Source organism: Nilaparvata lugens, chromosome 4, assembly GCF_014356525.2.
Source record: "Nilaparvata lugens isolate BPH chromosome 4, ASM1435652v1, whole genome shotgun sequence".
In the NCBI taxonomy this organism is placed as follows: Eukaryota; Metazoa; Arthropoda; class Insecta; order Hemiptera; family Delphacidae; genus Nilaparvata; species Nilaparvata lugens.
In genome coordinates, this window is record NC_052507.1 from 79,185,335 (window position 1) to 79,257,423 (window position 72,089).

The following is a 72,089-nucleotide window of genomic DNA, read 5'->3' on the forward strand; positions in this document are numbered from 1 at the left end:
GCTCTAATGATTTTCATGAAATTTGGAACATAGGAGGTTTATGATATAAAAATTAAATTGCACTAGGTCTCATCCCTGGGAAAACTCGCTGAAGGACATTGAAAGAATAACTCATCCTTTGAAGAACAGATGATAATTTCGTCGTCTGTCGTCTGTCGATAACAGAGGATGCGTGTGCCTGTGTGGGAGATCAGCTGTGAAATCATTCAATCAGCTTACCGTATCTCGCGAGAAATATTATCTAGAAATTTTAATAGACTCTTTATCATAATAATCTGATTTGTTGACATGACATGGTTTATCACTCTAAATTAGAGTATATCATAATATTCAAAGTTAATCATTATTACAGTTTTAAGTGATTGATTAGTGAGTGTTATTTTGTTTTTCAAATTTGGTTTTAAATAATCTGAATTAGAACTTTTCTGTTTTTAAATATTTTGACTAAAAATTGGATCTGAATTCAAGTGTATGAAACATAACCTACTTTTTAGACCATTTATAGTGTATAAATCAAAATTCGGGGAAGAAACAGTTTTGGGCTGTGCCTGTTTGTCCTCCCCCAATCATTTTGAAGAATTGTGTTCTGTTTATCAATAAATAAAATAACGAGCGAAGCTCGGTGCCCCGACATTGAAATCTAATAATTGCCTAATTTTTTTTAAGTTGAACTTTTTTGAAAATAAATAACAATAATTATAGTGAATAAAAAGATTCATAAAAAAGTTTTTTGTGTTGGTTGTGCTTAAATTCATTCTCAGTAGCAATTAACAGTTATTAATATTATTTCTTCAATTATAATGTAATTGAAGTCAAACCTCCATAATATAACGAAGTCGATTATCCCGAGAAAAAATTCGCTGCCGAGAGGTATTCGTTATTGAGAGTTTCTGTCAAGAAATCTGCCATTCTGTAGCAATATTTATCAACTTTTTACACTATTAGATGGAACGCAAAATACGGATATTTTGTCAATATCTTCACTATAATAACTCAAATTTCCTATTTTTTTGTTTTGTATTTGAAAAGTGAGTAATATCAATTGAATTTTGCATTTGAATAAAACATCATGTGTGATAAACGACTCACATTTATTCAAACAGTCGGACATGTCTGGTACACTATTTTTCAGTTTTAATCCTTGCCTGATAATTTTGAAAGCCTCTAGAATTTCTTGATCTGATGGATTCTTCTCCTCAGGTTCGCCACAGTCATCATCATCATCATCATAGTCAGTTCGAAGAATTGAAATGTGTGACAAAAGCGAGAATGGGAGAAAAGTCCAGTAGTTCACCTGCCTGGTCTACAATAATGAACCCATCGACAAAAGACAAATAAGAATGGCGCAAATTAATACTAAGAGCCCACCCTAAATGACATGGGAAAATGATGATGAAACACTTTATGAACTAATAAGAATATTAAAGGGAATTGGATAAAATATTAATTTTATATCAACTTGAAAGCTCTTGGAATTCAATTTCCAGTAGCTTGCATTCAATTTCCGATATGTGTTTCGCCCTCTATTGCTCTATTGACTGTCTACCACTCTATCTTCTTCCTACCTGAATTGCCATTATTTTTAGTCTATTGACCTTTCTGCTGAAACTGAAGAATTCCTTGAAAATGACCGTCTGCTTCCTATACACACTACACTTTGTATGTTGATGTCAAGAGAAAACTTTGTTGTTGAGAGGTCCGAAATTCGTTAAATAGAGGTAAATAAGCAGCAAAAACTCTAAAATGTCATGAGACCAGGTAAAAATTTGTTGTGTAGAGGATTTCGTTGAGTGGAGGTTCGTTATAGAGAGGTTCGACTGTATATGTATATTATTTCCGGATGAATCACATGAATGTATTGATTAGTAGTGGTCAGAATAAGTCAAATCGGATTATATTGCAGTCAATGAAGTACTTTCGATTCTGTTTTAAATGAGTAAAGATTTTGTACAACCTATTCACTTACGACTTTTGAACGACTTTCAATATTCGGTTTGGTTGAGAATAGAGACACAGTACATCCTAAAAACGTTGAACTCCTGAAGGCCTTTCAATTCAGTTGCGATAAGTATAGAGATATAGCGCAACCTATATACAATAGCTTGGAATCTGCTAGAATAGCGTTGTTTGGGCGTTGCGATGGAAGCATATTGCAAACAGATTGCAGCAAAGAGAGAGATTTAGTATTCCGTGTGCGCTGCGAAAGCTTTATTTGGCTGAAAAGTCAGTCCGAAGTCTGAACGGGTCTGAGCCTTGTAGCTCAGGGGACAGCGTAGCACAACTGGCTTTCCCCCCGGTTCCGTGCCTATTGTAATGGAAAGAATTTTCGGATAAAAAGCGCACTACAAAATACCTACACATATATATATTTATATATATATATAAGAAGCGCATTACAAAATACCTACATATATATGTATAAGAAGCGCACTAAAAATATCTATATATGTATGAAGAGCGCACTACAGAATATCTATATATATGTATAAAATGCGCACTACAGTGGCCGTTCCTGATTTTGTTCCTCAAAGGACGAAAAAATAAGTCTATCCTTCCGATTTGATTGCAGACTCACCGTCTCTTGTCCATATTTCTTCATTGTTACTTCTCTTTTTTTTGTAGACCCTCAATTTCATCAGATACTTCCTTGACCAGATTAAGTGAACATTTTGAAATAGGCTTTGTCATTTCTATAATATGTGAGGACTGAAAAGCGATCAAGTCTGTTATTCTTAGTTCAAAAAGATACTCTATTGTAATAATCAATTAAAACACTTATTGACATGGGCTGCTTTTAAATTAATAAAACAAAATAAATCTTATAGCACCCTCTATTCTTTAAAAAACTTTAAAAAAATTGAACTTTTCTTTAACTAGTTTCGGTTTACACCATCCTCAGGTTCTAAAATAAAATGAAATTCAATAACTGTTTACTAAATGATATAAACGAACATATGTTTAAATACTATGACTAATTATTTCTGGTAAAAGTTATTAAATTTATATTTAAAAATCTTTAATTTTATTTATTTACTTTTAATTTTATCAAAAATAGGATTATTTAAGTCAAATTGGATTATATTCATTAAATTATTCCTATTCAATTTTGCAGTTTTATAGATATAAAATTCTTCTTTTACATCCAATTTATTACTTTCACTACCAATGCTTAACATTTTCATATTAGAATTTATATTGATATAATAGTTCAACTATTTCAAAGTTTTTTAAAGAATAAATGGTGCTATAAGATTTATTTTGTTTTATTAATAATCATTTAAACGTTAAATCATACATGATTAGTCACCAAATAGTGGTGACTATCATGTCGATTAATATGACAATATAAAGATGATTAAGACGACAGTAGAAACCTACTATTACCTATTTGTCATCAGAATTTAGATTTTTTCTCATTTTTTTTCTATATAGAGTCCTAGAGTGATTGTTATTTAATATTTTAATCTTTCAATTCATGTTGTATATCTTTGGTTATTTTCCTTTTCTAGGCTGGCCACTAACGACAGGACAGACATGAAGAGCATGTGTGATTTACACACATGTTCATTATGCATGTAATGTCATCAGCGAGAGGCTTCGAATAAAAAACAGCTGTTTGATAGCAGCTTCTTACACAAAATAAACTCAGGAAAATAACAAATTTTCATGATGAACAATAATTTAACCACAAATAGAGTAGCGGAGAAAAAATAAACAACAATAAATCGAAAAACCTAATCTCAAAAAAACTTTTTTGAAGCGTTTTGCTGTGATAAAACCTTAGACCAGTTATAGAATACACACGCTGGGAAGTCTAGCCTCTGAAGCCAACATCTACTGCCAAATCCACCCATCTTGACGTCACAACCAAGCTAACAACAATGCATTGTTCAACAACAATGTAAGTTAAACACCACAATCACTTACACAACAAACTCGAAAAAGTTTTCTATAATCTCTTCACGATGCGTGACGTCATTGCTGTGACGTCAAGACGGGTGGATTTGGCTGTAGATGTTGGCTTCATCGACTTTCAGTATGAATATACAATGAGCCGTGTCTATTCTATAACTGGTCTAAGGATAGAACAACAATGTATGACGTCATTTTTATACACACATGTTTATCATGCATTTCCTGTTGTTAGTTGTTAGCGCTATTCAAATAGACTTGTGGTGAATATTCACTATTTGATTGTTTTTGTATGTACTGTATAATAATGTTGATGATTCGTGAATAAAACACTGTATGAATCCATTTTTTTCTTCTGAAATCCTCAAAAGGATTTGTAATAATATTGATAATAATTTTTCTGGTCGAGGGTTCAACACGACCAGAGGAGTTTATTCAAATTATAGACATGATAACAAAAAGCATATAAGCTACAATATTATTTACAAAGTATTAATACAATTGGTTGATTATTTGCTGATGTAAGAGAATGTGGCCCCCACTATATTTATGAATATGTGTCGGGATGCCACTAATTTTGCTATTGTTTAAGATTTTTAAAAGTAAAAAATTCCAATAAAGATACAACTTGCGAGTCATTAGAAGTTCATGAGAACCACATTTTTATACACAAATTCAAAAAAGAAAATTGATAGCTTAAGATGTAGAAATTTTATAAAAATTGAACATAAAATACATTTATAATACTCATGGGAAGAAATCATTGAAATGAAAATAAAAATGAAAATAAGAATTTAAAGGAGGAACAATCTTTGTAAAGGAGTTATAAAGGTGATTAGCGTAGATTAATCAATGGAATAACTGGAAAGAATATGGTTAAGAACAGAAAAGGGAGGAATACTCTTGCCATTGACAAGTTTTGAAGCGAGAAGGAGATGTGGAGAATGCTGTTGGAACTCTGATTCAATTTCCATGTAATTACAGAATGTAGCTCTCTCCTGTAATTAATACTTGCTTCTCTCTCGTGTGACAGTGATCAATCACTCCTCTAATTTCATTTTTTCGGGTCCCATCAATCCAAACCTCGTGTTATTCTCACTGTCTCTCCCTTTTCTCCCAAAATCTCTCTCTTTTCCACTCTCCAAAACGTGCTGCTATTTCCACTGTCTATTCCTTTCCTCCATCATCACTCTCTCTCTCTTTCTCTCGCAAAGAATCTATCAATCTCCATTTTCTCCCAAAATTTCTCTGTTTCTCTCCAAAACCTGGTGTTATTCTCACTATCTCTTCCTCTTCCCCTGACTCTTTATCTTTTTCTCTCCCAAGAATCTATCAATCTTTTTCTCTCTCAAACCTGGTGTTATCCCCCACTCAATGTTTCCTCCTTTTCTCCCACATCTCTCTCTCTTTCTCTCGCAGAGAATCCACCAATCTGGCTTGAACGTGTACGGAGAAAAACATAGCCAACAGCATTTTTCTCTTCCACAACAACCTGAAAAAATCGCTCCATCAGTTTTTTCTGATCTTGGGATGTAAGTTTGAGAAGGGAGTCAAGCATCAAGAATTTTCATCCATCCAAGTCAATAATCCTTTGAAGTGCATCAGTAAATGTTTGTGTTTTGTATTTTTGTTAGTGAATTTCTAATGTATGAAACTGAATTTTGTTTTCCATGTTTTGTGAAATGTTTGTGTATAGTTCATGTTTGTTCGATGTAAGAATGAAGGCCTATAGAAAGTAGAGATTCATTTTTCCTCAAACTTTTGGTTTCCAAAGGAGGTAAGTGATTCAATAAGTGATAGAATGCATAGTATGTAAATCAAATCAAATAATTTATTTTTTAAGCATCACAACAACGTCAATACAATATTTACAGCAGTAACATAATATATGGAACATAACATAGAATCACTTTGCTCATATGGGTTACTTGATTCGAATGAAAACAATATAAAAACTTTTAGTACCCTTTTATCAAAAACCTTGAAATATTTCAACGACTAGTTTCACCATAGGTCATTTTCAAGTTAAAATTAACTGATTAGCGAGTTAATTTAAAGGTCATTTAAGGCGAGTTTTCATAGGTCATTTTCAAGTTAAAATTAACTGATTAGCGAGTTAATTTAAAGTTCATTTAAGGCGAGTTTTCATAGGTCATTTTCAAGTTTAAATTAGTCGCTAATCAGTTAATTTTAACTTGAAAATGACCTATGGTCGAAACTAGTCGTTGAAAAATTTCAAAATTTTCAATAAAAAGGTACTAAAAGTTTTTATAGTGTTTTCATTTTAATATAACATAGTTATGTTGAGTTCGTTGTTCGCATTGAACAACGAATCAACACCACTCTATACACGGTTGACAAAGATGGCACAGCCATCGAAAATTCCCGAAAATAATGTAAGTTTCTAAGTGTTTTTAATCTATCTATGTCGTGTATTTCCTGTTTTAATCCTATTATATTAAGCGAGCAATTTATGTATATATATTTATATGGTTATGTGATTATCTGGTTTTCTGGTTATGTGGTTATTTGGTTATTTGGTTATTTGGATATATATATATTATATATATATATATATATATATATATGTTCAACGGATCTCGATAACGGCTCTAACGATTTTCACGAAATTTGGAACAAAGTAGGTTTATGATATGAAGATTCGATTGCACCAGGTCTCAAGCCTTGGATAACTCGCTGAAGGACATTGAAAGGATAAATACGTCCTTGGGAAAACAGCTGGGAATTTTGTCGTCTGTCGATACCGTAATGGAAGAAAGTGAACAAGTGCATGTGTGTGGAATCATCCAGCTGATCTCACGAGAAGAAAAATTCAGCAAGAGAAACTCATATTCGTTTATTTCTCTTTTTTTTAGAAAACATGTTCACTTCAGAAAGTCCAAAATAGTAACAAGATGCTGTTAGTGATACATAGTATATTAACAATAATTGTAGCAAACATGGTATATCATTCTAGATCGAATTCATAGTATATCTATTTGTAATTTGATTGTATGGTATGAGATGTAGTGGTATTTCTCCATAATTGAAAGAATAAGACTTTAATATTGTCAATACCACTTTTATTTATTCGAAAATTAAGTTATAATTTAGTACATGAAACCTGGTACTGAATTATAAATTAATTTTCGAATAAATAAAAGTGGTATTGACAATACCAAAGTCTTATTCTTTCAAATATCTATTTGTAATAATTGATGATGTGTTTGTTCTTTGAAGTGTGAATAAATTGTTATTTTGATGAGTGATAGTAGCTTAACCTAGATTTTGATTTGGACTGTAGTATAAATTTGAAAAGGGACAGTTTTGGGCATAAGCCTGTTGTGCCTCCTCATATAACTGTAAAAATAATTGTAAGACTGAGAAAATGAATAAATAAATATACACTATGAATTCAATCTTTCTTTACAAACTTTCTATGCTTTTACACTCCAGAAGAAAGCTCGGTCCCCCGATATTTAATATTATAGAACATGCTTAGAGATATACTGTCCCCTACACTCATGGTTTTTCATAAGAGGTAACTAATTTGATAAGGAATAAGGCCATCCAGACCATCGTTTCAATGTTTGTTAGATGTAAAAATGCATAGAATGTAGAGATTCACTGTTTAAATCTTATTTATTTTATCTGTTTATTTTCAATTTGAATAGGATTCCCAAGTTTCCACTTAATTGAAAATGACCTAAGTTAGGATCGAAACTTCGAAACTAGTCGTTGGAATATATTAAAGTTTTAAAAAATAAAGGCTGCTACAAGGTTTTTTAATTTGTACAAGAGTAGCCCATATAAGTGGAGTGTTTTTAGATTTACTGTTCCCTATAATACTTCTGGTTTTCTCCATAATTTAATGGGGAATCATTCCTGCAAAACCAACAACGTTTTATTAGCTGTTTGTCGGATGTAAGAATGCATACAATGTAGAGATTCTGCTCCCTAAACTTCTGGTTTTTCTTCATAATTTAATAAGGAATCATTCCTGCAAGACCAACAACGTTTTATTATCTGTTTGTCGGATGTAAGAATGCAAGCTATGTAGAGATTTACTGTACCCTATTCTCTGATATGGTTTTCCATCGAGGTAAGTGATTAAATAAGTAGTAAGCACTGCAAGACCATCGTTTTATTAGCTGAACTCACATATTCTCACATCGGGATCTTGCTGTGCGGAATTTCAAGCATCAAGTAATACGCATTCCTCGGAGTTTACTTTTAACTCGGCAACTGAATATTGTTCGTAAGGAATAGGATGACGCTGGATTTGTTTGGGAGATCGAGATTAGGGTTGGGGTTGGTTGGTTTGGGATGACCACCACAATCTCCACAGGGCTTTAGAGCCGGCCAGCACCCTCGAATTAACATGAGCCGCAGCATTTCCCATGAGCCATCATTAACCAAAGAGGTTACTGCATGATGACGTCGGCCCTCTCGCTCGCTCCTCAGTTATTCAGAGAATTCAAGCATAAAGGGTGGTGATTCTGCGTTCTGAAAGAAGGTTCGGAATTATTTAGGGCTCAGAAAACGCTGGGTGCTTTCAAGTGCCAGAATGCATGTTGCCAAGGGGGCTTAGCGAAACGATTTCTCTCTATGGCGTGAATCTTTTCTTCCCTCTTTTAAATGAATTCACGCTCTTCGAGCGTGATTTTAATAAGCCGCACGTCATCTTCTATCACATTATTTCTAGCGGAGGGGAACTTGATTAAAAACCGATTCGCTGTTACAGAACATGTTCTCACCTTCTTGATAATAACACACACCACCTTGTTATTATATTATTTAGCGTATGGCAGATACACAACACATATTATATAGCTCATGAGTCTCTAATGCCTAGATATACACTGCATATTTCTAATTTATTTGAGATGTTGTGCAGTTTTCGGTCAGGAGAACATAAGTTTGTCTGACCGCCATTATTTGCTAGTCCATTTATCGTTACCCAATGTGCACCATGGAGGCGAACTAGCGTTACACATTCAAGTTAAAAATCTGCTTGGACAATAAACTGATACACATATCGGTGGTGTTCCCAGAAGTCTCTGACGCAAATGATTGTTGTTCAGTTCAATTTAATTGAGATTTATGAACATTCCAATCGCATGTCATGTAATCTATATAAATGAAAATCGAGCCTCAAATTTTGACATTCAATAACTTATTTATGTGTGCCCCGAATTGATGCTTTTTTTTAGTTGTGTTCGTTATGTTTAGGACCAGGTTTATGGCCGTTCAAATTCATGATCAGACTTCAGGACTCTTTCTTAGTTTACATGTAATCTTCAAAGTTCATCCTTATGGGAGAAGATTTGTAAGCTCGCCACACACAGAAATAAAAATCAGCTGTTATAATCATTGCGTCATCCAACAGCCGTCGGTAGATCTGTTCTTCTATTTTATTTCTACTGATTCACAACATTCAAATATTCTAATAAAAATGCCGCGGTACGAACGTAGTCCAAACTTGGGTCGTAGAACTCGAAATGCTGTAAATTTAGAATATGCACGGGAAAATCAGCAGCAAGGAGATATACCATTTAATTTCTTAGCATTCAACTATATCTAAAAATACAAACTGCTGCACAACTAACGAAGCGAAGGAAGTCCATATTGAGATATAAATGTAAATACTGATTGTTGGATAATATCATAAAAATATAGTGCATCAGATTAAGCTGAGGCTAAGCACACCTGAGGAGGCGCGGCTTGGTGATACAAAGTGTTGATCTCATGGAGATTGCATTATCACACCGTTCCACGTCATTCCCGATTCAGTGTACGTGTGAGTTCTTCTATTCAAACAATACCGCATCGCGCCGCCTCATGCACTCCTCAGGTGTGCAACCAGCTAAAGTTTGTCATGAGATTCATAACCTATTTGGCGGTATGAAACTCGCCGGGCCAGCTAGTCTATAATAATATTATAGAGTAAATAATTATTATCTTATACACGTACAGGATAGGAATTTCACGAATGACGCATCATCACGTCTGAACTACTAAACTGATTAATTTGAAATTTTGCTTATTGATATTCGATTCACCGAGAATAGCTATAGAGACCTATTTTAAATTCTTCAAGCTTCTGTAGGTCAATTATCCGGTCTGACAAGTTTTCAATCAGCCCCATGCGGAGCATGGGTTACCTGCTAGTGCTGAAATAAATTTGAACTGTTCCATATTTTTCATTTATTACAATAGAGCTACTGGGAAGTTTTAAATGGAATTACTTTAACCTTTTTCATTGGTAACTAGTCTTATTCCAATGAAAAAAAGACTACCTAAAGACTGCTTACGTTCTTCAAAACTCGAACTTACGTCCGCCATGTTGATATTACAAATTCCAACTGACATTATAACATAGAGGGACGATTATGCTGGCACCTGGCGAAGGAATATAAATAACATTAGCCTTGTAGAGCGAGAAAACTACGATAGTTTGAAGTATGTATACATATTTTTGAAACACTCGGTATAGAGAGATTTTCGATATAATGAGAGTATTTGATTGGCATTGGTGTTGCTATCATTTAACAAAGATAGTGCTATCCCCTTCAGATCCAAAGAAATCTCAGATCGTTTTTAAACAATAAAGAAATATGATTAATTAACAAAATATTTTGTCTCAGTTATGAGAATTGATCATTCAATTCTTTAAAAGAGTAGAATTATATTTAATTAACAAAATATTGTATCTCAATCACAAAAAACCATTATTCAAATTATTGAAAAATATGTTGTTATATTTTTTGAGTGAATAGTTTGTTACAAAGTCCTGTATTACTTTCCACCACAATCATTATTTTTCTAGCAATTCTATCACGAATATTGCTCTCAGATGATTGTACAATTCTTCATAATTATTAATAATCATCATATCATAATAAGTGTTTATGTTTAAGGTTATCATAATAGCATAATTATTCATAGCCAGCATTCAATTCTGGAACGAGATAGTTGCTTGTTTTGTGATATTTTGGACATCACATCCGGTACATCCTAAACTCCTAAATCCTACACCCTAACCTATAACATCCTAAACAATCCACACAGGAAGGGATCCCATCCAATCATACCCATGTCCCATGCACCATGTCAAGTGTAAAATGTTCCATGTTCCAATCTCAAACCATGTCCAATGTCTCAAGCCCTACTCACATGCACCATTTCAGTAAAAATTTGTATGCCACCACTAAATTGAATATTTCTACTTGAAACTAACCATGCCTAATAATGTCTTTTCGGTCTCAAAATTTCATAGTTTTTTCAAAGTTTGGAATTTTCTGATTATTTTAAATTGATTTAATTCAATTTGGATGTAGCCTAATTTTTAATTAAAAAATTATTTTTTCCTACAGCTACCTCGGAAAGTTGCTGTTCCTGTACTGATTACAATACCCAAAAATTCACTTTTCCGCTCTAGTGCGGGAAATTTTTTTTCTGCACTCCAGATTTGCAACATGCCAACACAAAATAGTTAGTAGGTTATATGGAGCACCAGTGCAGGAAAATCAAAATTAAGTTGGTAACAGTGACTGTGGTATAGTGTTGTGGTGCACGTTATAATAAAATTAATATTAAGGCAGTGGATGACAGTGACAGCCACCACATTCAACACATTGCAGCCATGTGCCACCGCCTTCATTCATTTACTACATTATTATTATTAAATTTTAAATAAATTAAGGTTTTTATTAATAATAAAATTACACAGAAAAACAATTGATGGATTTCAGCGAATTTTACCCATAATTACCCACTTTTCATATTCAATGGTAACTGTAGGAAAAATTTAATGTGAAATAAGTGCGCAAAGTTCCTCTGCTGCACTCAAGAAACGATTCCGCCCTCGCCTACGGCTCGGGCGTAAACGTTTCTTTCGGTGCAGCAAACTGTCACTTTGCGCACTAGTTGCACAAATAACTATTGTGTGTTTTGAATTGTAAATTGAGTGTTTAACTGAAGAATGTTCAAGTGACACATAACCTTTATACATTTTGACTGATGTATAACTTAGAATTGGAATCGTTTTTGGCGTGTGCATGTGGTACTTTTCTGTAAGTTTTGTAATTCTGAATAATTGAATAAATTTTTCTTTTTTTCCTCAAGCCCTATGTTCGATCCATACCCCATGCCTTATCTCCCATCTCCCATGTCCAATGTCTCATTCATGCAATTGACTGAAACCGGATTTGTACGAATCCTCTTCTTGCACAGCTCTCCGTACGACGATAACAAATCAATTACGTCACAGCTTCGTCACGCCGACTGTAACGGAATGAAAGAGAATTAATCTTGGCAGCGAATGATGACGATAGTGCCGATTATCGTGTGATAGCCGTTGGCATTCACTACTATAATACAGCGAGATAGCGACGCAGCTACAAACTTCAGCTGAGACGGATCGAAGCCGCGTGATTTTATGGTATCGTTCAGGATAATATCAGTGAGAATGGAAGTAATCGAAATTGCTTCCATTACTCTGTGTGTGGGATACCACAGTGGAAAGATTGGCCGTCCATTTGTGGTTATGGCGAAAATTAAGATAATTTTCGATAACTTTTGAAATAAAATTACTTTCTATTGGTAAGTGGCTATGGAATCATACGGTTACTGAGATAACTTCAACTTTATTTCAAGCTATTCAATTTTAGGAGAAGATGAAATGTCCAGAGAGGTAGAGATTTCATAAAACTATTCTCGAATACAGTCAGAAAATAATAATATTCAAGACAATTTTTCCCTCCTATAAAGAAACTCCATATTATTATACTATATACTATATTATATATTATATATAATATATAATATATTATATATAATATATTATATATTATATATTATATATTATATATTATATATTATATATTGACTATATTATACTGTATACGTAGTCTGAGAGAAGTTGCTAGGTCTTTCAATTTTGATGCAGTACATAGGAGAGTCAAGATTATAATTTAGGAGATCAATTCTAAATTGATAATTTATTCAATTCATTACTACTACTATTCTATACTACATTTATTTTATACTACTTCTTTGAACTTCTTGATCTGTGGTATTACTTACTTCCTTTTTAGAGCATTTTAGTTGCCCATCCACCAATTTTCGTCCGAATGCTGATTTATCCCCAGCCGCCCAAATTCCAATTTCGTGCTCTCGCCTTGATTGATAAGCCTTCATAAAGGAAAGCCTTCACTGAGCGGACCGCAAAATTCTTCTAGCTGTTTCTTTTGTCGGTCACTAAACCCCCTTCTACCTCCCACCCTCTTAAAATCCCCTTCTACCTCCCACCCTCTTAAAATCCCCTCCAAGTGGACTTCCAGTAGAGAAAAGCTCGCCTGCTTTATTTACAACCTAAATGCCTTTGCCTTGAGAAACGCTGCCTCGCCATTCATCTTGCTCTAGCTCACTCTAGCTCACTCTAGCTCACTACCTCACTCTAGCCGAGACCAGTCCTTGGCAATTCATCCTCGGTCTTTGACAATCGCTCCCTGCTTGGCTGCCCTTCGCCAAAATCCCTCGACAATCCTTGTAGGATACTATCTCGTTCATTTTAGACGGACCAGCGAGTAAAATGTAAAGAGCGTTGTTTGAATTTGTTGTTCTTTCACAAGTAAAGCTAACAGGTCCAGTTTCAGCAGTGAATTACTCAGATCAGAATCGTTGTTTAGGATGATAGAAGAGGAGGTTATGACTACAAACTTGCTTCTTATCCAAACTCACATTTTCACAGGTTTATAGTTATTGAAGTTGGAAGAACACATTTGAAGACCTCTGTTTCAAGATCAAACTCACATTCTGACAAATATTCTATAGTTGAAAGTACACATTTGTAGACCGAATATTTTAAATGTTAACACCCATTGTGTAGTAGATAATTATACATCTCATATGTATGGGAACCCTTCAATAAGTTGAAGACTGTTGTAGATATAATACTGTAGCTTTCAGGATAAGTTATTGGTCAAATACTCTACCTTTTGACGAAGCAACTGACTTTCAACCCCTCATAAGGGAGTGTCTTAGGAGTTGTAACTCGAATATTTTAAGTGTTAACACCCATTGTGTGGTACATCATTTTAAAGGCCTTTTTGAAACAAGAAAGATAGGATCGACAAAAATGCTCTATTATACTTGTATCCAAAATTGGCGGCTGATTGAAGTTTTAGTTTTTAAAGAAATGAGGGGTTGTAGCTCAAATATTTTGAACGTAAACACCCATTGTGTGATACATCATTTTAAAGGCCTTCTCAAAACTAGAAAGATCACATCAATGAGATGTTCTATGATACTTTTATTCGAAATGGCGGCTGATTGAAGTTTGAGTTTTTAAAGAAATAATTGATATATTTTAATCGGCCGCCATTTTGGGTAAAAGTATCATAGAGCATTCTTATTGATGTCATATTTCTAGTTTTGTGAAGGTTTTAGAATGATATATCACACAATGGGTGTTTACGTTCAAAATATTTGAGTTGCAACCCCTCATTTCATCAAAAATTAAAACTTCAATTAGTCGCCATTTTTGGATACAAGTATCATAGAGCATTTTTATCGATGCCATCTTTCTTCTTTCAAGAAGGCCTTTAAAATGATGTAGACCTACCACACAATGAGTATTCACACTTAGAATATTCGGGTTAAAACTCTTGAGTTACAACCCTTGTGAGGAGTTGAAATTCAGTTGTTACGTCAAAAGGTGGAGTATTTGACCAATAGCTTATCCTGAAAGTTACAGTATCATATCTACAACAGTATCCAACTCATTGAAGGGTTCCCATACATATGACTCACTCTGTATATTCCTGTGAAGAATGAATGTACAGAATGTCCATTCCGGACTGCGATGTATTAAACACGGTTAAATGTTTTTTACGTCGACGTGCAGTCAACTATCATGCATTTTTGTTTACTTTGAGCGAAATTATTTACTCAAATAATTGACTTTACGTCGTTGTAAAAAACATCAAAACCGTGTGTTTAATGTTTAATTAAATTGGGTTATTTTATTATAATTCTATTATCATGTACTAGTATCCTCCATTACCGTATCCTCATCCACCAAAATCACAAAAAGTCAAACCCGACAACATGCATTCTAAAAACACGGCATTCCAGCCCACACAGCGCTTGTATTTCATCGTTTCGACATCGAAAATTTCACAAAACACCGTAACACACGTTACGTGGCATGACTGACAAACTGTTCATCTGTCAAACCGAGAGCTAATTCGGACCAGGTTGATATGGCTGCTGCTCTATACTGCATTACGAGCATCATAATCCCCTGCCAACTGCGTCCGTGGGCTACAAATCATACCAGCGTGTTCCAAATGACAGCTTTTATCGTGACAGACTTTCCACTTTCAAGAAAACATGAACCGTAGAGTGTGTAGCGCTTGTAAAACGGGTACAATGTTCAGTATACTACTCATTTACCTCCCATAGATAACTCACAGTATAGTAATCATCCATATATCTATATAGTAGTTGTGTCACTATGGTACTTATTTTAACTGCTATAGATAACTACTTGTAGTTTACTATGGTGAGGCCACGTTTTTATGGTAGTGGAGGAAGATGGGGGAACAGCGTACCGATTCTCTGCCTTGCCATTGTCTTCTATAGAGCGTAGCTGACTGATACCGGTATATCTTTAAATAGACTAATATTAACTGCTCATCCTTGTTAAAAATCATTTCAATATCTATCCATCAAGAGAGAAATGTTTTAATAATATTGAATATTAAACGTCTATACAGGCTTCAATAATTATCATAATTATCAACTCGAAGAAAGCTTTATAACTAGAACTTAAATGGAAGCTTTCATTGCCCCTGCGCTCAGGTATTTAACCTTTTCAAGGACTTTCCGTATTTAATAATAATACTATTCTACTTTCAACTTATTTTGATAATTGTCAATTGTATTTATGTAATTTTAGACATCCATGTATGCATTGTATGAAGGAAAAAAAAAACTATTGATTGATTGATTGATTGGGTTTTCGGATTGATAATATTATTATTATTATATTCCAGCAGTTGGTCAACTGCAATCTATAAAATCTTCCCAGCTCTCATAATTGATATAAAATATTTTGTTAGTTAATTACATTTCTACTCTGTTAAAAACCGATCTGTCAAAATTGCTGTGCTAGAAACGTATAGCGTTATCTGCTATGACGAATGATAGACAAGGATAGCAACACCAATGTTTTTCAAATACTGCCATTATATCGTGAACCCCACTATAGAAAGATGATACAAAGATAATACTAGGATGATAGACAAGGATAGCAACATCAATGTTAATCAAATACTGCCATCATAACGTGGCTAATCAAACTTATAACCTCACTATAATCATACATTATATCTATGTAGTGGTAGTGTCACTATACTACCTTAATCATTTTTTTCATATTCATTTATTGGAAAATATTCATATTTAAGGGCACCTAATATGCCCTCTTAACCTACACTGAGCAATACAATTTGAAATAAATATTTTCCTGCTATAGATAACTCATAGTTCACTAATCATCCAAACTACCTATATAGTCGTAGTGGTGGTGTTGTAATGCTGTAGATAAAAAGTACATTGTACATTGGTCACATATCATGCATTTTGCACGTGTGTGTGAGTTCGTGGAATAACTCATCATAATGGGACGGCAGCGTACATTATGACGTGGGGTATTCTCAGTACAATGCGGCAAAATAACGTGCCATCTTTCCACGGCTATAGATTTATTTATATCGATATAGGTCGTTTATTCGTGCCCGTTAACCATGTACTGATGACTGCGCAAAGCGGCTGCATTGTATCGACGGATCGCAACGTATCGGAACGGGTCGGGTCGGACGCGAACGTGCAGTGTATGATGGATAGTAATGGCGCTCTCCGCCACGACACGTCTCGTCCGATAATAAATCACCGGCTGTCTGTAAAATAATAACGAGAGAAAGTGAGCGCAGAGGAAAAGAAGGATGAATGATGAGGGGAGGTGAGGTGTGAAAGGGTAATTAGGTGAGAGAGGCCTGCGAACTGATAGGAAATGGGTTTTGTTTTTAGAAGTGAGTTGTTTTGTTTCTGTTTTGTTATAATATAACAGATACTAGTAGTTATGTGAACAGTAGACCTCACGCAGTATTCTCATCCACAAGTACCTGATTGAAACTATAGACCTTAATATGGAAATACAGCAATAGACTGGCTTCTCCACACATCTGTATAATCACTTGTCAGCTGATTTATGATGAATAATTCTATAGTCTGATTTTTACTCTAATATTGGCGTATGAAGGAGGCTCCTTTTCCCTTTTATATTATCCTTTAAATGCAAAATTTCCAAAAACCTTGTATATACGTCGACGCGCAAATGAAAAAGGAACATACCTATCAAATTTCATGAAAATCTATTACCGCGTTTCGCCGTAAATGCGCAACATATAATCATTTAAACATTTAAACATTAAGAGAAATGCCAAACCGTAGACTTGAATCTTAGACCTCACTTCGCTCGGTCAAAAAAATTGAGTTTTGGCGTTACTTCTGGATAAAACCTTCTACTTTGAAGTTTGAATAGTTGAATAAGTTACTAGAATCAAGAATAGATAGAAGATATCCCATGGTATAGTATAGGGCGTTTATGTTCCAAATTTCACTGTTAAATAAGGCCGATAGTCCTAGTAGTAGCTTTTCGAGAAGCTATGTTACGCTTGTAGTCTCTCATACTGTGCCGTTTTTACACTCTCACAAGGCCACAGCAGTAATAATAAACAGTATATGACAGTAATCGACTAGAGTTAACAAAAATCAGCTTCAAATTTGGAACATAAACGACCTATATCTTCGACCATAAACGACCATATAATTATATCTTCTTAGGATATATTTCCCCTTTGATAGTAGATTCTTATTCACTTGTATAGACACTCAATATAGGCACACAAACATTTGTTTCTGACGTATCAATTACAATACAACATATATTCGAAGATTAGAGATGAATAGAGACTTTTTCTGAAGACATTTGTCACAAATTCTTCACAAAGTTGAATGTCCTCATAGAATTGGAAGTAGAATTTGTATCTTAAATTGTAAGAATACGAACAGAACGGTTAGGTATTGTAAGAATTCAACTTGTAAGAATACAAGAAATTGTTGTTACAATAAAAATTGTAAGAATACAACGGAAATTGTAAAAATACGAACAGAACGGTTAGGTCGATATGGAGATTTCGGATCGCTTTCAACTTTATTTTATATCTATGTCAATGACTTCAAATGCATGTCTACAGAAGCATAAGTTGGAGTCTTATACTAGAGAAAACTTCTATTATCAGCTGTATTCTGTGCTCATACCCGAAAGCGAACAGAACAAGAAAGTCGCGGTGATGATATTAATTCAATTATTCTGATTGATCAATCTATAGTTGTTTGTGCAACTAGTGCGCAAAGTTTGCTGCACCGAAAGAAACGTTTACGCCCGAGCCGTAGACGAGGGCGGAATGGTTTCTTGAGTGCAGCAGAGGAACTTTGCGCACGTATTTCACATTAAGTTTTTCCTACAGTTACCATTGAATATGAAAAGTGGGTAATTATGGGTAAAATTGCCTGAAATGCATCAAATGTTTTTCTGTGTAATTTCATTATTGATAAAAACCTTAATTTATTGTCAAATTGAATAAAAATGTTGTCCTTGGTTATAATATATACTTAATAATTTGCGCGTTGTGCTTCGTTGCACCTCTGCTCACTATAGCAGCCCAGTCACTGTTACCAACTTCATTTTGATTTTGCTGCACTGTTGCTCCATATAACCTACTAAGTATTTTGCGTTGCCATGTTGCAAATCTGGAGTGCAGAAAAATTTTTCCCGCACTAGAGCGGAAAAGTGATTCTTTGCGTTCTGTAATCAGTGCAGCAATGGCCACTTTTCAACGTAACTGTAGGAAAAAAATGAATTATTGAATAGGAGTTTTCCCTGGTAATACGGAAAAATTACGTTGAAATAATCGGTAGACCTGGACATCTACGGGAGAAAAATAGCAGCTTCATAGATTCTTTATTGATTCATACAATAAGTACATCATCAAAATGATGGAAAAAAATCTGGTGTGGCGCGCTCACACAACTTTCCTTGCCGTTATGAAAATTGATCAACTGACGCTAGAGTTCACGCGCATCTCAAGTCTACTATTCAAAGATCTAAGCCAGCTAGTGACAGGACAATAACGCTGCAGACACACGAAGTCTGCTATCTCTTCATGATGAATGATTTAATAGAATCAACAGTTGCTAACAGTTTGCAATTAAATTATCTTATTTTCTCGAACTTCAGCTTATTATATACATTAATTATAGAGATTTTTATGTTCAATCTTTTCCACTTGAAATTTTTTGTTCAAAATGTATCTGAAGCCTGATAATTGGGAATCTAAAATCAAACTTTGCATAGATGAGGTGGAGCTCCTGGAATTTTTACAGATATGGGACTTGTGGCAGTTGATAGAGATTATCAATTACTTTTTTAGGTATAAATTTGATCAAAATCGTTGGAGCCGTTTTCGAGAAAATCGCGAAAAACCCTGTTTTTGACAACATTTTTGGCATTTTAGCCGCCATATTGAATTGCATTTGATCGAAATTGTTCGTGTCGGATCCTTATACTGTAAGGAGCTTAAGTTCCAAATTTCAAGTCATTTCGTTTATTGGGAGATGAGATATCGTGTACACACACACACACACACACACACACACACACACACACACACCACACACACACACACACACACAGACCAATACCCAAAAACCACTTTTTTGGACTCAGGGGACCTTGAAACGTATAGAAATTTGGAAATTGGGGTAACTTAATTTTTTTCGGAAAGAAATACTTTCCTTACATCTGGTAATAGGGCAAGGAAAGTAATAAGGTAACCCTGTGCTATTCCTCTCCCGAATTTAGATAAGGTTACACGTAGTCCGAAACAGGTTAAGTAAGTCTTGTAGTTGTTCACTTCACAAAATTTTCAGTCCTTAATTATTTTCACAAAGTACATTTTTAAATTTAGATGCTTCAAGATCAAACATAGAAGAAATATTTCACATTCAGTATTACAGCTCTGAACTCGCCCATCAGAAAACCTCAACTAATAAATGTAGCTTTTTCCAGTTGATTTTTTTCTTCATCCTTCCGATTCCTCTTTCATTCTACCAAAAAATGGAATATCTGTAGAAAATTAAATATATACTTGAGAGTAATTGGAGTGAGAGGATGGAAAGAAAAGGCAGGAGATAGAGAAGCTTGGAGGCGGATTGTGGAGGAGGCCAAAGCCCACATATGGCTGTAGCGCTAGGATAAGTAAGTAAGAAAATTAAATATCTGTGGAAAGTTTTATATCTGTAGTTAATATTTGTTCATATTTTTTAGATTATCAACTTGTGAGGGAATTTATAGTAGCCATTTTTCCTCATAACTATTAACTTCCACACAGTATTCATAATGTGCCGAAGTTGAATGGATTATATTAAAAATGAAAGCATGAGCTGGAATTGTGAGAAATACAATGATAAATTCAAATTTTAAAATCAATAATTATTAATGAAAAATTTACTAATAACGTGATCGTATTATTAGCATTATAATTTATAATGTTCATACTGTGCAGAAGTTGATACAATTCTCATGTTGTGTGAAAGTTGATAGTGATGAGGAAGAATTACTATTATAAATTTCCTTATAAGTAGAAAATATACAAATATTTACTACAAATATGTTCTATCTCTACAACACACTTATTCGTAGCGTTCTGGAGTATGGTTGTGTGGTTTGGAACCCATACCAGAATTCACTGATACAACCTTTGGAGTGTGTTCAAAACAGATTCCTTAGATATTTATATCTTAAAAAGTTCAACAATACATGCCCCTTCGACATTTCCACATCACAACTCAAAATGATGTTCGGTGTGAAATCATTAAAATTGAGACGTGATTTTAATATGCTTTTGTTCGTTTTTAATGTATTCAATGGCAGAATCAGCTCAATGTTTTTGCTTTCCCAGATAAATGTGTACATTTCTGCAGTGCCTCGCCGTTCCAGTTTTAGATTATTTATACCTTATTGCAACACTTTAAATCATCAGAACTCTATTATAGATCATCATTCATTTTCAATTGCTTCTCGGATCATCTTGACCTGTCATTCGGATTCGGTAACAGTTGCTTCCGTAGGGATTTTTTTTTGTTCATTTCTTTTTTTTTCTACTATTTTTCCTCTTCTTTCATTGTAATTTTTCAATATTCTTCTTTTCTGTACTCTTACTGTGTATAATGAACTATTGTAATTGTGTGGTTATAGAAGCAATTTTTGGGAGAAATCCTGTATGCTTCCATGTTTTTCATAAATAAATAAATAAATAAATATTAATTTCCATAAATATACTGGATTCATCTTTTTGACAATAATATTACCTCTAAACAGCATTATAACCTCTTAATAAAACCCTCTTCTCAAACCCCTTATAACCTCTAAACAGCATTTAATACGGCTCAAATCTTGGGGGAAAGATAAAAATATTATCAAGTATATATGCAAAGTCTTGAAAGGAGGAACAGTAGTTTGTAGAGAATATTATCGAGAGATATTTTAAAGGTGATGGCATAAGTAGGAATGATTCTTAGTAGGAAATGTATTAGTTTTAAATCCAATTAAGAAATATTGTGAATTGTGTTTCTGGCTCTAAATTTTGTAAAATCACGCAAACATTTCTCAATCAATAGTGATTAGAGTGTAATATTTTTGTGTTTCATTCAGTTTTTCAACTGTGAAAATTTAAAGTTCTTAGCTTTTGTTGTTTTAAGTGGAAATCGACTAAATTCCAGAAGAGTGAAATCATAACCCTATTTCAAACTTTTAAAATACAGTATAATCAAAATTTGGGAGGAAGATAGTACAAGGAGTATCCTTAGTTTTCCTCTCCCGGTCTTTTATCTCTTATAAAAATAATGAATGAATCATCTCCACTTCTTATTGGGAGAAGCTATGTGTTTTTTTTTCGGGTTCGAAATTTTATAAAATAACTTGATTAATTCAATATGAAGTGATTTAAGTGTTATATTTAAATATAGTTTGGTGTTTCAATTTCTGTAAATTCAAAATGTTTAGCTAATATATATTTTTGGACGAAAACTGAACTTGAACGTTTTACAGTAGAAACATTACCTATTTTTTGGACATTTTATTAATTCATCAAAATTTGGGAATGGAATAGATTTGGGCCAAGTCTGCTGTTCCTTCCTAATCATAATTATATGATTTGAGATTCTGTCGACGAATAAATGAATGAATGAATCTCAAAGTCTTATCCTGATTACATCTATTTAAAAGTATTGTTGTATGGGAAAGTACTATTTTCCAAACAATTCTCATCATCATAAAAGATGTTGTAGGATGGAAGAATGCACTTTTCAACAGAAAAACATGCCTGAACTTTCAACAGAAGAATAAGCTGTTGTTATTACCGGTACAATTCAATATTGTAGCCGGCGTATCCCCCGCAAAGGTATTGTTATTTCTCCATTAATAGCACACAGCCAAGAGTCTGCAGTCTCCATGGTTCATTCTTCGTGAACATCGCATGATCACATTCTTTTTACCTTCCTTTCTCTTCATTGAATTTGAATACAAAGGACGCGCTTTGAAATAGATTACGGGGCATTCTATGAAATAATATTATTATAATTTATTAGTACGTGAACTGTAGTCAGCTGGAGCAATATATAATAGGGAACCATGTTGTGTTAGGGGGTGTGGTTGAGGGGGGAGGGAAAGCCCCCCTATCACGAATCACCCTCTCCAAGGGATGAACAACAATTTCGTGTCCTGTCGCTCCAGGGGTAGTAGATGATTAAGAACCAGGCAGCCTGCCGTTTCTCATTAGGGCTATGCCCATCAAACCCACGTCACCACTACACTATCAACAAAAATTCTTGGTGAAGTTCCTATCAAGCCCCATCTAAAACCTTCTAGATCTTTTTATCAAATGCTATGGAGTTAGAAAACACTATCTAGAAAAAGAAAACATCCAGGGATTGGGATGGAAATAAAATAACATTGATTTATACTCGTCAAAACAGTTCATCCAATTTGAGCCGAAAAATAAAGTTTATCTGCAATTTTGTGTTTTCATTTTATCACCGTGAACCGACGAAAATGTCAAATAAAACTACTGAGTTTGATCTTGAAACAGAGGTCTTCGAATGTGTACTTCCAACTTCATCATCTGAAAGTCTTATTCTAATTTAAACTATTTAATTAGATTATATACAGTATACGTATATTGTTGTTTAGATTTTATGGTACTATGCCATACATATTGTGTCTGTCATACATAAATCAGAATAGAAAAAGCGAGGGCTGCATTCAATCAGATGGCAAAACTGTTCAAGAGTCACAACCTTAATATGCACATCAAAATCAAACTCCTCCACTGCTACATTTTCTCAATACTCTTCTATGGGATGGAGTCATGGACATTGACCAAGTCAACTGAAAAAAGACTCGAGGCTTTTGAGATGTGGCTGTATAGAAGAGTGTTGAGAATTTCATGGATGGACAGAGTGACCAACAAAGCTGTATTGGAGCGAATGGATAAGGATTTGGAAGTGATGAACATCATCAAGAGCAGGAAGCTTGCATATTTCGGCCATATAATGCGTAATGAAGTAAAATACGGCCTGCTGAAATCCGTTCTCCAAGGAAAGATCTATGGCAGAAGAGGACCAGGAAGAAGGAGAATATCATGGCTGAAAAACCTTCGTACCTGGTTCTCCAAAACTACAACAGAACTTTTCAGGATGGCTGTAAATAAGATAACCATAGTCAGGCTGATCGCCAATATTCGGAACGAATAGGCACTATCAGAAGAAGATACATAAATCATACATATCCCATGCATATGTTATAACATAAAATCATAATAGTAGAAAATATTGCTATTTTCCATCACTGGAGCAGATTTTTGGACGCTTTTTGCGTTACTTGATGTGGATAGTTTTCAGTTTCAGTTTTCTCTACAAATAAGCATTTCAAATTTGAATTTTATACTGTATGCAGATTCTGGATTCTCAAAATCATTCAAAATATTTCGATAATAGTAGGATGTAGCATGATAGATTATAGCAGAAAAACATTCATGATGAGATTTATAAAGAGTCTGTCTGAATATAATTCAACTCTGGTATATTGCGTTACAGCCCGTACTTTAGAATCAGGTACACTGTCCCTTATTGATAATTGTGAATCAATTCTATTGCTGGGTCTACTTTTAACAATCTTACGATTCTTTTTAGAATCCTTATCTTAACTTTATAATCAGGGATATTGTCCCTTATTGATAATTGTAAATCAATTCTATTGCTAGGTCTACTTTTAAGAATCTTAATATTCTTTTAAGAATCCTAATCTTAACTTTAGAGTCAGGGATACTGTCCCTAATTGATAATTGTAAATCAATTTTATTGCTAGGTCTACTTTTAAGAATCTTAAGATTCTTTCAAGTATCCCAATCTTAACTTTATAATCAGGGATACTGTCCCTTATTGATAATTGTAAATCAATTTTATTGCTAGGTCTACTTTTAAGAATCTTAAGATTCTTTTAAGAATCCTAATCTTAACTTTATAATCAGGGATACTGTCCCTTATTGATAATTGTAAATCAATTCTATTGCTAGTTCTACTTTTAAGAATCTTAAGAATCTTAAGAATCTTTTAAGAATCCTTATCTTAACTTTAGAATCAGGGATACTGTCCCTTATTGATAATTGTAAATCAATTTTATTGCTAGGTCCACTCTTAAGAATCTTAATATTCTTTTAAGAGTCCTAATCTTAACTTTAGAATCAGGGATACTATCCCTTATTGATAATTGTGAATCAATTCTATTGCTAGGTCTACTTTTAAGAATCTTAAGATTCTCTTAATAATCCTAATCTTAACTTTAGAATCAGGGATACTGTCCCTTTTCGATAATTGTAAATCAATTATATTTCTAGGTCTACATCCAAGGAACTATTCTTACCGAGAACCTTATACTGTATTTGAAACCTTGAATCATGGAGTAACTATACTCATATAAATGAATAGATTGATTATTCTATGATAGTAGACCAAATAAGGAATCTTAACTGGAAAACCGACGACTTTAGTCGAAACGCATAACTAAATAAACAGTCTTGAATCTGTGCAAGTAGGCTTTTTCCCATTGCCGCTCAAATTCAAATTCTGAACAGCTTTTTGCTCCCTTGCTCTATCACTGAGATTGTGAAATCAGTGTCTACTCAATGACTACTTTATGACTACTCTATAATGACTTTACTACTACTTAAATTGAGTGAAAAAGTCTAAGAAATAGTCAAAATACTTAAATGGAATACTGTTGATTTTGAAAAATCATATTTCCTGTGAGGTGGTCTATGAATGACTCATGAAGAGTCCATCTTAGTACTTAGTAGTGGAGCCACACAAAGATTGCTCTGAATAAGATGAAGTGTTCCGTCCAGGAATGGTCAAGTAGATGGATGTCCAGTCATGAAGCATATGAAGAAGAAAATACTGTTCAAGAGCCTTGAACCAAGAACCTCCACTACAAGTGGAGTTCTAAAAGCTGCAACGTCATAAAGAGTTGGCTACTGTCAGTTATTCGAGTGTAGGAGAAACACTGGGTGATCGAGAGAGGAATATAAAGCAGAATGAGAAGGAGATAGGGTGGATGAGTTAGTTGGTGAGGAGTATTGTAAACTCACATTCATGTTGTCAGTATGGACATAGAGTAAAGATGGCGTATAATCGTATTCGAAGATGACTGGAAGTAATCATTTATCTCTGGTATGGATCAGTGTTTCAGTATAGATAACTACCACAATATCACACCTTTACAACTACTCTGAAAAAATATTGTAAAGCAAGAGAGGATGAAAGATTGATTGATTTAAAAAAAAACCTGGGAGGGCGAAGTTGGACGCAGCCGGCCCTCTCTTACACTTGACCCTCTAATACAATTCCAAGTTAAAACTAAACAAAACATCGTACAAACAAAAACTATAAGATTAGAAAAACAAAAAAATGGAAAATAAGAAAGACAAAAAATAAATTTTCAAATAGGGAATGAAAAAAGAGAAAGAGAGATTGAGGAGAGGAACGGTATAGAAGTGACAGAGGATGACTTAAATGAAGATTAAAAATCAAAATACCTTTTTTCAACATTGTGTACATACATTCATGTTGAAAAAGGGTAGTCCAGTTACACATTAGTTTAGTAGTCCTTATAAATCTAGTCTAGAAGTCTAGTTGCCATCCTTATAAATTCTATTAAGCCATCTGTTTGTGAAGTTGAGTTCAATCCAATGGTATTTTAATGGGACGGCAAAAATCAAAAGAATGGAAATCGATGTGTGTGTAACTTGACTTAGGCTAGATCAACGATCTATATATATATATATATATATATATACTAACGTTAGTATATATGGATCGTTGGGCTAGATTAGACATAACTCGGCAGAAAGAATATGTGTTCATAATATGTTTGTCAAGTTTCATTGAATCTGGTGGATTTCATAAGGACGGCAAAGAATCGTACGTCCAAAATTCGATGTGTATGTAGCAGGCTGTACTTTAGTTTTCAATTTTTATGTAAATACAAGTAACCCTGAACAAGAACGTTCACTGAAATATTTCGAAAAAAGGTTGAAGGAATAAAATTGAGAGTGATCGAGTGCATTTCAGTTGTGTGATAGTGGGAGAAAGAGCGAACATGTGTGAGAGAGAGAGAGAGTTAGAGGGAATAAACAGGAACAATTGAGAGACAATAAGTGTTTCAGAGAGATAGAGATTGATTGATTGATTGAGTACTTTATTTATGTAGATTACAATATATACTGGCTCATACACTTATATACAATAGCTTACAATACAGCAAAATTATGGATGAATTTACATAATATAGACTAAGAAAATAATTATTGGACTGTATATGATATGAAAAAGCAATTTGTAATATAATAACTATAGATAATTTATATTGTTATGCATCTATATAAATTGGCGGAGCTTTGGACATATCAATGTCCATTCTTCGGAAAGAATATTAAAAATATCCTCCCCACTAACTCTCTACCAAAGAGAGAGAGAGGGGGAACAAACAGGAGCAATTGAGAGACAGTAGTGTTTCAGAGAGAGAGAGGGAGTGAGTAAGTTATGAGAGAGATAAAAGGTCAGACGTGCCGCAATTGTGGGGTGCAGGCCTCTGATGAGAGCAAGCGGATGCTGGGTTGGATGAATTGAATGAATGCATTGCTTTGCTGGTCCGCCCGACCGACATTGATAAAGAGGGTAGAGGGAACAGATAAAGAGGGAAGAGACCCATCTTGTCCACTTGACTGCTTCTGGCATTTATTGCTGCTTCTGCTGCTATGTAGCCTACTGCTCCTAATGTCCATCATCATCATCATCATCATCATCATCATCATCATCATCATCAACAACATCAACATCATCAAACAAAATCAGTACCATCATCTTTTGAAGTGGCGGAGTATCAGTAGCTGCAGAACCTCATCAGTGCTTTTAACATAGCATTATGGATTCTTATCCGAATTTATATATTTTTTTCAACTACCGAATAATTTTAAATTTATACTTTGAAACTGCGTACCTGAAAATTGATAAGGTAGATCAATTGAAGAAAACTCAACTTAACTTAACTCAACTTAACTTAACTCAACTTAACTCAACTTAACTTAACTTTACTTTACTTATTGAAGAACCAAGGTGGATCAATTATTGATCAACTTATTAACCAAAAATTGATAAGTTAGAGGTTTATTTTCCACTCATATTTTCAAGATGAGTTTTTCTGGACCTATAGCTTTCTCTAAAGAAAACTCCATGGAATTTTTCTGGTATGAAGGTACCATGTATTCATATTCAACTTGGTAATTTATTAGGTCAAAATCATTACAATTGTGAATTTTTAAAAATATGAATTCCTTTGAAATACGAGTATTCAGTTGAAATCAAATCATAGTGAAATCTCACTATACTCACTTTTGGTAGAGAGTTAGTGGGGAGGATATTTTTACTATTTTTTCCGAAGAATGGACATTGATATGTCCAAAGCTCCTCCAATTTATGTAGATGAATAACAATATAATTATCTATAGTTATTATATTACAAATTACTTTTTCATATCATATACAATTCAATAATTATTTTCTTAGTCTGTATTATGTAAATTCATCTATAATTTTGCTGTATTGTAAGCTATTGTATATAAGTGTATAAGCCAGTATATATTGTAATCTACATAAATAAAGTACTCAATAAATAATAAATAAACTGGGCTGAGATAGGTGATCGATTTAGACTTATTTAGGTTGGTGAAATGTTGTAAAACATAATGATATATATATATTGTAATCTACATAAATATAGTATTCGATAAATAATGAAAACATAATGTAAACACATTGTAAAACATAATGATATATATTTTTGTAAAGTACATGAAAATGGTGAAATGTTGTAAAACATAATGATATATATATTGTAATCTACATAAATAAAGTATTCAATAAATAATAAATAAACTGGGCTGAGATAGGTGATCGATTTAGACTTATTTAGTTTGGTGAAATGTTGTAAAACATAATGATATATATTTTTGTAAAGTATCTAGTTGAAATTAAATCCTGATGAAACTTTCACGAAGTTTTACGAGTTGAGTGAGCGATTTTGACTGATTCAATTTGTGATATTTTTCATTTTGTCTATTTTAATACGGTACCGTTGAGTTTAGTCATCAACTTTCGAACCCAGTGTACATTTCAATAAACTAAAGGCACTATTTGAGAAAAAATATTGGAAGAGAAATATTATAATTCTTATGCTGGAATTATTATTACAACCTTGTTGTCATAGAAATGCAATGGATATTTTCAGTATAATTTTATTACACTCCTTCAGTTTTGTTCCAATACTGAATTCAATTCATTTCTTGTACTGAGAAAGAATACTATGTACCGTATTCATATTATGGTTGTACTCGAATTGTCTTAGGTAATACCTCATTCGAAGTTTAATTTTACTTCAATCACATATATCCATCTAGTAAAACAATTTCCTCATCATTATCAATCATTGTAGCAAATGAGTTTCTCTGTTGTAATATAATAATAAGATTTTTGTTCAAAACAATTCGATTTCAGTAGTTTTTGGAACAATCATCAAAGCATTATATTAGAAAGAATGGGCTAACAATGACAAGCATTCCCAAACCTAAAATGACCTTTTCACACCTCTATCAGACATTCCCAAATTATTCTGCTCATGGTTATTCATGATCATTTTCTCCCCAGTTTATTCTGGTTCGTCTGCTTAACTGGTAATCACTAAGTTCAGCTGAAAGGTCTCCCTAATAGAAGCTACTTTGGAATATTCATATTGGAAATTCAAAAGTTTGTTCATGAGGCAACAGCAATTCTCTTTCCACCGTTTGAACAAGAATATCAAGTCATGTCATTTTCAGACATTAATTCAGGAAACGGTTGCAAACAATGACTTCGACACTATTGACCCCGTTATCATAGCCACCTCTAATACAGAGGTGGCTGTGATAATGTAATAGAGGTGGCTATGTCATTATTCATTGATAGATTCAAAATTGATAGATTCAAGTAGGCCTACCTTCAGACCTGCAGGTACAGTCAAAGGTACAAAGGTACGTTCAAAAAAGCCTGCAGTAATTCAAACCATTTTGACATGAGTTTCATGTTGAAATGGAAACATTCTTTATTTGATAGATTCAAGTAGGCCTACCTTCAGACCTGCAGGTACAGTCAAAGGTACAAAGGTACGTTCAAAAAAGCCTGCAGTAATTCAAACCATTTTGACATGAGTTTCATGTTGAAATGGAAACATTCCTTATTTGTCGGACTTTTTAGTCTTCTATTTTCTTTATCACTCAACCTTCAAGTGGTGAAACATGCTGTTGAAATAAAAGTCATACAAAATACAAGTTATATTATTCGTATTTTCTTTCCGTCGTTTAGAATGAAGTACCATGAAGGAGTGAGAAAATACAATTTCCTAACAATAAAAATAATAATGTCTCATGAAAGTAGTATCATTATCAAAATTCCGAAGATGAAGATAAGCACTAATGTGGAATATTGACTATTGAGAATCTGGTGACTGGAATATAATAATCATAAGAATATAAAACATAAAATAAAGACCTACAATGAAGGTTTTGATCATATTCAAGTGTACATGATCATTCATGGAATATAACTGGAATGGAATGGAATATGATATGAGAATATAAAACATATTAAAGACCTCGTACAATGAATGTTTTGATCATATTCAAGTTTACATGATCATTCGTGGAATATACCTGGAATGGAATGAAACATGACTGGAATATGATATGAGAAAATAAAACATAAAATGACGACCTTGTACAATAAAGTCCTTGAATCATATTCCAGTTGACATGATCTTTCATGGAATATAACTGGAATGGAATGGAACATGACTGGAATATGATATGAGAATATAAAACATAAAATAAAGACCTTGTACGATGGAGGTTTTGATCACACTCAAGTTTACATGATCATTCATCTACTAGAATAACTAGATTAATGTCAGTTAGTATTCAGCACTTGGATTATATCAAAGTTCTTAATTCATGATTTTCACAATGTTTGATTCTGTTCTTATTCTATGCATCCAAGGTTGCTGTAAATTTGCAATAGTTCAAGCATATTCTAATTTATAGAGCTCGTGGTTCGAGCGCAAGGATTCTCCTATTCAAGCCACGTCAGAAATGTTTTTAAATATTATTTGTTTTGTTGTATAAAAAGTGAAAATTGAAGTAGATTTTAACACATTCTGGAGCAAGTTTTTGCTATAGCACTGCTTCAAAGATATAGTGAGGTCCACGTTTTAATGGCAGTGTTTGATTACCAATGGAAGGATATTGCCATCCTTGTCTGTCACTCAACAAAGCGGACAGCTATCTCTTTCTGGCTTTGCTCTGCTGCCAGATCGTCTTTCAACAATGTAGAATATTAATAATCAATTGTATAAAATATTATAATCATAATACAATATTATGACATTGGAGGAAAAACTAGGCTGAGCCTGTACTATTTCTCTCCAAAAATTTTGATAAAATGTTAATGTTGTCCAAAAGATAAGGTTATGTAATCACACACTGCTTCGTCACTTGATTTTCGGTCCAAAAATGATGATTTAAAATTTTGAATTTTGACGTTTGATTTTATACTCTAAATAAATTACAGAATGTATCACAATAAATTAAAAACTTTAGAAATATTGCACTTATTTAAAAAATTTGAATACAAAATCAAAAACCTACTCACTATTTGTTATTCACAGCTGAATAATTAACAAAATATTTCATCTTAATTTTGTTAATTCATTATGAGATTATTGAAAAATATCATTCATTGCTCAATAAAATATAATTGATTATATTTTAAACGAGAATGAACAGTTAATATTACATCAATAAACCTGTATCTGCTACCGTCTATAGAAGGCATTGACAGAACAGAGGATCGGCAACGTTCTTCTGCTATCTTTCTCCACTGCCATTATAACGTGGACCTCACTATAGCATGAATGTGAAAACTTTATAAAAGATAGTTAACTTGATGCTGTTATCTCGTTGAAAATACTATTTTAAATTCGACTCTCTAATGAATCCGACTTGAACAAACAAGTTTTGATTACAATCTAAAAACGAATACAGTGGAACGAAGTGGGTCATACCAGAAAATAAAAAAGTACTCGTTCTTTAATCCGTGGTGATACACAATCTATCCCGAAAATAGAGCTTCATTTTTTGTGACAACGTTTGCTCTAGCCTTGACTGCATCAACTGGCTACCCTTTTATTTTAATAGGGAAGCCGGTTGTACCCTGTTATCGGGACTACGTAACTCACCGTACAAAGCCGCTTTGAGTTTGCAAGTGGCTCGAGTGCTGCAAACTTGTGAAGCTTCTCTTTAATCCAGTTTTCTTTTGTCATGCGTCACGTTCTTCGATGCGTGAGAATGTCACCTCGACAGCTCGTGATTTCGTCAGTCTGTCAGCCATTACTCACTTCAATAAAAAAGTAGCAGTGAGCCCGAGCGTGAGCATTGTTCAAGTTCAAAACTACTTCTAGGCCAGAAAGTATAGAATGTAATGCTCCATACATTATTCTCTGTCACTATCTGGTTCCACTTTGACAGGCATGCCATATGACTATGGAAAAAATTTGCTAGTCAAGTGTCACACCTTATTATATCTGCAGTTGTATTCTGTCACCAGCTCAAAGTAGATCCGTTGCAGTCTTTCTAGTTTCCATTGCCACGAAACCTTACCTGGCTCGCAACTGTATAAGATTACAAACAAGTTGAAAATCAACTGAATACGGAACTGTCATTGAATTGCTGTAGTAAATTTACGTTGACTGAGTCGCTGACAATCTTGCAAAACCGTTCCATTATGAAATAAAACCACACATATATTGTCAAATTCTACCGTTTTATTTGGTACAGGACTACACAGGCCACATTTTCAAGCTGATAGTCAAACCATGGCCTGTACCAAATAAAACTGTAGAATTTAACAATATGTGTGTTTTTATTCAATTTACGTTGAGTCTTTGAGACTTCTAGCACAAAAATGAGACTCATGTCAGTTGATTTATCGTGTTCACAGACATACACACATACACACACACACACACACACACACACACACACACACACACCACACACACACACACACAACACACACACACACACACACACCACACACACACACACACACACACACACACACACACATACACACACACACAGACCAACACAGAGAATCGTTGAAGCCGTTTTCGAGAAAACCGTGAGAAACATGGTTTTTCAGTCATTATCCGCCATTTTTCTCAAGAATATTACGGAGCTCCTGGAATTTTCCCACAAATGAGACATGTCAGTTGATAGGGCTTATAAATAGCTATCCATGGTATAAATTTGAAGAAAATCGTTAGAGCCGTTTTCCAGAATACGTGAGAAACATGGTTTTTAGTAATTATCCGCCATTTTTTCCGCCATCTTGAATTGAATTTTATTGAATTTCTTATTGTCGGATCCTTATGGTATGAGGACCTTAAGTTTAAAATTTCAAGTCAATCGGTTAATTAGGAATGGAGTTATCGTGTTCACAGACATACACACATACACACACACACAGACCAACACCCAAAAATCATGTTTTTGGACTCAGGGAACCTTGAAACGTATAGAAAACTTGAAATTAGGGTACCTTAATTTTTTTTGGAAAGCAATACTTTCCTTACCTATGATAATAGGGCAAGGAAAGTAAAAAAGGCAAGGTATTCACATACGGTACCAAATAATTGCAAATCAAAGAAATGAAGAAGACAACGTACATTGTTTTCTAGTGAAAAACCATTGACTTTTCCATGTTTGCTCCCAATCAATGCCGAGATAGTCTTATAATACTATTTAGTATAGAAAAACTCAAGTAATAGTATAATTAACTCAAAATAATATAATAAACTTTACGAAATCACTTCACTTATATGGGCTACTCTATTTAAATTCAAAGACAATATAAAAACTTGTAATACCCTTTTATTAAAACATTTAATAGTTATTTGTATATCTAGAGTGAAAAGTACGACTTTTTCTCCCTGTGGGAAAAAGTTTGAAGCCCGAGGCGAAGCCGAGGGCAGCAATTTTCCTGAGGGAGAAATAGTTATTTGTGCAACTAGTGCGCAAAGTGTAAGTTTGCTGCACCGAAAGAAACGTTTACGCCCAAGCCGTAGGCGAGGGCGGAATGGCTTCTTGAGTGCAGCAGAGGAACTTTGCGCACGTATTTCACATTTAATTTTTCCTACAGTTACCATTGAATATGAAAAGTGGGTAATTATGGTAAAATGATGGCTGAAATCCATCAAATGTTTGTGTGTGTGTGTGTGATGCTGTTATCAATAACAACCTTAATTCATTTAAAAATTAATAATCCAATTGAAGTTGAAAATTCTCAGCCAAAGTTCTCATTTTTATTCATTCAAGAATCAGAAAAAATACAGATGGAACAAAAAATTCACATTCAAAATACGCGCCAACAGCTTGTTGGCTGAACCGAGCTGCAAGATGGCCGAACACAACAAGATGGCTAAACCGACAAGCGCGCGACCTAGCGGGAAGAATCGTACCTAAGTTTGTTTCATCCAGCTAAAAATTATTACTGACACACGATTCAGAAATTTAGACTTTTGCTCAAATTACCGAGAAAAATGCTCAAAGTAAACTGAAAAATATTTATAAAAATAACATAGACAACAGAGAATATTTATTGTAGTTTTGTTATGTTTTTTATTATTTTTATTTATATGAATATCGAACGGTAATCATTTAACCTCAAAATTCGAATTTTATAATGTATATTTGCTACTTCTCTCATTGCTTGCAGTTGAAATAATAATTATCAATAGAAGAGAACTACCGTATTATTTATTATTAAATGATGATTATTTAATTATGATTTAGATGAACATTATTCTTGTTTTGGATTCCTATATTGATATTTTATCATAAATGTAGGGTAGCCATTGAAATGATTCTTATCTAAATCTAACCACAGTTATTGTTACCAAATTATTTTTTGTTCTCGTGCACTAATCCTCCATATAACCCACCAACTATTTTGTGTTGCCATGTTGCAAATCTGGAGTGCAGAAAAAATTTTTCCCGCACTAGAGCGGAAAAGTGAATCATTGCGTTCTGTAATCAGTGCAGGAATCGTCACTTTTCAAGGTAACTGTAGGAAAAAGTATTTTTCGCTCGTGATGTACACAACATTTTTCCTCCATCTACATTTTTTTATAGAAACTGCAAAATAAAATCATTCTAATAACTTACGTATTGGTGACAATGATTCCTAACAACATAACCTAAATCTAAAACTTAAAAACCGCTCGTCTGATTGTCACAGCCGATTGCGCTATCTATCGGCAAAAGTTGTAACAAATTATATCAGCTGGGCAAAAATGGCTGACTCCAGATCACGCGGTTCAGATTTGAATTGCAGATCAAAAATATTTGTTGGCAGGTATTTTTAATAGAATAAAATATTTTAAAAATTGTATAAATTTTTATCGTCTACTAATATTAAGAATATAATAAAAACAAAGATATGTTTCATGAGTTGATCAAATTTCTGTTTGTGGTATTAAATCCAGTTGACTCAATGACAGACACCTCTATTATGATTTCTCATCTGAGCTTAGACCTTCTAACCTATTACAATGTAAGTTTCAAAATAGAGATGCTCCCCATGTTATTTAAATGGAGTCACTTTTACTCCCTAGGGAGTTTTTCTGTTTTTTACTACCGAGAGCGAAAAAGTGACACTTTAGTATTAGGTTTCAGGGAGTAAAGTAAGTACTTTAGACAGTAGGTGGAGGAAAAAATGTTTTAATAGAAGGGTACTACAAGTTTTTATATTGTTTTTATCAATTTAAACTCTATAACTGATAACTAATAATAACTATAGTTTGTATGAGCAATAATTGTTATCATAAGCTTCAAAAATCGATATTGATCATACTGTTATATATTGATCATACTGTTATTTATTGATATATATATATATATTGTATATATATTGATCATACTACCATGAATTTAAAGTGCATGTTTTAAGTGCTTTTGGCAATGTTCGAGTTGGCTCACATATGCATATTTGTATGACTATAAAGACAAAAGGAGAAAAAATTGACATTCTTTTTGAAATATTGAGCGCGATAGTTCACTGATTTTATACAAGCTCTGCAAATTATACCTTGATAAGAATTCATTCAGACCTCACAACTGCAAAAAGTGTTGTCATAATTATGTTGTAGGTACTCTAATCTATAGAATCTACAGTAAGGTCCATATTACAATGGCAGTGTTATTGTAATATTGTAATGCAATGTCATCGCATTAGCAATGGTATTGCTATCCTTGTCTATCATTCAACAAAGCTTCTATTTGTTTAAAATCGAGGCTTCTGTCATCATTAATAAATGATACCTTAGCATAAGGTCATTACGATTGGCAGGGTTTGGTGCATTCATGCTCTCATTTCATTGCTCCTATCTCATGTACAGTTTCATTATTACTTCCCTTTTTTTATTAAAAGTCTGTTCACAATGTTCTTTGTAATAGGACCACCTTAATAGTTTATTTCTTACCTATTCCATTCCCTCTCTATTGTATTGTAATATGAAGTTTAATATTTCATGGTATACTTTCATAAGTTTCATTCCACATGAATGCATATAACAACTTTTTTTCCTTCAGTATTGCTAATGTGATCTAGTATAATGTTAATAACTTAATATTTATACTATATTATTTTCTTTGATATTTGTAATTGATTAATACTGACGCAGAAATGTTAAATAATTATTTATCTCTCAAGTTTGATTTAATTATATTGTCAATTTTTGTAAATGTTACCATAGGCAACAGCCTTGTAACAATTATCAATAAATATATTTATCTAATTATCTAACAATAGCGTTATCTCTTTCTCGCTTTGCTCTGTTGCTAGATCGTCTTTCAACAATACAGAATAAATATTAACATATTAACATAATATTTCATCTTAATTATGAAATTATTGAAAAATGTAATTTCTTGCGTAATAAAATATAATTGATTATTTCAAACGGGAATGAACAGTATTTCATCAATAAACCTGCATTAGCTACTGTCTATAACAGGCATTGACACGACAGAGGATCGGCAACGTTGTTCTCCCATTATAGCCTGGACCTCTCTATAGGAATGGAATTCAGTTTTATGAATTAAAATATCCATTTTTGATTCAATTCTCAATCCAGTTCGTATTTTAGTCATCCAGTTAGTCCATGATATTTCACAACAATGTTTTAATTTAATTGTATTGAGTTTTATCTCTGAGTTTATCAGAGATTGACAATGGTGTAATAACCGAAACCGGTCTTTCTAATTATCAATAAATCAGTGGTTTTTTGACAATTTCATAGTCTTTTTCATTCAATATGAATAATTACCACAATATCAACTTCTCAACTACACAAAAAGTTTTAATTTAACCTAGTACTGAATTTGGAAAATTTGAGATCTATCATGTTCTGATCATAAAATAAAATACATTAGGTAGTATTGAATCACATAACATTCTTAATATTTATGTCATTGGAATATCTCAAACTGCTGTACAGTGTAGTTGAGACTAATACGACCATGAAGCAATAATAGGAACAAACATTCCAACACATGCTCTAACCAAGTTAAGTCTAACCTTCTAAGTACGCAAGACATCTTTTTACGGGTTTGGTAATTAGAGATATGTTAGCGTGACGTTGTTACTACGTTATGTGCAAGCTTTTGCAGCCATATTAGTCTCCTCTCTTTCCCACACACTCTCTCTCCCTTTGTTGTTTGCCCGTCAAATCCTGTTCGATGCATTAGCAAGCAGGTGTTAAGGGAAGATAAAGTGACTGAAAACTGAAAACCGCATCATGTGTTATGTGAGAGGGTGAGGAACTGAGAGAGAGAGAGAGTATTATTTGAAAGAGAGAGAGTTGGAGTGAGTGAGAGAGAGGAAGAGCCAATAAAGGTGCGCCCCACACCAATGTTTGAATCCCCATTAGGAGAGCGCACATGTACATGTACATAACCTATTCACAAACATGTGAAACCTTTCGGTATGTACAATACATGTCCCTACATGCTTTTGTTATCACCACCTTCATAACTGACCAACTGGGACTGACCACTGCAACGTGTTAAATTTCAATGAACTGCAAACAAATTTGTACCAAATCCGTCCCTCGTTCAATGCAGCTTAGTTCTCGAGAAAGCATGAGTATTCAATATTTGAAATTAAATATATGAGTCACATTACAATCTTATGAAGTTTAAAAATATACAAATAGGCTTATAAAGCACACAACCTATAAAAATATCCAAGATTGGAGAAATAGATTCGGACTTAAGCTGGATTTACACCAAAGTTATTAACAAAATGTTAATAACTCAATCCTTATAGATTCTATTAGATTGAACGGAACTCGACAAACACATACGTTCATCATGTGTATGATAAGTTATATTCAATCTAGTAGAATCTACAAGGATTAAGTTATTGACATTTTGTTAATAACTTTGGTGCAAACGCAGCTTTTGATTCCTTGATTCGTGTGTTTAACAAAACAGAAAGCAACCCAGCGTTAAAAATAATCTATTAACAGTAAGAGTTAAAAACATGATGAATCATAGTATACAGACTGAAGAGTTTTACAATAATATTGAGTAGAGAAATGTGATCAAATATGCGAATATTGAGGTATAACTGTGATTTTTTCACATGAAACGGTGAAGTTTGGACCTTTAGATGTCCATACTCAAAAAGGATATCGAGGATAACCTCCCCTTCAGCACTTTGCCATAAATGGAAAAGTTGTAAACTCTAGCGAAATATGCCTAAGCGAAGAAAATTGAGTCTAAAAATTAATCATGAAGTAAAAAAGAAAACAATAAATCATTAAGGACCGGTTTTCAAGCTCGTTATTCAGCAAAGTTTTGCTTTCCAAAAAGGGGTGTAGTCGCAGTTTTTATGATAATCTTTATTTTCTCATTTCTATAAATTGGAAACGTTTTTCATTGACGAAATCTAACATTCCTTAAAAATTCTAAACATCTGATACTTCACACTATTTTCTTTTTATTCTGTGTCAAATTTTTTAGTATTTCGAAATTCAATTTAAAAGTAGACTGCGACTATAGTATAGCACCTGAAGCTTTAGACCTTGCATAAAATTTTCTCAGGTTTATTTAAAACTTTTTGTAGTTAAAATGTTTTGTTAGTATGTTTTAAGTATTCGCTATATATTTTAAGGGTGGGGACTCTCCCCCCCGTGGGGCGGTAACCCCCCCGTAAGCCATAACCGGAAAATAAAAAAAAAATAACGGAATCGTAATTTACATATTATTTGAAGAAAAAAACTTCCTTACGACTTTTCCTGAAAATGCTTCCCCTTGGAGTTACAGCGGTTTGAAAATTTGAATTTTCACCCCTCAAATCCACGGTTTTCCCTTAATAAATCGAAAAGTACACGTCAGAAAATGAAGTTTAATGGCTTAAAAGAAAGCTAATTGAAACTGGAAAAAAATCAGCTTTTTTTTATTTTTTTGCGGCTATTGGGAAAATAGTTATAGTTCATCAAAGATGGCGCTGTCACTGAAAACTCTAATTTTTCACTCTTTACCCCCAATTTTCTCAGAAATGGCAATTTGTACACAAAAAATTGTGAGGACCTTTTTTTTAAATATTTAAATTTGCTTCAATTTGAGACCAGTTAGAGGTCTCTAACATTCTTCGAGGGAAAGTTATGACCAAAAAAAAAAAAAAAATTTTTTTTTGGCCGGAAGAAAATGGCCTGTGGAAAGCGAGGGAAATTTCCGAACTGAAAATCCAAATAGCAGGTGCTTAAACATATAATTTCACATACTCACACAAATTTTGATGTACTTGCTAAGTACACTTTTTGATCCAGACAATTTTATGTAATTCGTAATGTGCATTTTTTCAACGAATGTTACAGTTTTCCAGAGAAAATAAGAGTGGGAAATGTATTCAGGATACAATAAAATTACACATATGTTTGCCGCCATTTCCACGAGTTTTCCGAAACTTTTTTTCCCCGTGTAGGACCCGCGTATCTTATAACATGGCCATTTTTAGCCCTAAATTAAATTTTAATTGCTCCAATTTTGTCCATAAATTTTAAGCTGAGAAGTCTTGTATTGAAAAACAAAAATACTAACGACAAGTAATTTTTCTATAAATAAATTTTCAACATAAAAATTTTGTTTTTACTTCTCTTTCGTTATAAAAAACAAGTATTTTATCTTCGGCGCCCTGCTATGATGCCGATCATAGAACGTGTTCGCTAGAGAGGAGTCTGGATTTCTATTGCTGCTGGATACTTGCGCAGTAGGGTACAAAAAATTTCAAACGCGGTAATTTACTCAAGGTTTTGTACCGTGGTTCGTTAATACCGTGTTTTGGTAATGTATAATAAAAAATAGTTGTGTTTCAAGTCAGAGAATTTGGTTTTACAAACAATCCACAACCAATCCTCAACAACAACGCTGACATTCTAGAACAACAATTAGCAACTACTATGGGAGACGATAATACTGTTTGAATATTTTAAATAATGTAACTTTTTAAACAATTTAAAAAATTGTAAAAATATTTTATTTATTAATAAAGTGTACTTTGGTTTCATTAATTATTGTTTCAAATTATTTTTTATATCGGTACCCTTTAAAATAAAAAATAAAAAAATTTCATGAAAATCGAATGCAATTTAGCACTTTTGCCCTTAAGGGTTGCCCTTTGACCCATAAAATTGCAGGGAAAATTAAATTTATAAAATTTTTGTTCTAATTCTTTAAGTTGCTTCCCATTAAAACAACATTCAAATAAATTTTTATGATAATTTAATGCTACATACACATTTTGCCCTTAAGGGCTGCCCTTTGGGTTTTGGATGATGGAATATATAAGTTTCAAACATTTCAATTCATTTTTTAAATCGCTGCCCTTTTAAACACACGCAGTAAAAATTTTATTGAAATATAACGACAGTTACCAAATGTTGCCCATAAATGTGCCCTTTTTAACCCTTACGTTGGGCTCATTTTGTATGTCACATTGGTATTTAACTAATTTTTAATATTTCAAAAAAATTTGGGCCTTTAATTAATTATTTTCACATTTTTTTTCGAAATTTTATAACTTTCTTTTATTTTACCCATTTTTACCCCTTTTTTAACCCTTAAAGGGTTAAATTCAATTTTCCCCGCCCTGAAAACTTATAGCGTTTTTTCTACACATCCTAACGAACAATTTGAGCTATTAAAGATTAAAATCGAGGCTGTGGTTTTTTTTTTGTTTCACTTTTCGATATTTACGGTTTCAGGTGCTATACTACTACGCCCCTTTTTGGGAAGCCATTTTTCTGACTCCAGCTGTTTAAAGTCTAGAACTTAGCTAAATCCTGAGTTCGAAAACCGGTCCTTAGAGTTAAATTTATTGACAGAATATAGTGAATAATAGACTAATGAATATGAAAAATAGAATATCAAGTCAGAGTCAGTGTTGAATAGAATCTCTTTTCCCACAATAATATACTACTTCAAAACAATGAGAGATATTCGAAATAATCTGAAATATATTTTTGAAACTTGAGAGATATCTCTCAAAATCACTTAAAACCATTTGATGAACTTTTGTCGAGTGTATGTTTGGAACAATTCCGTGCTAAATGAAATAAGCATGTCAAAAACGTGCTTGTCCACTCGAGCCGAATTATCTGTAATTGTAAATTAGGCGTTTATTTGGCGGAACATGTTACATCCCAGTTCATTACAAACAGCTATTTTCTCAAGCATCCAGAAAATGTGGACTAACCTACAATTTTTATTATAGTTGTCTCCGTGTCTGAGTGATTTACTAGGGCAACAAACCTGTAGACATCATTTAAATTATACTGGTACACTTAAGTATGGTATACTTTCAGAAATGTGAAACTGGTGCTGTTTATTATGTACTAACAACGGAGTTGTTAAAGTAATAAGTCAACTGATAAGCTAGTCGTTAGAGGAGAGCTTAATCTCTAGTGTTATAGAGTACTCTTGAATATTCGAGTCTCAGACTCGAATTCAAAAGTGATAATAATAGCTAACTTTGTAAGAGACAACAACTTCAAATTGTTCTCAGAAGGTACTAGTCTCCCATTCAGATTCATAGAGCAATGTAATTGAGGAACAAAATATTACAGCTTTTGACTTTACTCTTTCATCCAAAGTATTAGAACAGGGATGAGTTGGAACAAAATACTTTTATTTCATAGTTGTAAGAAGTTCTCAATTTTCTCCAGTTCACTCTTGAAAATGGCTCTAATGAGTTGAAACTATTTTTGATTTAATAAGATAAAAAGAGTTCTTGATAACTTTAATTGTGTTTTGTAGAATTTATAAATTTGTGCTGTAATCATAGATTACTATAATTAAGCTACTTAATTATAAATCTACAATCTAGAAAATAGCTTGACCTGTACCATAATCCTAGATTTTCACTGAGGATTGATAAAAGTTGAAACATTCCAAAAAAATGAACTTTTTCGGATAAGGTAAACTTCATAAGAAAGAACTCAACTTTTTCAAGATAAGAAATAAGCATACTTTTTGAATGATAGTGGTCATCAACCATTAGTGATTCCACCATTACTTATTCTCTTGTTTTGATTAAAAAAATGCTTTATTTAGTACAGTTCATTCATGACACTAAAGCTAGATACACAGATAGATTTTTGTTTGTGGATACTCATCATGAACTTGCCATTTCCTGTTCAATCTATAAGATTTAAAATAGAGTTATAGTACCCTATGTATAACCTGGTATAACCTGAAGATGTTGTGAACACTGTAACTATTTGTTATGAATTGTGTTCTTAATCTTTTATTTATTATTTTCAAAAAAGGGTACTATTATTCTATTTCATGAATAAAGAAGTAGCCATTATTTCATCTATTTTAAGAGCTTTAAGAATTTATAAGAGAAAAACGAACATCTAAGAATCGATGTTTGTTAAACTGTCTTAACTTGACATAATATGTCACTGATGAAAACTTGCAAACATTATCAATGTTAAAAGTATCCCCTCAATGAAAATAATTTCTTCAAATCAATGAAAAACCGTAGTCATACAGTTTTCAACGGATCAGTGAATATTCAAGACTTCGATTCAGTCGAAAGGAATTTCCTGAGTAGCATCAGCTCGAATCGTGAAAGAAAAAATAAACGGAAAGGATTTCGTTTGATTCAAACTCCCGTCCCTTTTCTTCACTACATCCTTTTGGCATTTGAAAGATCTCTATGAACTGCGATGGGATCTGCTGCCGTACAATCCCCAGCCAACCGGAAAGGACAAGCTACAGCAAAGGGAGACTCAGAGCAAAGAACCTTCGGCACTGTTTAAAATTCTGAAACAGGCGTCTTTCATTAGGGACCCCTAGGACAGATGTCCAATGGCCTTTCTCCTGTTATAATGAGCCTTGCTGTGAATCCGGGATTAATTGCACGGCTCAGACATCAAGGTCCCTCTCACACACTCTCTCTCACTCTCTCTCACATCCTCTCTCACTCTTTTCAGCAGTCGGTCTCTCTTCATCTTTCATCAATGTCGGATCTCGGATGAGAAACATATTCCAACGTCATTAGCTATGTCCATTCATCTCCAGTTGCACTCTGTTAAGAATTTGTACAGAATGTTTTGCGGAAAATATGGGATCTCTTCTATAAAATAGTTATTTGTGCAACTAGTGCGCAAAGTGACAGTTTGCTGCACCGAAAGAAACGTTTACGCACGAGCCGTAGGCGAGGGCGGAATGGTTTCTTGTGTGCAGCAGAGGAACTTTGCGCACGTATTTCACATTAAATTTTTCCCACAGTTACCATTGTATATGAGAAGTGGTTGATTATGGGTAAAATGATGGCTGAAATCCATCAAATGTTTGTCTGTATAATTTTGTTATTAATAACAACTTTAATTTATTTCAAACTTGATATTCCAATTGAAATTAATGATCGAATTCAAATTCATTCAAATTGAACATTAAATTTATCTCTATTTTTATGTGTATCTATATTTTGTTATCATACTTTACGATTATAAAATTCACTCCTAGATTTCAGTTCTATTCGAGCAGTCGTCGTGAACGGATGGTTCTATCGCTACCGTTATCAGCTTGATAGCCGTCCAAGTAGACTCCGGCATTAACAGCATATAACAACGTTTCAACTAACCTTCTAGAATTCTTTAACTCTATCCATTTAATTACAAACCCAGTTGAAAATGAGTAATAAGTGTGATGAATGTGAAATCGAAGTAGATTCGAAAGATTGTATCGAGTGCTCCGTTTGTGAGAATATTTATCATCCGACGTGCACGCGTATTAAAACAATGAAAAACTTTCGTAAACTGGATAAGAAAAAACCATGGAAGTGTGATCGTTGTGTTTCGCAAACAAGTGATGCCAATGAGGGGAATCTTGAACAACGCATAGTTACCTCTCTGAAGGAATTTATTGACGCCAAATTTGCGGCCTTTAGTGAGGAACTTGTCTCCTTAACGACGATAGTGAGGAAAAACGATGACTCTATTAAAGCACTGCAAGCTGATAACATAAAATTAAAAAAAGAGTGTGAATTCTTGAGTCGTGAAAACCAATTGCGTCGAAGAGAGATTGAGGAGCTTCAACAGAGATCGCGCATTGATAATCTGGAAATTTCCGGTGTTCCAACCACAGCTAATGAAAATGTGTACGAGATTTTGAAGTGTATTGCGACGGTCATCAATGTTCCATTCAGAGACGATGATATATCAATTGCACATCGAGTCCCGACAGCAAAGGGTAAGATTGAACCAATAATCTGTAAATTCACCACTCGTAAATGTAAATTGAACTGGTTACTTGCTGCTAAAAAAACAAGGAATAACCTGGTGACCACGGACTTGAATGCTAGACTGCCTCGTGGTAATTTCTATATAAATGAACACTTAACAACGGCGAATAAAATGTTGTTAGGGAAAGCGAGATTTCTAAAGAGGGAGGGCAAATTGAAATTCGTGTGGGTGAAGGATGGAAAAATCCTCATACGTCAAACCCAGGACTCACCAGCAAAGAGGGTTGCCAGTGATGAGGACTTAAAAACTTTTGAATAAGGGTAAAAAACCAACAAGCTGAATATGTAACATAAACTGAGCATAGATTTTTTTTTTAATTATTATCCTTTGTAATATTTCATTTTTAGCTAGGTGATTAGTCAGGTTAATTTTGGTTTTGGATTCATTGTATTTTAGTGGAAAAGAAAGATCATCATCATCATCTTTAGTGTGCTTATTGTTGGATATGGATTTATTTCAACAAGAATACTATTATTTTTCAACACTATTATCTATATTTTCTTTACTTATTTTCTTCTTTTAACATTCTGAATTTCTCCATAACGATTATTTTTGAGTCAAAAAATGAAAAAAATGGTTATTTGAGCAGAATAATATTGAGCTAGGAATATTTCTCTTCTCAAGTTTACTTTTGTTCATTTTGATATAATTTAGGAAATTATTTTATTTATTTGGAGTTTGGCTCAACGCTTTTATTAATTTATTTAACTATCACTGAACTAGTAATACTAGCATAATGCTATCATGTTTATTCATCGTTATTATATCTATCGTTTTCTTCCTATAAAAATATTAGGAGCTCTTTCAGGATTACTTTAGAGTAATTAAATAAATAACGGAGCTGAACACTTTAGAAGCTCTGTATTTTTGCTCTAGTAATTATTTACAATACCATTTGATATTCTTAGATTATCCAGAAAATTTATTTTATTTGATAAAATAAAATTTTATTTGATCTGTAGTAAGAGATTATTGTCACATTCAATTGATCAAAGAAAATATACACCTTCTGTGACGATGTTCTGATTATACAATTGAATACCAGTATATAGTATTATTATGTTATCAATAATAACTCATCTCTTTTATTTCAATCTTTTTATTCTCTTATTTGAATTTTCTACAACTATCCTATTGGGATTACGTTTGAGTAAATTAATATCAAATCTTCGGAACTGAACATTTGAACATAGAATATTGTTTTCTTGGAAATATTTTATTTTCTCTAGAAAAGGAATGATATCATTTTTCAATCGCTATTATTATTTTTCTGAGCTGGATTTTGAAGCACTGTATATTATTTAAAAAAAAAATCATTTTATTTTTACTCTTTGATAATTCAAACAATTATTTTTTCGTAGTTTGGGTTTATTGATTTCACTGAATAACTCTTGGACTGGTAATTATTATCATGTATGCTATTCTCCTATAATTATCACTGCATTTACATTGTGTAGTTTTGTTTACTATTATCATTATTAGTATTGATATAATTATCATACCACTAGCCGGAGTCTACTGGCTCAATCTCGACTTCCATTTGAACAAGGGCAGTAACTGAATGAATGTGTTAGATGAATTGAGTGATTACAGACACGTTGGATGTGAGGAGTTTGATGAATGTGGTGTGTATGCTGACTATTTGAGAGAGAATGGCATGAATGCTTTAAGTATTATACATTTAAATATTAGGAGTTATCGGAAAAATTTTGATGATTTTATCATTCTTTTGGAATGCCTTAAACACAAATTTGATATAGTTATACTGACAGAAACCTGGTTGAGTCTTGATGAGAACATAACACATTTAGAGGAATACTGTAGTTTCCGTACATCAGTTAAATTCAATCAGAATGATGGAGTGTTGATTTATGTAAGATCTGAACTTAATGCGTCCTGTAAAGAGATTAATATTGGAGGAGTAAATTGTTTAGATTTGGAATGCTATAGAGATGGGCAGAAGTTTGGAGTTTTATGTGTCTATCGCTGTCAGGGCCTGGACTTGTCAAATTTTATCGGTGGACTTGAAGATAGGTATGATGATAGGAGAAATAGTTTTAACGACACCATCGAGATTATAGCCGGTGATATCAATTGTAATATTCTCTCAAATCAAATAAACAATATCAGTAACAGATACCTAGATGCGCTTTATGAGGCCGGTTTTGTTTCTTGTGTTAACGTTCCTACAAGGCGGACGGCCTTCGCTTCGACCTGCATTGACCATATTTTTGTCAAGCACGTTGATACGGAGGCCCTCCGTCCAGCTGTTTTCCGTGCTGACATTACCGACCATTATGCGACATCAATACTAATTAAAAATAAGAACTACTCACCCAACATGAGACCTGCACCTCTCTATGCTTCCATTGACTACTTGAAATTATCAGAGACTGTTTCACGACAAAACTGGGATGATATAACCACAATAGATAGCGTCAATCAATGTACTGAATCCTTTATTAGAAAAATCAAAGAAGTACAAGATAGTTGTACTACTCACAAATCAAAAACCGTTAAATCTAAAAAAATAAAACCCTGGATCACCGATTCGCTTGTTAACTCCATTAAAAAAAGAAATAAATTGAGTAAGCTTGTTATCAGACAACCATTTAATTTGCAATTAAAATTATACTACAATAACTATAGAAAAACCTTGAACAGATCATTAAAAAATACCAAAAATAGCTACTACAGGCAAAAATTACTATCCGCTACTAACCCATATCATTTTGGAGAACTATTAATGAGATATCGGGTATTAATCCTCAAAATAACTCATTCCCAATTCAAAAATTTCTAAATGGTAATTATGCTAACCGGAACCCCCAGACAGAGAGTTGTTCTACCACCTTTGACATAACTAATAAATTCAATATTTTTTTTTCTAAAGTTGGAGAAGCTCTAGCAAATGTTATAAAAAATGAAAACCAAAATAATAACCCACTTCATATGAACTACCCGCCAATCAACTCGGTTTTTGTCTTGCAACAAGTAAGTGAGTTGGATGTGGAAAATTGCATTACAGAGCTGCGTGGTGGTTCTTCACCCGGCTGCGATGGTATACCAGCAAGTCTTTTGAAAAACAATATTAACTCTATTATAGTTCCCCTCCGACACATTATTAATAGAAGCTTCACTACGGGTACTTTTCCAGACGTTCTCAAGCTAGCAAAAGTCATTCCACTCTATAAATCTGGTGCCAAAGACGATTTGAATAATTTCAGACCAATCAGCCTTCTCAGCTTCATTTCTAAGGTTATTGAAAAATGTTTCAAGAAGCAATTCATCAAATATCTGAAGAATAATAACATACTAATAGATAACCAATTTGGGTTTAGGGATGACCGCAACTCTTCCAACTGTTTCTTCCAGCTCAGTGATTATTTGAGACAGGGCATAAATAATAACAAATATATCCTATTACTATTTATTGACCTGGCAAAGGCATTTGACTCTATTGATCATGATTTGCTGATAAATAAACTAACGGCCATAGGAATTACTGGTGTAGCACATGATTGGGTCAAAAGTTTTCTGTCGAACCGCCGCCAATTGGTATCCATTGGAGAAGTAGAAAGCAACGTACAAGACATTAGATATGGTGTGGTCCAAGGTAGCACCCTTGGTCCGATTCTATTCCTGGTTTACATCAATAATATCATTCAGGAAAATATGTCTGGGAAAATGATGCTTTTTGCTGACGACACCGCAATCTATTTTGAGGGGGACAGCTGGGAGCATGTCTACAGAATCGCTTCAAGTGAGCTGAGGCAATTGAAAAGTTGGTTCAATACAAATATACTCAGTATGAACACTAAAAAGACCAAATGTTTGCCTATTTTTCTACGTGACAGCCGTGCTCCTCCTACCAACATTAAACTGAGGGTTCATACATGCGGTGCTGATTGGTGTGACGATTGCAGCTGTGATGTGATAGAAACCGTGTATGATTACAAATACCTAGGTATATGCATAGATAGTCGACTGACATGGAGCACTCATGTTAGATATCTCAATAGTAGGTTGAGGAAGATGATTTATGTGTTCAGCCAGCTGAGGGGAATCTTAAGTATAAATCACCTGAGAACCGTTTATTTTGCATATGTCCAGTCTGTCTTGTCCTATGGTATTGTTTTATGGGGAGGTGCGCCCAAAACCTTACTAGATGAATTATCAGTCACCCAGAAAACAATTATAAAAGCTGGCCTTGGCCTTTGCAGAAGATTTCCATCTGATCAGTTGTTCCTGACTTTTGATGTTTTCAGAATTAGGCAACTCTTCATCAAGGCAGTTCTTTTGTACATGTTTAAGAATAAAATACACTTCAATTCAGAGTCCAATCACCCTCATTTTACTAGGCATGCGCGATTTCATCACTCGGGTCTCCCGCGTAACTTACGCTCAGTTTGCGACAGGAATATATCATTTCTGTGTCACACCATTATGAATAATATTCCTCATGAAATTAGTCAGCCTGGCATATATAAAATATCCAAATACAAAAAAATCGTCTCAAACTGGCTGAAGACTATGGATGTAGATCAATGTGAGCGGCTGCTACAATCTGCCTACCAACACTAAATTGGCCTACCTAATTTCCTCTTTCTTTCCCCCTTTCTCTCTTTGTCAACAGACTGTCAAGTGTAGACCCTTTTCTCATGGATATATCCCATGCCATTGCGATTGCTCCGTATTCAACGTGTCTGGGTGTGTGTGTGTGTGGTGTGTGTGTGTGTGTGTGTGTGTGTGTGTGGCTTTATTATTTCTTATAAAATGTATCACTATTATAATTTAATATAATTAGCCTATTGTATTACTCCTTAGGTCATGAAGTTTTATTTTACACAATTGTTACGTTGTGCTGCTTGCATTTTGTGCCCTTTTTAAATATTGTAATCATGTATAATTTGGCGAAATAAACTCAATTCAATTCAATTCAATTCAATTCAATTCAATTCAATTCAATTCAATTCAATTCAATTCAATTCAATTCAATTCAATTCAATTCAATTCAATTCAATTCAATTCAATTCAATTCAATTCAATTCAATTCAATTCAATTCAATTCAATTCAATTCAATTCAATTCAATTCAATTCAATTCAATTCAATTCAATTCAATTCAATTCAATTCAATTCAATTCAATTCAATTCAATTCAATTCAATTCAATTCAATTCAATTCAATTCAATTCAATTCAATTCAATTCAATTCAATTCAATTCAATTCAATTCAATTCAATTCAATTCAATTCAATTCAATTCAATTCAATTCAATTCAATTCAATTCAATTCAATTCAATTCAATTCAATTCAATTCAATTCAATTCAATTCAATTCAATTCAATTCAATTCAATTCAATTCAATTCAATTCAATTCAATTCAATTCAATTCAATTCAATTCAATTCAATTCAATTCAATTCAATTCAATTCAATTCAATTCAATTCAATTCAATTCAATTCAATTCAATTCAATTCAATTCAATTCAATTCAATTCAATTCAATTCAATTCAATTCAATTCAATTCAATTCAATTCAATTCAATTCAATTCAATTCAATTCAATTCAATTCAATTCAATTCAATTCAATTCAATTCAATTCAATTCAATTCAATTCAATTCAATTCAATTCAATTCAATTCAATTCAATTCAATTCAATTCAATTCAATTCAATTCAATTCAATTCAATTCAATTCAATTCAATTCAATTCAATTCAATTCAATTCAATTCAATTCAATTCAATTCAATTCAATTCAATTCAATTCAATTCAATTCAATTCAATTCAATTCAATTCAATTCAATTCAATTCAATTCAATTCAATTCAATTCAATTCAATTCAATTCAATTCAATTCAATTCAATTCAATTCAATTCAATTCAATTCAATTCAATTCAATTCAATTCAATTCAATTCAATTCAATTCAATTCAATTCAATTCAATTCAATTCAATTCAATTCAATTCAATTCAATTCAATTCAATTCAATTCAATTCAATTCAATTCAATTCAATTCAATTCAATTCAATTCAATTCAATTCAATTCAATTCAATTCAATTCAATTCAATTCAATTCAATTCAATTCAATTCAATTCAATTCAATTCAATTCAATTCAATTCAATTCAATTCAATTCAATTCAATTCAATTCAATTCAATTCAATTCAATTCAATTCAATTCAATTCAATTCAATTCAATTCAATTCAATTCAATTCAATTCAATTCAATTCAATTCAATTCAATTCAATTCAATTCAATTCAATTCAATTCAATTCAATTCAATTCAATTCAATTCAATTCAATTCAATTCAATTCAATTCAATTCAATTCAATTCAATTCAATTCAATTCAATTCAATTCAATTCAATTCAATTCAATTCAATTCAATTCAATTCAATTCAATTCAATTCAATTCAATTCAATTCAATTCAATTCAATTCAATTCAATTCAATTCAATTCAATTCAATTCAATTCAATTCAATTCAATTCAATTCAATTCAATTCAATTCAATTCAATTCAATTCAATTCAATTCAATTCAATTCAATTCAATTCAATTCAATTCAATTCAATTCAATTCAATTCAATTCAATTCAATTCAATTCAATTCAATTCAATTCAATTCAATTCAATTCAATTCAATTCAATTCAATTCAATTCAATTCAATTCAATTCAATTCAATTCAATTCAATTCAATTCAATTCAATTCAATTCAATTCAATTCAATTCAATTCAATTCAATTCAATTCAATTCAATTCAATTCAATTCAATTCAATTCAATTCAATTCAATTCAATTCAATTCAATTCAATTCAATTCAATTCAATTCAATTCAATTCAATTCAATTCAATTCAATTCAATTCAATTCAATTCAATTCAATTCAATTCAATTCAATTCAATTCAATTCAATTCAATTCAATTCAATTCAATTCAATTCAATTCAATTCAATTCAATTCAATTCAATTCAATTCAATTCAATTCAATTCAATTCAATTCAATTCAATTCAATTCAATTCAATTCAATTCAATTCAATTCAATTCAATTCAATTCAATTCAATTCAATTCAATTCAATTCAATTCAATTCAATTCAATTCAATTCAATTCAATTCAATTCAATTCAATTCAATTCAATTCAATTCAATTCAATTCAATTCAATTCAATTCAATTCAATTCAATTCAATTCAATTCAATTCAATTCAATTCAATTCAATTCAATTCAATTCAATTCAATTCAATTCAATTCAATTCAATTCAATTCAATTCAATTCAATTCAATTCAATTCAATTCAATTCAATTCAATTCAATTCAATTCAATTCAATTCAATTCAATTCAATTCAATTCAATTCAATTCAATTCAATTCAATTCAATTCAATTCAATTCAATTCAATTCAATTCAATTCAATTCAATTCAATTCAATTCAATTCAATTCAATTCAATTCAATTCAATTCAATTCAATTCAATTCAATTCAATTCAATTCAATTCAATTCAATTCAATTCAATTCAATTCAATTCAATTCAATTCAATTCAATTCAATTCAATTCAATTCAATTCAATTCATCCCTGAGAAAACTCGCTGAAGGACATTAAAAGGATAATTATTATTCATCCTTGGAAAAACAGCTAATAATAATTATTTCGTCGTCTGTTGGTGATGGCAGTAAGTGAGCGAGTTCATGTGTGTGGGACTGTGTCAAAATTATGACTCAGCTGTTGAACTTCTGTAATCATTCAATCAGGTACTTAGTGCCGGCTGCAAAAAAGCCGGGTTATTTTCAATCCTGATTAATTCTAGTAGATCCATCTTTTTGAAATGGTCTTCTCTGATTCGGTTCAAGTGAAGTTAATCAGGATTAAAATTTAACCGGCTTTTGTGCAACTGGGCCTTTGTGAGGGAAACTTTTGCATTCCTCTGGGAATTTATCTCAATTTACTGTGAATAGATAGAACATTTCTGTATGAATGTTATTATAATTTCTTCTTTCGTAATAATTTTTTTATGCTTTTGTACTCCAGAGCGAAGCTTGGTCCCCGATATTGTTAGCTTATATCACAAATATCACAGTTACAGCTGTGATAAGTTCTAAATTGTGTGTCTGTCTTTCCGGTCTCAAAATTTTGTAGTTTTTTCAAAGATTGGAATTTTCCAATTAATCGTAGAAAATGACCACGAACTAATCCAGCATACAATGAATGTTTCTAAATTTTGATTATATTTTGAATTTAGCCCGCTGAAACTGAATTATCGCTCTCTGGAACTTTGCAGATCAATCAACATTGAAGACTAATTGATTAAACATCAAGCACGTGATTCAATCACTACTAAATTACTCAATTTGGATTGAATTTACGTTCCCTACTAAACCCAATCAATGCATACAGTATCAGTTAATTTATAATCCAGTTACAGTATGTAGATTGGTGAATTTATACTCTTGTTATAATTATTTAATATCGGGGCACCGAGCTTCGCTCGTTATTTTTATTCATTGATAAACAGAACACAATTCTCTAAAATGATCATGTTTATATTTCACAGCTGGCTATACGTCATCTTATGAATTTCGGGAATGCGATATTTTGATTTTCACATACTCATTTTTTTACTATCCACAGCTGTTTCAGCCAAGGATGAATTATCCTCTTAATGTCGTTCAGCGAGTTTTCTCAAGGATGAGACCTAGTGCATTCGAATCTTTATATCATAAACCTACTATGTTCCAAATTTCGTGAAAATCGTTAATGAATTTCGTAAATCGGCAGAGTTACGACTCTAGGTCCTATCTACCACACAGCCCACATAAGAGAGAGATAGAGAGAAAAAGAGATAGAATGAAAGATAGCGAAGGAGAGAGTGAGTGCTAGTAAAACAGAGATAGATTTAATAAAATTAAAATAAAAATACAGCAAAATTATAGATGAATTTACATAATATAGACTAAGAAAATAATTATTGAACTGTATATGATATGAAAAAGCAATTTGTAATATTATAACTATAGATAATATTATATTGTTATGCATCTACATAAATTGGCGGAGCTTTTGGACAAATCAATGTCCATTCTTCGAAAAGAATAATCGAAGTAGCCTTCTACCCAAAAGAGAGTGATAGAGAGAGAGTGAGAGTAAAACAGAGATAAATAGATAGATAGAGAATGTATTTTATTCAGAGATTGATTGATTGATTAATCGCACTTTATTAGGAGAGAGAGAGAGAGAGAGTGAGAGAGAGAGAGAGAGAAAGAAAGAGTGAGAGAGAGAGAGAGAGTGAATGAGAGAGAGAGATAATGGTATTTAATGGTGGAACTATTATTGAGCGTGATGAAGCCAGTTCAGTTGTGTTTTGTAGCGTCGAGATGGCCAAAGCAGGCGCAGTTTACAAGTAAATGAGCCGTTAATTTGGAACTCTTGTCGTTTGTAACGTTCGGGAATTGTAACGATCCGCCTAGCAGCTTGAATTTGTCCTACTTGTAAATGCATATTCTTCGAAAAACAACAAAAACCTGACGTTAAATTAGGTGTGCGAGCCGTTCTCTGTTCTGTAATGGATTCTAAATTTCTAGTCGTAACAATACAAGCACTCTCCTGAGCTCATTAGGTGTGCTGAAAATCGTTTGAACCTGATAACTAGATCTGTTTAAGTACGCTATTGATCCACTGAATGTAAAGTGATGTGAACTAATATTTATTGCTAAACTTACTTACTTACTTCAAACTCCATACTTTGAACATACTGTAGGCTACTGAACAATATCAACCAATAATATTCTATTTCCATTCTGAATCAGATGATAAATGTCGACGGAGTGTATAATTTCGTATTGAAGCCAATTACTGATGATTATAGTGTTTTTACTTTCCTTGCCCTACTACCATAGGTAAGGAAAGTAGGTATTGAAACTCCATACTTTGAACATACTTTAGGATACTGAGCAATATCAACCAATAATATTCTATTTCCATTCTGAATCAGATGATAAATGTCACGGAATGTATAATTTCGTATTGTAGCCAATTACTGATGATTATAGTCTTTTTATTTTCCTTGCCCTATTAAATCCATAGGTAAGGAAAGTATTGCTTTCCGAAAAAAATTAAGGTACCCCAATTTCTAAATTTCTATACGTTTCAAAGTCCCCTGAGTCCAAAAAAGTGGTTTTTGGGTATTGGTCTGTGTGTGTGTGTTTGTGTATGAGTGTATGTGCGTCTGTGTACACGATATCTCATCTCCCAATTAACGGAATGACTTGAGATTTGGAACTTAAAGTCCTTACAATAAAAGGATCCGACAGGAACAATTTCGATCAAATGCAATTCAAGATGGCGGCTAAAATGGCGAAAATGTTGTCAAAAACAGGGTTATTCATGATTTTCTCGAAAACGGCTCCAACGATTATGATCAAAATATTATACCTAGAATAGTTATTGATAAACTCTATCAACTGCCACAAGTCCCATATCTGTAAAAATTTCAGGAGCTCCGCCCCATCTATGCAAAGTATGATTTTAGTTTCCCAATTATCAGGCTTCAAATACAATTTAAACAAAAAATTTCAAGTGAAAAAGATTCAGCATGAAAATCCCAACAATTAATGTCTTGTCACCTAAAATTGAAAATAAGCTCGAAATTCGAGAAAATCTGATTATTCAATTGCCAACTGTTTCCAACTGTTGATTCTATTAAATCATTCACTTTCAAGATTCAGCAGACCTCGTGTGTCTCCAGCGTATTGTCCTGTCAGCAGCTGGCTCAGATCTTTAAATAGCAGACTTGAGATGCGCGTGAACACTAGCGTCAGGGGATCAATTTTCATAACGGCAAGGAAAGTTGAGTAAGTGTGCCACACCAGATTTTTTTTTACTTTAGGGCTACTTTTAATATGAATAAAAATATAAATCAGAGTACCCTTTCAAATAATTTCGTCCCGATATGTTTCGGCTACTAATGTCATTTTCAAGTCATTATAATCTGATGATTATAATATTGTAGTTATTATAGTGAGGTACTTTCATTGGAATTGAAATTATATTCTCACCGATCTCTTGACTTTGATATCTGCATTATAATTATGTGTCTGTATCTGTAAATAAACTCTTCTGGATGTAAAAAATTGACATTCAGAGAAATTATTAATATCATTCTATTCATTTTTCTAATACGTCAGATAAATATGTGAGTATACTGTAGGTGTAACATCTAAAACCTGAGTACTGAATACTATTCTTCACTATAATACTTGAGCACTACACTTTATTACTATTCTCGAGTACTTAATGAATATGTTTCAATTTAAATCGATTCGGAATCCACCTAAAACTCTGGGTCCATTAATCTCTCATTGTCATCCACCTCATTACCCACACACAAGTCTAGAGCTCATGTGAGCTTCACCCTCAGCCTCAGCAAAGGATTCTTCACTGCCCGCTGCCTTTGATCATTAAAAGAAGAAAGCATGTAATAATCAAAGACCTTAAAGAGATATAGACCCACAATGCCTATGCCTTCCCAATGATAGCTCTTACTTGAGATTGAAGGCCGCCATTGGGGTATTTTAGCACGAGATATTATATCTATATATATTTGTAATACAATAGATCACAAAGGCATTGGTGGCATTGGTATGTAATAGTCTTATGGGTTGCCCCTTAATGGCGGATTTCAATTCCAAGTACGACACTAGCGCTGCATGTGAGTCTATGCATCTTTAAGGTCTTTGGTAATAATGCCTCCTTATCTTTCAAAGCTGTAAGAGGGTGGAAACTGGGAAGCCTTCTCTTTTCTTAATAATGTTTCATTCCTTCTTTATAACGAGAATATAACTTGGAACGCAAGATGACATCCCACTCTACCCCATACCTACATCTCTCTTTCTCTTTGAGGAATTGTATTATTCAATTACTATGTTACTTTGAGGGGTTGCTATGCAGAAGTACTTACAAAAGTACGTTCTTGGTACGTGCTTCTGTCGTCTTCTGAGGGGAGAACACGAAAAATTCAAGGCACTGAAATTCAATCTGTGGCCTTGTAAACAAGAAAAGTCGTTATGAATTCCATTTCACCAGAGTTTTCCTGAGCAGAAATGTTCCGTCACATATCGATTCACTTTTTGTGATGAGATGCATTTGAAATCCATTCAAGAAGTTGGTTATTGGATAAAAAGACTGGATATTTATTGTCATACTACAGATTTTTTTTTTATTTTTCAAATTCAAATTTATTCACACTCATAAATACATATACAGAAACCAAATAGAGTCTAGCTTGACAAATACAACAATAATCCATCTAAAATTTAACCATAGATTGTAAGTAATAGTATATAATATAATAATATATAATATAATATTAATGTGAACAGTAACTGCTCACAAAGTGCTTCATGAAGCACTTGTCCGTGAGCAGGAGTTGAGGTTTAATCGGATATAGGAGGAGAAAAATATATTATTTATTTATTATTTATATTATTATTATATATTATTTATCGATTTATTAAGAATCGATTTCATGACGAGCTGAATCTGTAATTCATTGAAGAAGTTGCTGATTCATATAATAAAAAGACTAGATATTGTCAAACCTCAGATTTATTTAAAATCGAGTTACCATTTTCGGTTGTTACCAATCTCTAGTAAACCAAAACTAAACCAGAAAACATTTATTATAACGGCGGAGCAACGCTATTGTTGGAAGCCCTATCAAGGTGAACGACTGTCATTGGCCTAGACAAGCCACTCCTCTATTGGGAGCTTCTCCGCTAATAGTAGAGAGGCTTCTCTTAGCCAATGACAGACGTTCGTTCACCTTGATAGGTTACGGCTTCCAATAATAGCAATGCTCGACCATTAGGATGAATAATGTTGCTCCTCATTTTGTAGTTAACAGTTTTAATTAACCAAAAATTGATGATGGTTTGTTTTATGGTCCTGCAAATGTTTTTTTTCCAATATGTAAATATTTCCTATTTTAGTGATAATAATTTGGAATATTTCTTTTGTTTCGTTTTGAAGCATCTAAATTTGAAAATGTACTTTGTGAAAATGATTGAGAACTGAAATTTTTTGAAGGGAACAACTACAAGACTTAACCTATTTTGGACTATTTGTAACCTTAACTAAATTTGGGAGAGGAATGGTACAAGGTTACCTCACTTTCTCTCTTCCTATAATTTTGATGATGTACTTTCTCTATGAATCAATAAAAAAAGATGGTGCTAAAACGGAACCGGTGATTTATTTTCTAATAAATCCGTGGTCTGAGAATATCTAGTATTCTTATTCAGTATGGATGACTATCACAATATCAACTTGACAACTAATAAAATTTGGTTCTTTAATAAATTCACACCTCACTTCTCATTAGCTCAGATTCAAACATAATCATATTTACGGTTCAACTTTCCAAACGTTGTCCATTTCAATCTAGTACATCATCGAGTCATTATCAGTAATATTATAAGCTATTAGTATAACTCACTAACTACATGGATGAATAAGACAACATTAAAATAACGTAACTAACTTGGATTGAACTTTCTTTTTAGCTGGTGATAATATTCATTTTCTATTGTAATCTGATAACATAATAGCATAGAGAAACGATAGCATAAGTAGATATCCCATGGTATAGGGCGTTTATGTCGCAACTTTTACTGTTATCCCAAACCGATAGTTCACATAGTTCTTTCCTGTGAAGCTTTATGACGCTGGTAGGTTCTCATATTGTGCCGTTCATACACTCTCACCCCAACAAAACAGTAAAAATTGACAATAATTCTTCCTCATAACTATCAACTTCCACAAAACATGAGAATTATAAAATCATAGAGAAACAATGGCATATTAAGTAGATGTCCCATGGTATAGGGCGTTTATGTCGCAAAACTTTTACTGTTATCCCAAACCGATAGTTCACGTAGTTCTTTCCTATGCAGCTGTGTGACGCTGGTAGTCTCTCAAATTGTGCTGTTTATACACTCTCACCCCAACAAAACAGTAAAAATTGACAATAATCGACAGCAATCGGCTTGAGATAACAGTAAAAGTTGCGACATAAATTCCCTATACCATGGGATATCTACTTACGCTATTGTTTCTCTATGATAATAGCAAGCATGCGCATCACTCAACATAAGTTCTAAACTTGCTTATCATATTTTTACAAAATGATGAATAGGTATATCTTTAAATAAGGTTGACTGTGTAGACTACAGAAAGTAAGAAATCTTGGCCCTTCCAATACATTCATAGGGATGGATAAAATAAATAGTCATAACATCATTTAGTCCTTCACCCAATATTTTCCATGAAAGAAGCATTAAGTTAAGTTGAGTTATTTCAAGGAGCCGAAGAATCTTTGTGCTCTAAAACTTAATTCCATCTCCTCATGATTGAAAATAAGACCTATTACTGTAGAATAGGAGGCATTTGATTGTTATTGCTGGCTGGAAGAAGTCATTACATAAATCTCTCATCGATTCAATTTTGTTGCTCCATTGCTGATGACGGACAATCCTTCGCATCTCCTAGGATATTTATTTCCACTACTGCAGTTGAAGAAATTGTTTTCATTGAAGATCCAATCAAACTGGGCAGCCACATAACTGTAATCATTCTCCAAAGCAATTTCGCCAGAAATCCTTCGAAAACATTGTAATCACTTGTTTTCCTACTTGCCAGAAAGTTATTTCGTGCCGACAATGTTAATGAAATTGAGTTTAGCCACAAAATAATTTCCAACAAGAGAATCTTTATTACTATCTGCAAAAAATAGTTTTTCAACGCGAGTTCTCAGATACCTGATGAATGGGTGAATGGACTATTTAATTCTATTTCCAATTATCTTTCACTTACATATTTTTATAGAAATCTACAAATTTTTAGTGATAAAACATGAAGAACCCAATATATAACCTGTAAACTTGAGTGTTGATAGGAAATGTCATTGGGTAATACCATAGAGAAACAATAGCATAAATAGATATCCCATGGTATATGTCGCGACTTTTACTGTTATCTCAAGCCGATAGTCCACGTAGTTCTTTCCCGTGAAGCTTTATGACGCTGTTAGTCTCTCATATTGTGCCGTTCATACACTCTTACCCGGTAAAAACAGTGAAAATCGACAGTAATCGGCTTGAGATAACAGTAAAAGTTGCGACATAAACGCCCTATACCATGGGATATCTACTCACGCTATTGTTTCTCTATGGTAATACGGCAAGCCAGAACATCTAAAAGGATCTCTCTGCCGATGAAAGCCATATGAATGGATAAATAAATCTATTTTCTCTCCATATAATATTGTTTATTTCCTCATATTACAGGACTTCTATATATAATAGAGAATATTCTCCATAAAAACACAACTAGAAAATGGCATAAGTGCCCGAAACTAGTTGTGTTTACATAAAAATCTGGCGAAGTTACTAGAAATATTCTAATATCGGGGACCGAGCTTCGCTCTGGAGTACAAAAGCATGAAAAAATTATAAAGAAAGAAGAAATTATAATAACATTCATACAGAAATGTTCTATCTAATCACAGTGAATTGAGATTAATTCCCAGAGAAATGGAAAAATTTCCCTCACAAAGGCCCACAAGCTGGTTAGATTTTAAACCTGATTAACTTCACGTGAACCAAATCAGAGAAGATCATTTCGAAAAGATGGATCTACTGGAACTAATCAGGATTGAAAATACCCCGGTTTTTTTGCAACCGGCACTAAGTACCTGATTGAATGATTACAAAAGTTCAACTGCTGAGACATAATTTTGACACAGTCCCACACACATGAACTCGCTCACTCACTTCTATCACCAACAGACGACGGGATAATTATAATCAGCTTTTATTATCATTTTAATGTCCTTCAGCGAATTTTCACAAGGATGAGACCTAGTGGAATCGAATCTTCATATTATAAACCTACTATTTTCTGAATTTCGTGAGAATCGTTGGAGCCGTTTTCGAGATCCGGTGAAATACAAACATATAAACATCTAAACAGAAGTTGCTCGTTTAATAGTGTAGGATAAGAATTGAATTCCCTAGTAGCCCAATAGGAATTAGCTTATATGAATTATTTCATTGTGTGAATTTCAATCAATACAGCATAATTCTTATCGACAGGGAATGGAATAGAACTATACATGTGAAAATTCATAAAACAAAGCTGTGTGTAGCTTCCGTATAAGCTACCATAATCCGATTTTGATTCTCGTAACTTATTTCAATCATATTATCTACATCTTAAATCATAGGAATATACATGTAGAAAGTCATAGAAGGAAACGTTGTGTGTAGCTCCGAAAGGTGCATTATAAGCTACAATAATCTGCTCTTAATTCAAATTTATCTCAATTATATATTATCTTCATTATATCTAACTCGTTATCCATATGATAGTCTCACTTCCCGAGTTCCTGAGTACTTTAAACTGTGGGAATTGTCGATTCCCATGGATGTATCCGAATGACATGACATAACTTCTTGTAGCATCCGAATTACTCCCAAAATAATTAGGCCAACTTATTAATTCCTCGCTTCCGTTTCAAGTAATTCCTTCCAACTTATCTAGAAACTTGTTGATCCAGGTTGTCAAAACAGGCAGGTGTATCCTGTGACGCTGAAACCACTCCAAACCAGTAAAAAAGCATCAATTTACTGCTGTTTTTATTCTCAGCTCTCTCCCAATGAAATGTCTCGTCATCTTACAAATTAACGAATACCTGCTCTCATTAGATGAAGCTCAGTTTTTGTATGCATGCCGAACAAAAACACAAGAATTTTTACTGGTTCATTAATAAGTTAGATAAGAACCCACACTTGAATTATTATCTCATTATTTTATTCATCAATACAATTACAAATCATAATATAGATATGACTGATATAGATATAGCGAGAGCAACAGGCCTGTTAAATATAACGAAATCATCTCATGACTAGTAGTTCTGTGAACAGTAGACCTCACGCAATATTCTCATCCACAAGTACCTGATTGAAACTATAGACCTTATGGAAATACAGCAAAAGACTGGCTTCTCCACACATCTGTATAATCACTTGTCAGCTGATTTATGATGAATAATTCTATAGTCTGATTTTTACTCTAATATTGGCGTATGAAGGAGGCTCATTTTTCCTTTTATATTATCCTTGAAATGCAAAATTTCCAAAAACCTTCTATGTACGTCGACGCGCAATTTAAAAAGGAACATACCTGTCAAATTTCATGAAAATCTATTACCGCGTTTCGCCGAAAATACGCAACATATAAACATTCAAACATTTAAACATCAAGAGAAATGCCAAACCGTCGACTTGAATCTTAGTCCTCACTTCGCTCGGTCAATGAAGTCATACTTCTACTACAGAAAAAGTTATGGTAAATAAGTAGGCTACATCTCCCATTTCAAGTGAAGTTATCAGTATATAGCTTTTTGGTCCTTTCCTAATCATTTAAATGGATTGTTCTTTATGTATCATTCAATAAATAAATATGATATAATATCTCTTGCTCCTTGAATGTAGGAGCACCATGCAGTTTATGTAAGAGGAAAATAATCAATCTATATCTATTGTATTACAAGTATTGGAAGATCGGTAACTTTGAGAAGGATAGAAACAATTTCCAAATTCCCTCACTCAATTGAGAATCTCAATTCTCATTAATAATCCCAGTTCCAGACTTTGTTGTGTTATGTTACTTGATTTTCCAAATTCTTTAATGATTTTCCCCCTTCATTTCCCGTTAATTTACTTTTTCTCAATCATTGTAATTTTTTTTCTTTTCAATTATTGAATGAATAAATTCATCGATAAATGTTTGATTGGATCCTTTCCTCCTTGGATCCTTCACCTTTCCTCAAGTCGTAGGATTGTGTACTACCACAGAGTAAAGATTTTTAAGTTTAGATTATTTGTCTCCTAGATTTTTTGTATCCTAGATTAACTTGTTTGTCGATTAATTATTAAATAATAATAGACCTACACGAAACTTCCAAGATATTGCTTTATAATAAATACTGAAAATCATAATGAATGAGTAAATGCTGTGTTGATCCACTACTGAATCATTGTTTTGTTATGAGGTTCGAATTTGGAATCAATGCATGAATACAGAGAGAATGTAACATAAATATATAATGTAATGTATAAAATTCTATACTCACTGACATGAATAGTAGACTACCAGAGACAACTAGGAGACAAAAATGATCTAGGAGATATATAATCTTGGGAACAAATAATCTAGGAGACAATTAATAATCTAAGATACAAATAATCTAGGATACAAATAATCTGAGAGACAAATAATCTGAGAGATAAATAATCTAAGATACAAATAATCTAGGATACAAATAATCAGAGAGACAAATAATCTAAGAGACAAATAATCTAGAAGACAAATAATCTGGGAGACAAATAATCTAAGAGACAAATAATCTAGGAGACAAATAATCTAAGAGAAAAATAATCTAGGAGACAAATAATCAAAGATACAAATAATCCAGGATACAAATAATCCAGGATACAAATAATCTGAGAGACAAATAATCTAAGAGACAAATAATCTAGGATACAAATAATCTGAGAGACAAATAATCTAAGAGACAAATAATCTAGGATACAAATAATATTAGAGACAAATAACCTAGGATACAAATAATCTAAGATACACATAATCTAAGATACAAATAATCTAGGAGACAAATAATCTAAGAGACGAATAATCTAGGATACAAATAATACTCATCTATTTCACTATCCATGACGGACTGCAAGTAATAATTCGTTTTTGAACTATTTTCAATTTTGAATTTTTCAAATCCTAAAGCGCTCCACAGTGAGTACTAGTTTTAATAAAAATATCAGAAAAAACTTCTGCAATGCTGTAGTCTGTGCTAATATTAAAAAATTAGACTTTAGTGTCATTGAAAATAGTTCAAAAACGGATACAAATAATCTAAACTTAAATATCTTTACTCTATGACATTACACAATCCCATGACTTGTGAAAAGATGATCCAATAAAACATTTATCAATGAATTTCATCCAATAATTCAAAAACAGAAACTATAACAATGATTGATATAAAAATAAGTAGGCATACATTTCACTCTCAATCACAATGTACATTGAAAGAAGCATTATTGATTGATTGATTTAGTACTTTATTTATGTAGATTACAATATATACTATCAATATATACACTTATATACAATAGCTTACAATACAGCAAAATTATAGATGAATTTACATGATATAGACATAATTATTGAACTGTATATGATATGAAAAAGCAATTTGTAATATAATAACTACAGATAATAATTATATTGCTATGCATCTACATAAATTGGCGGAGCTTTGGACATATCAATGTCCATTCTTCGGAAAGAATATTAAAAATATCCTCCCCACTAACTCTCTACCAAATTATTTTAATAACCCCAATTATTGAGGGTTAAACAGTTTGCAAGAAATGAAAGGCACCTTCATGAAACTTGATTCTCACATTTCTGCTCCCAGTTAATAATTTACACATTTTCCACTCCTAGTTTCAACCAATTCGTTAGCACATTGTCTTCAATGGCGGACTAATGAGAAAGAACACTTCTGCTAATCATGACACGCCTGTGGAGTGCCGCAAGGCGGAGTGCTGTCAACTTGACAGTTCACTTATTGAAGAGATGAGCTGTTCACAAGAGCTCGGAAACGAACCTATCAATATTTCACAATCCGTGCGCTTCCACGGGAGTAGAAGACTGCGGTATTACCGAGGAAGGTTGGTCAGGGAGGGGTGAGGAGCGGAGGTTTTGCTTCAATTTTTCACTTCATCAAGCAAGTTTCTCGCTTGTAACGACCCCTAGCAGACGAAAACTCATTACCCCTAATGTAGTCCGTTATAAAAAGAGTCGCAGCGCCTTCACTAAGGGTCATACGCCTCGCATGGAAGCCTTCAAGTTTGTAAAGCGCTGCAGAATGTAAGAATCATTACCGTCTATATTGTCTGGGGGTGAGAAGTGGAAGAGTTTTTAGGCATGTGAAGTTGAGCGGATACACTGCATGTTGAGCAAGTTGACGAGTCATTTAAGACGTCCAGAGCTGTAATGAGTTGGTACGGTTTCGCTGGCAAGAGTATTGCAAGCAGCTGAAACTTCGAATAGAATTGCAGTTTAGACGCCATGCAGTTCAGACATTCTTCATTCTCCTTCGAAACCCGATGCTGGTATTACTGAAAAAAATATACTTCACAGCACCTACTCAGAGAGTGCTGGTTTAATATAAATTTTTGTATATATTTCAAATCAGATGGAAATAAATTGGAAGTTGCGTTTGCTCAAATGATAATAAATAGCAGAAGTCTTCAAGGTAATTTACAGGATTTAAAAGGGATTTTCGTTCAATAATAATTATTCAAATCAAATTAGTTTCATCTTGTCAGAACTATATTACAAATCAAATTACCTACAATAAATCCAGGACTGGAAAGATAATACAAATTCTCATAAAGTATTTAGAATAATGAGGGTGATTTACAGAATTTAATTGGGATTTTAGTTTAATAATAATTATTAAAATAGAATCAGTTTCATTTTGCCAAAATAATATTACAAATCGAATTACCTACAATAAATCCAGGACAGGAAAAATAATACAAATTCTCATAAAGTATTTAGAATAACGGGGTGATTTACAGAATTTAATTGGGATTTTCGTTTAATAATAATTATTAAAATCGAATCAGTTTCATTTTACCAGAACTATATTAAAAATCAAATTACCTACAATAAATCCAGGACTGGAAAAATAATACTAATTCTCATAAAGTATTTAGAATAATTAGAATTTAATTGGGATTTTCGTTTAATAATAATTATTCAAATCAAATTAGTTTCATTTCGTCAAAACAATATTACAAATCAAATTACGTACAATAAATTCAAACCAGAAAAGGTGATACAAATTCTCATAAACTTCTAAGAATAATAGATTGAATAAAACCTTCATGAAGCAAGAGTTATTTCCAAGACAATGCAATATATAATATAATAGTTAATCTGAAGTAATTGAAATGTATATTTTCACAATAATAGTCCTTGTCGAAGACCAATAACTGCTTGATAGCCGTATCAAACCTATCATGAAGGTCAAGTCATTGTGTACTGATTAATTACCTCATACAATTAAGGCTGATGAGATACACCCAATACTGCTTCCCTGTTTTAACAGCACTGTAAATAATATATTATTTTATATTTCTAACAACCAATGTTCAAATGCCTTACAACATTAAACTCAGGCCTGTATCAACTTCAGCTTGAAAAAATGAATATTGAGCTAACATCTACCTTAGCTGAAAAAAAACAAAATGGAGCTTACAAAAAAAAAAACAAAATGGTACATCAACCTTAGCTAAAAAAACAGAATTGAGCTGACGGCAATCTCAGAAAAAAATGAAATTACATGACATAACTAGACACTTAGAAACATATAATATGAAATTCATAATACTGTGATTAGCTAGTCCTAAATATAGGACCTAAAAAAGTTATATGATCCTTGTATCCAAAATGGCGGCTGATAAAAGTTTTACTTTTTGTGTAGTTGAGAAGTTGATATTGTGGTAATTATTCATATTGAATGAAAAAGACTAAGAAATTGTCAAAAAACCACTGATTTAAAGTGGTTTTTTGACAATTATATATACTAATCATACTATATAGTACTAAATCGGTGGTTTTTTGACAATTTCTTAGTCTTTTTCATTCAAGCAGATAAAAGTTCTGTTTTTTTGTAACTTTAATCAGCCGCCATTTCGGATACAAGTATCGTAGAACCTTTTTATTAATGTCAACTTTCTTGTTTTGAAAAAGCCTTCAAAATGATGTACCACACAATGGGTGTTTACATTGAAAATATTCGAGTTACAACCCCTAAGTCACCCCCTTAAGAGGGGTTGGAATTCTCTTGTACGTCAAAAGGTAGAGTATTCGACCAATAACTTATCCTGGAAGTTACAGTATTATATCTACAACAAGTCTTCAACTTATTGAAGGGTTCCCATACATATGACTCACTCAGTATATTGTTTCAGTACCTCAATCAAGTTACATCAACAATAATCAAGCTACAAAACAATATGCAATAACTCACTAATTCCCCTTATTTCTATGATTTCATGCATGATTAATCATTGTTGAATGAAAATAGGATCTCTTATCATTTATAGTTGTAATATTATTATGTAAAGATGATGCTTCAGAGGCAGTAGTACTGTAATCATTCTCTGTTGTTCCGTCTTGACTGTTTATCTCGTTTCCTGTAAACTGAATACTGCAGTTTCCGCCCACACGGCTTTTCCTTCCCCCCTAACATAGATATGTAACATACATGTATGTAAAAAGTATGTATTTGTGTGTTTCCTGACACGCTTCAAAAGCTGGGTCATAACTGTTTGCTCGGGTTACATATATGTTGCAGTTTGCAGCTTGGAGCTTCTCGCGTTTGCTATTTGGTACCGTTAGAATTAACACACGCCGTGTTCGAATCAGTTCTTATCATGGTTTTGACGGTGCGTTTGTAATAGACGTCAATATTCGTCTAATTAATGCTAAGTTATGACTGACTGCAATTCAAAGCTCATTTCTCCATGGCGTGAGAGCATGCTTCACGATCTGCTTGCTGCTTTGAAGGGTGGAATCCAAAGGAAAATTTCTACTTCACTGATGTTCTCTTTGAATTCAGAGAATACAGAGAATTCTACGAATTCAATAGCAAAATGGTTCAAATTTCTTTTGAAACTTGGCACATATCACAAATAATCCAAAGCATTTACCACTGCAAACTGCAGTATCATGTGCAGAAAAGTGGGTAAAATTGATTTAGGACAAAGTTGAAGATTCAGCTTTTCAAACAATCATTACTATTATCCTATACTATTGAATGAGCAATTTCTGTTTAAATGTTTAGATGTTTAGATGTTTATATGTTTAGATGTTTAGAAGTTTAGATGTTTAGATGTTTAGATGTTTAGATGTTTATATGTTTAGATGTTTAGATGTTTAGATGTTTAGATGTTTAGATGTTTATATGTTTAGAAGTTTAGATGTTTAGATGTTTAGATGTTGTGATGTTCAGATGTTTAGATGTTTAGATGTTTAGATGTTTAGATGTTTAGATGTTTAGATGTTTAGATGTTTAGATGTTTAGATGTTTAGATGTTTAGATGTTTAGATGTTTAGATGTTTAGATGTTAAGATGTTTAGATGTTTAGATGTTTTTATGATTATGTTCTGAACAAAGCTCAGGCTAGAGCTACCAGAGGACTGTAATTTACTATTTAAATGATTAAATACAAAGAAGGGGCAAAATTTAATCTTAAATTTGAGCCAGGTTATTTGTACAGTTAAACTCTGCATTAATGAACAATAAAAAGAGCAAAAACTCACCAAATTTATTCCAATCTTGACTACTTGCCCTTCGAAGCCTTTATTAGGTGTTTTGGTCAGGTTCAGGGTGGGACGAAATCTGGGAATAAGACAGGTTCTTGCTTCCGGGCTGCCTTTTCGCGTTCAACTTGCAGGCCATGCACTGTGTTTTGAACAAAGCTCAAACTGGATTCTTTATAAATTCAAATGCGATTCAAATTAATTCAATTCAATACTATTCACGCTGTTATATTCATAATTCACACACACTACACTCAAACAATTTACAAGAAATTTCCAATCGAAAATTACATGACAGACAAACACAATTTTGTTCTTGCAAAAAGAATGGGCTGACGAGACAAGACAGACAAAACTAGGACGACTCACAAAAAACATCCAGAATGCCAAGCAAGCAGGACGGTTTGCGCCGGCGCAAACTCAAGCCTGCTATTCGCAGAACCACAGTCTGGCATTCTGGCGCTACAATTCGAATTCTCTGGCCAGAACAGATTATATATCTGTATGTGACCGGATCTCGAAAACGGCTCTAACGATTCTCACGAAATTTGGAACAAAGTAGGTTTATGATATGACGATTCGATTGCAATAGTTCTCAACCCCGGGGTAACTCGCTGTAGTACATTTAAAGGATAAATACGTCCTTGGAAAAACAGCTGGAAATTTTGTCGTCAGTCGATACCATAATGGAAGAGAGTGAACGAGTGCATGTGTGGGATCATCCAGCTGATCTCACGGGAAGAGAAATTCAGCAAGAGAAACTTATTTTCGTTTATTTGTTTCTTTTTTATAAAACATGTTTACTTCAGAAAGTCCAAAATAGTAACTAGATGCTGTTAGTGTAGAATAGTTCATAAAGTGTAAAATAAGTTAGTACACTAGCTAAATAGTAAAATAATAGCACATAAGTGTAAAAATGTTAATATAATGGATATTAACAAATATTGTAGCAAACATCGTATATCATTCTGAATCGAATTCATAGTATATCTATTTGTAATTGATGATGTGTTTGTTTTTTGAAGTGTGAATAAATTGTTTTTTTGATGAGTGATTGTAGCTTAACCTAGATTTTTTTGGACTGTAGGATACATTTAAAAAGGGACAGTTTTGGGCATAAGCCTGTTGTGCCTCCTCATATAACTGTAAAAATAATTGAACGACTGAGAAAATGAATAAATAAATATAAACTATAAATTCAATCTTTGTTCACAAATTTTCTATGCTCTAACACTCCAGAGCAAAGCTCGGTCCCCCGATATTTGATTATTATATGATAGCAAGCATAGTGGAGGCTTATATAACATACTTTTGACAAACAAGACTTAAAAATTGACTTTATGAATATAATATTTGTCAATTTTCATTGATCTACAAAACCTTATACAATGTATTCAGGGTGTGTTATCTTATTTTGCATTATGACACAGATCTGACCATAGACTGTATCCTTAGTTTATAATTTTTTTTCATAAATAATGATAAAAATGTAACAAATACAACATAGTACTTGTAAAAGGATTATTCAACCAGGAAGTATAGAATGTCCATCTTGAACTCTCTGCTCCCAACTGAACATTCACACTGTCACATACAATTATAATAAGATTTAACAATATGCGTTATATCCACGATCGATAAAAATACTAGTAGTTTTGTGAACAGTAGACCTTACGCAGTATTCTCATCCACAAGTACCTGATTGAAACTATAGACCTTATGGAAATACAGCAATAGACTGGCTTATCCACACATCTGTGTAATCACTTGTCAGCTGATTTATGATGAATAATTGATTCTATAGTCTGATTTTTACTCCAATATTGGCGTATTAAGGAGGTTCCTTTTTTCCTTTCATATTATCCTTGAAATGCAAAATTTCCAAAAACCTTGTATATACGTCGACGCGCAATTTAAAAAGGAACATACCTGTCAAATTTTATGAAAATCTATTACCGCGTTTCGCCGTAAATGCGCAGCATAAAAACATAAAAACATTTAAACATTCAAACATTTAAATATGTTTAATATTATTATTGAGAAATGCCAAACCGTCGACTTGAATCTTAGACCTCACTTCGGTCAATTATTGTTATAAAATATGGTTATTGTTTGTAAAATATGGACGAATTTAAATAATGTAATGGGATGAGGGCCTCGATAGTTGGGTGGGAATGGATACAGATAAAAATAATAATTTATCATGAAAAAAATTATCTACACAATGAAAGAGTTGAATGTAAACGAGAAACTTTTCACAAAAAAAAAACATAAACAGCATCAGCAAGTGGGAGATAAAGCACTTTGTTGGAACGCAGTAGATATTTCCTCCCTTTCATTAATGAGAGGGGTTCATTTCAATAGGGAAGTTTTTGCTATTTTTTCAACGTCGGAATAAATTATTTATTCTTCCCTCCTCTGTTTTTTCAACTGAATTTTTTTTCGAGACTGTTGACGGCATAGAAAACAAGTAGAGCAACGTGTAAAAAGGCAGCTAGTGAGAAAAGTTTGGGAGATGCCGTCAACACGCACGTTTAAATAGGGTTCACTCTCTCTCTCACTCAATCACTCTCTCTCTCTCACTCAGTCAATCTCTCTCTCTCTCTTTCTCTCCGACTAAAGCTCTCGAACTTATAGTTCAAGTCAGTAATGCATGTAGACGCGAGTAGAAGGAATGCACTCGAGTACAATTAATCTTCGAGAGACGGTAATTTATGGCAGTTAGCACGCAATCTAGAAATTATTGCGATCTTCAAGTCGAAAATAAAATTGTCAGGTGGAAATAAATGAGATGACTCCGAGAAAGCGTGTGGTAAAGTGGTAAGTGGAAGAGGATGAGGAGATAGAAGAGAGATGACAAGATATGGAAGATAACTGAGAGAGATAACACGAGATGGATAGTTTTGCGGTAATGGCTCATTCCAGAATTATTACAGAAGTTTGAAAATATGACTCCGCAATAATGACTTATTAACTTGGCACGTTGAAGAGGTGTCTCAGAGCTGATCACGTTTTACATTAGTGTTGAAATTAATCAAAATTTGAAAAGTGGAAACATATAATTTGAGCTTGTTGGAGATTTGTTTTCGACTAGATAATATTGCCAGACCATCAATAATTTTATGGAAGTTCATCAGCGTAACCTTAACATATTCATGGGCGACTTTTATTAGCTGAGAAAGTTATGAATCTTTTTGACGCTTATCAACAAATAATATGTCAAGTGTTTTTATAAGATGAAGATTTACTATTTGAGATACTTTAGGTGTAAGTTCCAAGATTATGTGGAATTGAATATAATTTCAGGATGATTACTGACGATCATTGACGCAGGTGATTTATAAATCACTTATTATTTGATGATTTATTGATATAATTTATAAATTATAAGTATACGCATATACATTACTTATTATTACTTTGTGAGTAGTTGTGAATGTGGTAGTTATATATAGGCTAATGAATAAAATACTAGATATTGTGAAACCACAGATATTTTATGAATCGAGATACCGGTTTCGGTTTTACACAATAATCAATCTCTAGTGAATTATTACAAAACTACAAGTAGAGTACAACAGCATTTGAACTCACGGTCGAGCGCTGCTATTGGTGGAAGCCTTGACCTATCAAGATGAACGTCTGCGATTGCCCTAGACGGGCCCCTCCCCAATTAGCGGTTCATACGATATCGCTTGTACATAATATTGAAATTATCTATTGATAATTATATATCAAATCATTAGAAAACAAAATGGAGATAGATTCAAGCAGCAAACATAATAATGAACAACTATACTTGAAATAGTTAATATTATTATAATTGATATACAATTAACAAATTATTGAAATAGTTAAATGTTACGAGATAAATATCAAAAATCAATAGAAAAATGTTACAAAAACATGGAAAGCCGTGGGATAAAGAAGTACAGTAACAAATTATACTAACATAAACTCAGAAGAACTACAAGTAAATATTAATG